Source organism: Lithobates pipiens, unplaced genomic scaffold, assembly GCF_037356315.1.
Source record: "Lithobates pipiens isolate NorthernLeopardFrog02 unplaced genomic scaffold, aLitPip1_a1.2 Scaffold_8, whole genome shotgun sequence".
Lineage (NCBI taxonomy): Eukaryota > Metazoa > Chordata > Amphibia > Anura > Ranidae > Lithobates > Lithobates pipiens.
Window position 1 is genome coordinate 367,938,422 of NW_027507903.1, and position 72,089 is coordinate 368,010,510.

The 72,089-nt window shown below is 45.3% G+C and overlaps 1 protein-coding gene across 3 annotated transcripts; it reads right to left on the minus strand.

The window, feature by feature from the left end:
* Positions 1-27,465: 27,465 nt before the first annotated feature.
* Positions 27,466-49,471, minus strand: LOC143963794 (heterogeneous nuclear ribonucleoprotein H2-like). Of its 3 annotated transcripts, none has more exons than XM_077473528.1 (12): positions 49,327-49,471; positions 48,868-48,980; positions 48,628-48,783; positions 40,380-40,523; positions 38,282-38,420; positions 37,605-37,777; positions 36,470-36,541; positions 36,271-36,377; positions 35,727-35,862; positions 34,193-34,276; positions 29,243-29,335; positions 27,466-28,314 (listed from the first exon to the last, which is right to left on the minus strand). In XM_077473528.1, exons 2-12 carry the CDS (start codon positions 48,953-48,955, stop codon positions 28,196-28,198), a joined length of 1,311 nt encoding a protein of 436 aa, XP_077329654.1. In that variant the 5' UTR covers positions 48,956-48,980; positions 49,327-49,471; the 3' UTR covers positions 27,466-28,195. The 3 variants fall into 3 exon arrangements, with proteins under 3 accessions (XP_077329654.1, XP_077329652.1, XP_077329653.1); XM_077473526.1 differs by having other exon boundaries at positions 36,461-36,541; XM_077473527.1 differs by having other exon boundaries at positions 36,461-36,541; positions 48,868-48,998; positions 49,327-49,442.
* Between the last annotated feature and the right edge of the window lie 22,618 nt (positions 49,472-72,089).

Sequence of the window (72,089 nt, forward strand, 5' to 3'; positions counted from 1 at the left end):
CCGACTGAATAGTATTGTCAGATGTAGCGACCATCTCAATCACATCACAGGGCATAGCAACTGTAGAACTTGCAGACAAGTTAGCCTGGCTGTGCATCCAAGGGAGATTAGGGACAGGCAAAGGTAAATGGCCATGCAAACTGGAGTGAAAGATCGACTCAGGTTCACAGGTGGGCCCCTCATCCAGAGTACCACATGACCCAGAGAGTGCACCAGTCCGACTATTGCAGGACACATCCCAGAGATCGCTATATACAGCGGGAAGAGCAGAAGATACTGGGATGGTGGCAACATGAAGTTTCTCTTTTGGGGTACCCTTGAGTAGACAGGAAGAGGAACAGGAGGAACCCCAAGCCAGGATCTGTCCAGCAGACCAGTCAATGTGTGGAGAATGGAGCCGTAACCAAGGAAGACCTAATATGATAGGAGATGAAGCCTTAGGTAAGACAAGGAAGGAAATCCACTCCTGGTGGAGTGTACCTACTGACATCTTAACAAGAAGGGTCTGGAAGCGGATAGGGCCCCTTGGGAGAACAGTGCGATCAATCGCCAAGACCACCAATGGTGTTGTAAGGGGCAAAAGGGTAAGTCTCATGGAGGATGCAGTTTCCCAATCCATGAAATTGGCAGCGGCTCCGGAATCCAGATGTGCTGAGACCGGACGAGAGGAAGCACCGACATGAAGCAACACAGAAAGGAGAAGACGAGAAGGTGAAGGTGATATTTCAGGGTCTAATACTCCACCTTCCAGATGTATTAGCCCTGAGCGTTTTTCCGGCCAAAGAGAACAAGTGTCACGGAAATGACCTTTGGCCCCACAATAGAGGCATAGGCCCAGAGTTCTGCGCCTAGCGCGTTCTTCGGGAGATAACTTTGTCCGGCCCAACTGCATAGGTTCCTCAGTAGGCAGGGGGTGCTCCTTGGCTCGAAGAGAAGGGACTGGGAGCTCAGGCTGCCTAAAGAACGGGGAGTGCTGGTGTCTTTTTTCCAGGGCCCTCTCCTGAAAGCGAATATCGATCTGGTTACACAAGGTGATGACACTGCCCAGATCAGCAGGAAGGGATCTTCCTGCTAATTCATCCTTCACTCTATCAGAGAGGCCATGTAAAAAGGTTGCAACTAGGGCCTCATTATTCCAGCTCAATTCAGCTTCCCACAGAAGCGGACTCTTGACGGAGACATAAAAGAGCGCTAGCTGCTGAGGAGACACGACCTGGTTCCTCAAAGATATTCCGAAAAAGTTTCAAGAAATCAGACAGGCTAGAAACCACTGGATCATTCAGTTCCCACAGAGGGGCAGCCAAAGCTAGCGCCTCGCTGGACATGAGGGATATAATATATGCTACTTTCGCCCGATCAGACAGGACGTTTTGGGGCTGAAGTTCAAAATGAATTGTGCACTGGCTAAGGAACCCCCTGCAAGCCTTGGAGTCCCCAGAGAAATGGGCCGGAGCTGGTAGTTGTAATGAATATGTGGCTGCGACTGATGCTATAGGTGCAGCGGCAGATAGCGGTTGAGGTTGTTGAATCGGGGGTCCTAATGAGGCCTGAACCTGTTCAACACGGGATGCCAAATCCTGAAGGAATCACATCACCTGTGTCTGATGCGATTCTTGGGTCTCAAGTCTGCGAACTAAGCCCTGCAATGGATCATCTGCGAGTAGCGGCACATCAGCTGGGTCCATGGCTGATCAAACTGTCAAGTCACCTGAGACCAGGTGACAGATGCACTCCGTAGGAGTCGGAAGTGCACCGCTAGGTAGTAGACCTTAGGACTGACTGCTGCGGATTGTACCCAGGGAGATTCAGGACACAGGTCTACAGGATCACTAGCACAGATCCCAATGGGAGCTGGAGCATAGATTCCCCAGGGCGCGGAGTCTAAGAGCCAGCGGGTGTTCTCAAGAGCCTCCAGTGGTGAGGATGGACTTCGCTGCAGTCTGGCTCCAGGTCGCGGCCCCTAGGGTCTCACAGCTCACGCTCACAGTAGACTACAGGAGAAGGAAGCAGCAGGCTGGAACGACAAGGATGGTAAGGGGATACGGCAGAGGTCAGGGCAACTAGCAGACAGGAACAACAGAGTACACGCCAAAGGTTCAGGGTCACAGGCAGACAGGGATGATCAGGGACATGCAAAGGTCAAGGTCACAAGCAGACAGGAATCGTTGAGAACACGCCAAGGTCGGTAACAGAGTCAAACGTAGAGCACACGGCAAGCAGGAACCAGGAAGCCAAACACACAATGGTTGATCAGCACTGTTGGCTTGCAGTGCACAGGTTAATATAGGGTTCCCTGATAGGGCCTGGGGTGGAAGTGGCTGGCCTCTTAGTCAGAACACATGAGGGGAGGTAAGCAACCAGAGGAAGATCACTGCATAACCATGACAAATAATACATAATCATAGAATAGTACATGCATGGCACTACTTACATCATAATCACTAAGCAGGTACATTGAGCATCCAAAAAGATTAGAAGAGGAAAAAACATTGTGGCATAGAGTCTCCCGCAGATCCCATCTACCAGGTGCAGATCAACTTGGCTATTAAGGAGAAGGACGTGGCCATAGAATGTAGGAGGATAAATATCCCTTTAGTCACACCCACCAGCCCCACTGGAGCAGGCTGGCATGTGCACTGAGGCCCAACCAATAGGGAGTCTGGAAGAAACAAACAAAAAGGGGATGGCAAAATGGAAGGAGAAATAACTTTTCCCTTCCCAATTTCCATATTACTCTGTATATATTGATATCCATTTTGCAATCCCCTTTTTTTGTTTTTTCCAGACTCCCCATTGGTTGGGCCTCAGTGCATTATATGGCATCCTCGGTCATGTGTTATATATGAGTTTTTTACGTGTACGATAAATTAAATTTTGTCTATAGTTTTGATGTAGTAGTGCCTTTAAAGTGCCAACCATAGGGGGTTCCTCTTTTTCAGTTTTATCATAATGGGGGATTTTAATTATCCAGACATCGACTGGGCGGAGGGAACCGTGCATTCATCTAAGGCTTGCCAGTTCCTAAATGTCTTGCAGGACAATTTTATGGGTCAGATGGTAGACCAAGTAGAAATGGATGTGGAAATAGGGGGGAATTTAGGTAACAGCGATCACAGGTTGGCTTCAGTATAAATCACACAAATAGGAAACATAAGGGGAATACAAAGGCAATGAAAATGTTGCTCAAAAGAGCTAACTTCCCTAAACTACAATCCTTGCTAGAAGGCATAAATTGGGATAAAATCTTAGGAACAAATAACATGGAGGAGAGCTGGATTTTCTTTAAGAGCATATTAACCACTTGACCACTGGGCACTTAAACACCCTTAGAGCCGGTTCACACAGGGGCGACACGACTTTCAACACGACTTTTGGAGGCAACTTGGACATGACTTGAACATGACTTGGGCACGGCTTGGGGCGACATACAACACGACTTTAAGTCACCCCAAGCCAGGCGACTTTTGCCGTGGCCAATCAGAGAATGAGCTCTGAAGGGGGAACTCCACGCCAAATAAAAAAAAAATGGCATGGGTTCCCCCTCCGAGAGCATACCAGGCCCTTAGGTCTGGTATGGATTCTAAGGGGAATCCCCTACGCCGAAAAAACGGCATGGGGGTGCCTCTCAGATCCATACCAGACCCTTATCCGAGCACGCTACCCGGCCGGCTAGGAAAGGAAGGAGACTGGCTTTCTTCTTCGCCGCCGCCCTCTTCTTCTGACTTCGGGGGTCTTGTCCCCTTCTTCGGTTCTTCTTGCCGGGTCTTCTGTCGCCGCTGTCGCCGTCTTCTGTTCTTCTCTTCAGGAGATGTTGCCTCGTCGCTGTCTCTGCTCACAATGACGGGGATGATGTCACAGTCCCAGAGGATGCTGGGACTGTGACATCTTAATGGGCGGGGACATCATCCGGTGATGTCCCTATATAAGTCGCTGCATGCCGCGTCCTAGTCATTGTGAGCAGAGACAGCGACGAGGCAACATCTCCTGAAGAGAAGAACAGAAGACGGCGACATCGGCGACAGAAGACCGGGCCACCGCCTGTAAAAGAGCTAGAAGAAGGCGCGGTGGCCCGGCAAGAAGAACCAAAGAGGGGGACAAGACCCCCGAAGTCGGAAGAAGAGGGCGGCGTCAAAGAAGAAAGCCGGGCTCCTCCGCTAGTAAAAGAGCTAGCAGAAGATAGCGGAGAAGACCCCCGAAGATGGAAGACCCCCGGAGCTGTGCAATAAACTATTTTAACCCTTGTGTGTTGTGTTTTTTTGTAAAAAAATTTTCACAGGTGAATGGGTAGGGGTACATTGTACCCCATACTCATTCACATAGGGTGGGGGGGCCGGGATCTGGGGGCCCCCTTTTTAAAGAGGGCTCCCGGATTCCGATAAGCCCCCCCGCCCGCAGACCCCGACAACCAACGGCCAAGGTTGACGGGAAGAGGCCCTTGTCCTCATCAACATGGGGACAAGGTGCTTTGGGGTGGCGGCCCCCCCTTCCCCCAAGGCACCCCCCCATGTTGAGGGCACGCGGCCTGTACAGCTCACTCGCCCCCTCCCCCTTTCCTGGCCGGCCGGGTAGCGTGCTCGGATAAGGGTCTGGTATGGATCTGGGGGGACCCCCACGCCGTTTTTTCGGCGTAGGGGGTTCCCCTTAGAATCCATACCAGACCTAAGGGCTTGGTATGCTCTCGGAGGGGGAACCCACGCCAATTTTTTTTCATAAATTTGGCGTGGAGTTCCTTCTTGAGAGCTGATAATTCTGTGAGAGTCGCCTCTGTATAGACGGAGATCCGACTTGTAGGCGACCTCCATTGAAATCAATGGGTACCAGTCGCCTACAAGTCGGATTGAAGTAGTACAGGAACCTTTTCTGAAGTCGGAGCGACTTCAGTAGTGTGCATTAAGACGGCTCTTATTTCCTTACATTGATTTTTACATGTTGTCCGACCTGAGGCGACTAGGGGCGACCTGAAGTCGGATCTGAGTCTCCCCTGTGTGAACCGGCTCTTAATAACCAGACCAATTTTCAGCTTTCAGTGCTCTCACAGTTTGAATGGCAATTACTCAGTCATGCAACACTGTACCCATATGAAATTTTCGTCCTTTTTTTCACACAAATAGAGCTTTCTTTTGGTGGTATTTGATCACCTCTGGGTTTTTTATTTTTTGTGCTATAAATGAAAAATTACCGAAAATTTTGTAAAAAAAATGCATTTTTCTTCATTTCTATTAAAAAAAATTGCAAATAAGTAATTTTTTTTTCATAAATTTGGCCAAAAATGTATACTGCTGAATATCTTTAGTAAAAATAATGCAAATTAGTGGATATTATTTATTCTGGGTGAAAGTTATAGGGTCTACAAGCTAGGGTGCCAATCACTGAAAATGTATCAATTTGATCACACCTGATGTACTGACAGCTCATTTCTTGAGACCCAGTAAAGTATAAAAACCCCCCAAATGACTCCTTTTTGGAAAGTAGACATTCCAAGGTATTTAGTACAAGGCACAGTTAGTTTTTTGAAGTTGTCATTTTTTTCCTACAATTCTTTGCAAAATTAAGATTTTTTTCATTTTAATTTTTTTTTCACACCAAATTGTCATTATACCAGGTTATTTCTCTCACACAGCATATACATTCCACAAATGAAACCCCAAAATATATTCTGCTGCTCCTCCTGAGTATGGCGATACGACATGTGTGAGACTTTTACACAGTCTGGCCACATACACAGGTCCAACATTGAAGTAGCAACTTCAGGCGTTCTAGGAGCATAAATTACACATCTAATATCTCAACCACCTATTACACTTTTGAAGGCCCTGGAGCCCTGGAGCACCAAGACAATGGAAACACCCACAAAGTGACCCCATTTTGGAAAGCAAACACCCCAACATATAATCTATGAGGCATAATGAGTCTTTAAAACGGTTCATTTTTTCCCAAAGTTTTTGGAAATTGTGGGAAAAAATGAAAATGCATTTTTTTTTACAAAAAGTTGTCCATTTATAAGATATTTCTAACACATAGCATGTATATAGTAAAAATGACACCCCTAAATATATTCTGCTACTCCTCCTGAGTATGGCGATACCACATGCGTGAGCCTTTACACAGCCTGGCCACATAGAGCCCCAACATCCAAGAAGCACCATCAGGTGTTCTAGGAACATAAATTGTGCATTTCCTTACAATCTATCACATTTTTGAAGGCCCTTCATATTTCTAACATAGCACGTACATACCAAGAATTACACCCTAAAATACATTCTGCTGAGTTGGTTTTAGTAGTCCAATTGTCTACAGGAGGAGAGCCCTGATCCAGGCAGCAGGCAGGGATGTGGTCAGCCACAGTGAATGGAATTGTCCAGGCAGCAGGCAGGAATATTGTCCATCCTGGTAGTAAGCAGGGACATGGTCCAAGTAGCAGGCTATGAAATAATGGGGACAGGGGTAGAGGCTTCTCCCGCCCAAATCTCTTTGAAGCCTCCGAGTCTCCAGACCCTAATCCGGGAATGAGAAAACTAAAAAAATTGTTTTCTTCATCCAGAAAACAATTATAGAGCCCCTCACATATGTGAGACCCCTTTGTTCCCACTAGCCTAGCAGGGTAAAAGATCAATCCAAGAGGCAGGCAAAAAACATGGTCAAACAGTCCATGGTCAGTTCCAGGGCAGGCAGAGGTAGGTACAGTTTAGCATTAGACAGAAGCGTGGTCGTATAACAGGCCAGGGTCAGTTTGGGAGAAGGCAGAAGTATGTTTAGCATTAGGCAGAAGCTTGGTTGTATAACAGGCCAGGGTCGGTTCCGGAGAAGCCAGAGGTATGTTTAGCGTTAGGCAGAAGCTTGGTCGTATAACAGGTCAGGGTCGGTTCCGAAGAAGGCAGAGGTATGTACAGTTCAGTGCAGTGGCATAAGGGGTGTGGAGGAAAATGACAGGAAATTAGGTTTACCATACTTCCCTAATAATGTAAAGAAGTATGGTAACGGTGGAAACATTCACCTATACAGAGGCCTGGTTGGGAAGGACAATAAAATGTGGTGTCTCTTCTAATTCCTCCTCTGGAGCACACCCGGCATTTCTTCTGACGTCTGTAGCCTGTTTCGGGGGGGGGGGGGGGATTTTGCCAGGAAAGTAGCGCTCGTGGAGTCTGCTCACGCAATCAGAGCGAATAGTTTCTGGTGGACTTTCAGGGTACAAAAGGGAGGGAATAACTTCTTCTTGGTGGTACAGATAGGATACAGGGTTCTCTGTAGATTTTTGGTAAATAACATAAGTGTTATACATGGCCAAACTGAAAAAAGAAATGGACACTTTTTTATACCAGTGGCGGGATTTTCTTGTGGGAAGGTAGGGTTCAATCATCTGATCGCTAAAGTCCACTCCCCCCATAAACAAATTGTAATCGTAGATGCAGGCTGGTTTCTGGATTGGGCCGTTTCTTCTGGAGATTTCTATATAGGTGTCATTATGGATTGTCGTCAGCATGTGGACATTTCGTTTGTCCCTCCACTTGACAGCCAATAGCTCCTGGTTCCGCAAAGATGCTGTTTCCCCTCGTTGTAGCCTTTCATTGATGAGTTTTTGCGGGAAGCCCTTTCTATTGGCTCTTACTGTACCACATGCTGGGGTGTCTCTCCAGTGAAGATTGCGGAAGAGGGGCAAGCTAGTATAAAAGTTATCCACATAAAGATGGTATCCCTTTCCAAGGAGTGGATAGACAAGCTGCCAGACCACTCTTCCGCTGGCTCCAATGTACTCTGGGCATTCAGGGGGGTGCAGTTGGGAGTTCTTCCCTTCGTACACCAGGAAGGAGTAGATGTACCCCGTGGCTCGGTCACAAAGTTTGTACATTTTAACCCCATATCGGGCCCTTTTGCTGGGGATAAACTGTTTGATGCCAAGCCTGCCTGAGAATTTTACAAGGGACTCATTCACGGAAATATTCTGTTCGCGGGTATATAATTGGGGAAATTTTTCAGAGAAATAATTTAGGAGTGGCCGAATTTTAAATAGTTTGTCAAAAGCTGGGTCATTTCGGGGGAAGGCACTGGGTGTTGTCATTGTAGTGGAGGAACCGCATGATCATTAGGTATCGTGATCTTGGCATAAAGGATGAGAAGAGTGGCATGTGGTGGACAGGTTTGGTAGACCAATAGGAGTACAATTGTTTTTTTTGTGAGTCCCATAGAAAAAGTTAGGCCTAAGAAAATTTAGAATTCCTCTATGGTTAGTTCTCCCCACTGAAAGGGACGGGCTAGAGCCAGGGTTGCTTACTATGCGCTGCTGTGCGTACAGGTTGCACTGGGCCACAATGGACGATAGTAAGTCTTCAGTGAAAACCAAATTTAAAAAATCTAGCATGGAGAAATCATCGGTGCTCACCTGGACACCTGGCCGGGCAGTGAAGGGGGGGATGTTTGCTTCTCCGGAATTAGAGGGCAGCCACAGGGGGGTTTTGAAGGGCATAGGGAAGGCTGGCATGGCCCCTATTCGAGGTGGAAGGCACTGCTCTCGAGGTGGACGGCTCTGCTCTCGAGGTGGACGGCTCTGCGCTGCTGGTAGTAGGCTGCTGCTCCACGCCAGAAAGCCTTCTTTTCACGGGCGCACATTCCTCTTCTGTATCAGACCCGCTGCTTGTAACGGGTTCATAGGCCGAATCCATATCGGACTGAAATTCAGAGAGCTCCCTGCTGCTCTCACTGGTCATACTTGTAAGCTGGTAGGCCTCCTCGCTAGTAAAATATTTTTTTGCCATACTGGTGGCTGGTGAGGCTGCACTGCAGAGCACTGTGGTTGCACAGGTGGGCACAGGCGGCACTGATGGGGCACTGCAGTGGCACAGGTGCCACTGATGGGCACTATAGTGGCTTTGGTGGCACTGGTGTGGCTCTGGTGGCACTGATTAGCACACAGATGGCACTAGTGGGCACACAGATGGAACTGGTGGGCACAGGCGGCACTGATGTGGCACTGCAGTGGTGCAGATGAGCACTAATGGGCACAGGTGGCACTGGTGTGGCACTGGTATGCACTGTAGTGGCACTGGTGTGGCTCTGGTGTGGCACAGATGATAGATGGCACTGTTGTGGCACTATTTGGGCACTGCTGGGCACTCATAGTTTCTCAGCTTATCACTCGATTGCTCTCCTCTCCTCTCACGCTGCATCAGTGTGAAGAGAGGAGAGCGATGACCTTACAATGACCCGGCTAGCCGAATTGTTTACATTTGTGATCGCTCCGTCATTGGACGGAGCGATCACGTGGTAAAGGACCGCTGCCATTGGTCCTTTACCGTGATCCGTGTTGCGCCGGGTCCATGAACCTGGCGAGCACAGATGTTCCGGTGTGCGCGCCCCAGGGGGCGCGCGGGAACAATTCTCCGGGAGGCCGTTAATTAACGGCCTCTCAGAGATAGCAAGCCGACCTGTAGCCGTTATTCGGCTATAGGCCGGTTATAAAGTGGTTAAATAAGGGCATTAGCTAATTGCATCCCATTGGGTAATAAATTTAAAAGAACAAAGAAAAGTCGTGGAAGGCTTAACTCCAACGTAAAAATGCATATAAAAGCAAAGGAGAAGGCCTTCAAAAAATACAGGGTTGAGGGATCATCACCATTCAGACTTTATAAAGATTGCAACAAGAAATGTAAGGCTGCAATAAGGATGGCTAAGATAGAACATGAAAAAGACACATAGCGGAGGAGAGCAAAAAAAAATCCCAAGAAATTCTTTAAGTATATAAACAGTAAAAAAGGAGGACAGACCATATAGGCCACCTAAAGAAGGAGGAAGGACATCTGGTGACAAAGGATGAGGAGATGGCAAAGGTATTGAATTTATTCTTATCCTCTGTCTTCACAGAGAATCGGGGGGCTTCAGTAACCAGAACTGCAGTGTTTATCTTCATGACACATCACAGGAAGCACCTCCATGGTTAAGAGGACAGAATTAAAATTAGACTTGGGAAACTTAAAATTAATAAATCACCAGGACCAGATGGCTTGCGCCCAAGGAAACTCAGTCATGTAATTTCCAGACCATTGTTCCTAAGTTTTACAGACAGTCTACTGACTGGAATGGTACCAGCTGATTGGAGAAAAGCCAATGTAGAACGAATATTTAAAAAGGGCCCAAAATACATCCCTGGGAATTACAGACCAGTTAGCCTAACATCAATAATATGTAAACTCTTGGAAGGGATGAGAAGGGACTATATACAAGATTTTAGTAATGAGAATGGTATCATTAGCAGTAATCAGCATGGATTCATGAAGAATTGTTTTCCAAACCAATCTATTAACCTTCTATGAGGAGGTGAGTTGCCATCTAGATAAAGGAAGGCCCGTAGGCGTGGTGTATCTGGATTTTGCAAAAGCATTTGACACGGTTCCCCATAAACATTTACTGTACAAAATAAGGTCCGTTGCCATGGACCATAGGGTGAATACATGGATTGAAAACTGGCTACAAGGGTGAGTTCAGAGGGTGGTGATAAATGGGAAGTACTTGGAATGGACAGGGGTGGGTAGTCTGTCCTGGGACCAATCCTGTTTAATTTGTTCATAAACAACCTGGAGGATGGAGTAAACAGTTCATTCTCTGTATTTGCGGACGATACTAAGCTAAGCAGGGCAAAAACTTCTCCGCAAGATGTGGAAACCTTGCAAAAAGATCTGAACAAATTAATGGGGTGGGCAACTACATGGCAAATGAGGTTAAACATAGAAAAATGTAAAATAATACATTTGCGTGGCTAAAATATGAATGCAATCTATACACTAGGGGGAGAACCTCTGGGGGAATTTAGGATGGAAAAGGACCTGGGGGTCCTAGTAGATGATAGGCTCAGCAATGCTGCTAACAAAGCAAACAGAATATTGGCATGCATTAAAAAGGGGGTTAATTCTAGAGATAAAATTATAATTCTCCCGCTCTACAAGACTCTGGTCCGGCTGCACTTCGAGTATGCTGTCCACTTCTGGACACCAGTCCTCGGGAAGGATGTACTGTAAATGGAGCGAGTACAGAGAAGGGCAACAAAGCTAATAAAGGTTCTGGAGGATATTAGTTATGAGGAAAGGTTGCAAGCACTGAACTTATTCTCTGAAGAAGAGACGCTTGAGAGGGGATATGATTTCAATATACAAATACCATAATGGTGACCCCACAATAGGGATAAAACTTTTTCGCAGAAGGGAGTTTAACAAGACTCATGGTCCTTAAGGAGGGAACTACAAGGCCACCACATTCAAGTGTGTTCAGACAACTCCTCAGTGGTTGCATACGTAAACAAGCAAATCGGCACGAGGAGCAGAATCATGTTGACCCTGGCAACAGGAGTTCTGAGCTGGGCCGAGACCAACGCACTCTCCCCTTATGCGGTTTATCTAAAAGGGAAAAGGAATGTGGTGGCAGACTTTCTCAGAAGAAAGCAGCTGAGAGAGGGCGATTGAGTCCTCAACCAAGAGGTCTTCAATCTTATATCCAAAAGATGGGGACTCCCAGAGGTGTACCTCTTCGCATCAAGAAATAAATGCAAAAAAATCCTGTTTCTTCTCCTTAAACAGGTGGGAAGACGCAGTAGGGGTGGATGCGCGAACACAGCTATGCCTTCCCAGCACCGGTCTTGCTACCGGCAGTGCTGAGAAAATTTCAAACGGAGAACACCTCTCTGATCTTGGTGGCACCACATTGGCCCAAAAGGTCCTGGTTCTCGGTCCTCAAACAATTAGCAGTAGAACCCCCATGGTTCCTACCGCTCCAGGAGGATCTCCTTTCACAGGGCCCGGTCCTTTGTCCCCAGGTACATCGATGGAACCTGGCTACTGAGGAAGGGTTATTAAAATCCACACTCCTCAGTAGCAGAAAGGAGACACGCCTGATCTTCAAAAAGGTCTGGGTACGCTTTAATGAATGGTGCACAGGAAACTCCTTCAAGGTGCAGAGCCTCATAGCAGTTTTGGAGATTTTGCAGTGCGAGGCAGATAAAAGTTTAGCTATGATTACCCTTAAGAGCCAGGTATCAGCACTTAATGCATATTTTGAAAAGCCTTGGGTGGTCAGATTTTTCAGAGCACTAGGGAGGCAGAGGACAGTTCAGGGTTCACCCTGCCCCAAGTATGACCTATCTTTGGTCTTACAGGCCCTAATGGAGCAACCATTTGAACCTTTAGAAAATTGCTCACTAAAGGATCTTTTAAGACAATATTTTTGGTTGCAGTGACGACTGCCAGGAGGGTCAGCTTAATAGAGGCCTTGTCAATAAGACCCCCTTTTTGTGTTGTATTTCCAGACCGGGTAGTTTTCAAAATGGATTCGGCATTCTTACCTAAATTGACTTTGAAGTTTTACCCACTTTTTGCCCTAACCTCTCAGGAGAAAGGAAGTTTAAATTTCACATTTTAGATGTAAGGGTGTAGTATGTGGAACTGACAAAACCAGTAAGGAAATCCGATTCCCTGTTTTTTTTTGTTTTCTGGGGCAAGAAAGGGGTATAAATTGTCTCAACGCACTATTGCCAGATGGCTCAGGGTAATTGTTGGTCAGGCCTATACGCTAGCAGGAAAAAAAAGTTCCTGTTGGTATAAAAGCACACTCTACTAGGGCTATGGTGGCTTCTCAAGCGAAAGGGCTGGAGCACATTTGCAAAACAGCAATGTGGCCCAGTTTCGCCACCTTTGTAAAACATTAACCACTTCAGCCCCGGACCATTTTGCTGGTCAAAGACCAGACCACTTTTTGTGATTCGGCACTGCGTCGCTTTCACTGACAATTCCATGGTCATGCAACGTGGCTCCCAAACAATCCTTTTTTCCCCAGAAATAGAGCTTTCTTTTGGTGGTATTTGATCACCCCTGCGGTTTTTCTTTTTTTGCGTTATAAACAAAAATAGAGTGACAATTTTGACAAAAATGCATTAAGTTTTACTTTTTGTTATAATAAATATCCCCCAAAAATATATAAAAAAACGTTTTTTTCCCTCAGTTTAGGCCGATACGTATTCTTCTACATATTTTTGGTTAAAAAAAAATCGCAATAAGCGATTATTGATTGGTTTGCGCAAATGTAATAGCGTTTACAAAATAGGGGATCGTTTTATGGCATTTTTATTAATAATTTTTTTTTTTACTAGCAATGGCGGCGATCAGCAATTTTTATTTTGACTGCGACATTATGGCGAACACATCGGACATTTTTGGGACCATTGTCATTTATACAGCAATCACTGCTATATAAATGCAGTGATTCCTGTGTAAATGACACTGGCAGGGAAGGGGTTAACCAGTGGGTGGCAGTGTAGGGTTAAGTGTTCCTAGGGGTGTGTTACTAACTGTGGGGAGCTGGGCTTTAATTTAGTGAACACTGATCTCTGCTCCAATCACATGGAGCAGAGATCAGCGTCACTAGTTGCTAGGCAGAACAGGGAAATGCTGTTTACAATGGCATTTCCTCGTTCAGCCGCCCCGTGAGATGATCGCGGGTATGCCCGCGGCGATCGAGTCCGCGCCACCGGACTCACGGGGGTCCCGACCAGCAGGGTGGCATTAAAGATTGAACGTACCTTTACGCCAATATGCCTGCCCGTGCCATTCTACCGACGTACATCGGCGTGCGCTGGTCGGGAACCGGTTAAAGGGTGGACCTGGTGTCGACAAATGAGCAAGCCTTTGGGCAAAAGGTTTTGCAAGCCGTAGATCCACCCTAAATGGTAAGTGTTCATCTATCCTCTCATTGTGGCTGTCCTGAAAGACAGTGAGGTAAAATTAAAGTTACCCTTACCGGTAACTAGGGATGAGCCGAACACCCCCCGGTTCGGTTCGCACCAGAACTTTCGAACGGACCCCAAATTCGTACGAACTTTAGAACCCCATTGAAGTCTATGGGACTCGAACGTTCGAAATTAAAAGTGCTAATTTTAACGGCTAATATGCAAGATACTGTCCTAAAAAGGGTTTGGGACCTGGCTCCTGCCCCAGGGGACATGGGTCAATGCCTAAAATGTTTTTAAAAATGGCCATTTTGGCGGGAGCACTGATTTTAATGACGATTAAAGTGAAAAAAAAGTGAAATATTCCTTTAAATATCATGCCTGGGGGGTGTCTGTAGTATGCCTGTGAAGTGCCACGTGTTTCCCGTGTTTAGAACAGTCCCTGCACAAAATGACATTAAACGCAAATAACATCATTTAAAACTGCTTGCGGTTTTAATGTTATATCTGGTTCCTGCAATATGGTTGAAAATCATTGAGAAAAATGGCATGGGTAGCCCTCCCTGCCCATTACCAGCCCCTTTGGGTCTTGTACGCATATTAAGGGGAACCCCGTACCCATATTAAAAAAAGGAAATGCGTGTGGCCCCCAGGCCCTATATACTCAGAACAGCAGTATACAGGCGGTGCAAACAACACAGGGACTGTGTAGGTTTGTTGTGTTAAGTTGAATCTGTTTGTAATTTTCAACTGGTACATTTTTAACCAGTTGCCGACCGCCGCACGCCGATGTACGTCGGTACAATGGCACGGGCAGGCATAAGGACATACATGTACGTCCCTTGCCTCCCGCGGGTCGGGGGCCCGATCGGGCCCCCGCCCGGTGCCTGCGGCGGTCGGAATTCGTACGGGAGCGATCCCGGACGAGGGGACGGCCATTCATTCATGGCCACCCCCTCGCGATCGCTCCCGACGAATAGAAATCCCCGGTGACATCACTTCCTCTCCTGTAATGTAAACACAGGAGAGGAAGTGATGTATTCTCTCCTCCGTGTCGGTATTTTTCGTTCCGACACGGAGGAGAACGGATCAGTAAGTTGCACCAACACTCACACACACAGTAGAACATGCCAGGCACACTCACACCCCCCCTTTACCCCCCGATCACCCCCCCAATTACCCCTGCCCCCCAGTCACAGTGACACCAATGTCATTTTTTTTCTTTTTTTTTTTGCATTGGTGTCATTTGTGACTGTAATAACTGTTAGGGCAGTTAGAGTTAGCCCCCTTTAGTTCTAATGTACCCCCCTAACCCCCCCAATAAAGGTTTAACCCCGTGATCACCCCCCGTCGCCAGTGTCACTAAGGCTGGGTTCACATTGCAGCGGTTTATGAGAACGAATGTGATTCGCACCGCACTGCAGTGCAAATCACATCCGATCTCTGTGCGATTCGAGTTCAGCCATTCGCCGCACCCGCCGCACCCGCCACACCCGCCGCACCCGCCGCAAATTCGCACGGGACCCTTTTTTTGGCCCGCAGCAGAATCGGATCGCATGGGTGTTCACACCATGCGATCCGAGTTTGCAGATCGCACTGCGATATGCGAACTGATCTGGGGGTGTCAGTAACATTTCACTGACACTCCCAGCAGTTCGCATAGGGCAGTGTGAACTGCCGCCGGGAGGCATGCGATGCGGGAACCCGCCGCGGATTCGCGGCGTTTCCGCATCGCTCCAGTGTGAACCCAGCCTAATAAGCGATCATTTTTCTGATCGCCGTATTAGTGTCACAGGTGACGCTAGTTAGGCAGGTAGGTATTTAGGTTCGCCGCAGCTTTTTATAGCGCCAGGGACCCCCATATACTACCGCATAAAGCCCCCTGATTGCCCCCTAGTTAACCCTTTCACCAGTGATCACCATATAACTGTTACAGGTGACGCTGGTTGGTTAGTTATTTTTTTATAGTTTCAGGGCACCCGCCATTTATTACCTAATAAAGGTTTAACCCCCTGATCACCCGGCGGGTGTCATTTGTGACTAATAACTGTTAGGGCAGTTAGGGTTAGCCCCCTTTAGTTATAAGGTACCCCCCTAACCCCCCCAATAAAGGTTTAACCCCGTGATCACCCCCCGTCGCCAGTGTCACTAAGGCTGGGTTCACATTGCAGCGGTTTATGAGAACGGATGTGATTCGCACCGCACTGCAGTGCAAATCACATCTGATCTCTGTGCGATTCGAGTTCAGCCATTCGCCGCACCCGCCGCAAATTCGCACGGGACCCTTTTTTTGGCCCGCAGCAGAATCGGATCGCATGGGTGTTCACACCATGCGATCCGAGTTTGCAGATCGCACTGCGATATGCGAACTGATCTGGGGGTGTCAGTAACATTTCACTGACACTCCCAGCAGTTCGCATAGGGCAGTGTGAACTGCCGCCGGGAGGCATGCGATGCGGGAACCCGCCGCGCATTCGTGGCGTTCCCGCATCGCTCCAGTGTGAACCCAGCCTAATAAGCGATCGTTTTTCTGATCGCTGTATTAGTGTCACAGGTGACGCTAGTTAGGCAGGTAGGTATTTAGGTTCGCTGCAGCTTTTTATAGCGCCAGGGACCCCCATATACTACCGCATAAAGCCCCCTGATTGCCCCCTAGTTAACCCTTTCACCAGTGATCACCATATAACTGTTACAGGTGACGCTGGTTGGTTAGTTATTTTTTTATAGTTTCAGGGCACCCGCCATTTATTACCTAGTCTCACTAGTGTACCCCTAAATTTAGGGGTGTCTACTTTCCAAAATGGGGTCATTTGGGGGGGGTTTGTGCCATCTTGGCATTTTATGGCCTTCAAAACTGTAACGCCCTTAGAAAGCCTGAAGGCGGTGCTTGGTTTTCGGGGCCCCGTACGCGGCTAGGCTCCCAAAAAGTCCCACATATGTGGTATCCCCATACTCAGGAGAAGCAGCAGAATTTATTTTGGGGTGTCATTTCACATATGCCCATGGCATGCGTGAGCAATATATCATTTAGTGACAACTTTGTGAAAAAAAAAAAAAAAAAAAAAAAGTTTGTAATTTTCCCGCAACTTGTGGCAAAATATAAAATATTCCATGGACTCAACATGCCTCTCAGCAAATAGCTTGGGGTGTCTACTTTCTAAAATGGGGTCATTTGTGGGGGTTTTGTGCCATCTTGGCATTTTATGGCCTTCAAAACTGTAATAGGTAGTGAGGAGTGAAATCAAAAAATTACGCCCTTAGAAAGCCTGAAGGCGGTGCTTGGTTTTCGGGGCCCCGTACGCGGCTAGGCTCCCAAAAAGTCCCACATATGTGGTATCCCCGTACTCAGGAGAAGCAGCAGAATTTATTTTGGGGTGTCATTTCACATATGCCCATGGCATGCATGAGCAATATATCATTTAGTGACAACTTTGTTAAAAAAAAAAAAAAAAAAAAAAAGTTTGTAATTTTCCCGCAACTTGTGGCAAAATATAAAATATTCCATGAACTCAACATGCCTCTCAGCAAATAGCTTGGGGTGTCTACTTTCTAAAATGGGGTCATTTGTGGGGGTTTTGTGCCATCTTGGCATTTTATGGCCTTCAAAACTGTAATAGGTAGTGAGAAGTGAACTCAAAAATTTACGCCCTTAGAAAGCCTGAAGGCGGTGCTTGGTTTTCGGGGCCCCGTACGCGGCTAGGCTCCCAAAAAGTCCCACATATGTGGTATCCCCATACTCAGGAGAAGCAGCAGAATTTATTTTGGGGTGTCATTTCACATACGCCCATAGCATGTGTGAGCAATATATCATTTAGTGACAACTTTGTGTAAAAAAAAAAAAAAAATTTTTTTTTTGTCATTATTCAATCGCTTGAGGCAAAAAAATAAAATATTCAATGGGCTCAACATGCCTCTTATCAATTTCCTTAGGGGGTCTACTTTCCAAAATGGGGTCATTTGGGGGGGTTTTGTACTGCCCTGCCATTTTAGCACCTCAAGAAATGAGATAGGCAGTCGTAAACTAAAAGCTGCGTAAATTCCAGAAAACGTACCTTAGTTTGTAGATGTGACAACTTTTGCGCAAACCAATAAATATACAATTATTGACTTTTTTTTTACCAAAGACATGTGGCTGAATACATTTTGGCCTAAATGTATGACTAAAATTGAGTTTATTGGATTTTTCTAATAACAAAAAGTAGAAAATATCATTTTTTTTCAAAATTTGCGGTCTTTTTACGTTTATATCGCAAAAAATAAAAATCGCAGAGGCAATCAAATACCATCAAAAGAAAGCTCTATTTGTGGGAAGAAAAGGACGCAAATTTTGTTTGGGTACAACATTGCATGACCGCGCAATTACCAGTTAAAGCAGCGCAGTGCCAAAGTGTAAAAAGACCTCTGGTCATTTACCAGCAAAATGGTCCGGTCTGAAAGTGGTTAAAGTGTAGCTCCAGTCAAAAAAACGATTTTTAAGCTTTTTGGAAAACATAGGGAAGGGTTATCACCCCTGTATAATTTGTTTTGTCGTACATCTTTTTTCATCTCACTTGCTGTTCTCCTACTTGCAAACGGAAGGAGACGTTTGTAAGTTGGATGTTTGAAAGTAGGGGCCTGCCCTATATGCTCTGCAGTAATGGCGGAACAAGGTGTTGGTTTTGCCACAACATTGTAAGCCCTCAAAGTGACTCTTGGTGGGCGCTGGAGCTCCCTGCTGTGAACGATTATATCAAGAATTGTAATTACATGCCATTGTTGAACAGTGGTCGAAAAATTGACCTTTGGTGGTTGTGGTGCCACAACACTATAAGTCCTCACAGTTACTCTGGGTGGGCACAGGAACGGGCCCTCCTGTGAAATATTATATCAAAAATTGTAATTAAATGCCCCTGTTAAACAGGGGCAGAAAAATTGGGCCTTAGGCACTGGTGCTGGTGCCACGACACTGCAACCTCTCCCATATACTTAGTTTTATTGCAGGAATTAGCCCTGCTGCAAAGCATTGCATCAAAAATTGTAATTAAACGCCCCTGTTAAACAGGGGCAGAAAAATTGGGCCTTAGGCACTGGTGCCACCACACTGCAACCTCTCCCATATACTCTAGTTTTATTGCAGGAATTAGCCCTGCTGCAAAGCATTGCATCAAAAATTGTAATTAAATGCCCCTGTTAAACAGGGGCAGAAAAATTGGGCTGATGGCATCACCCAGAACCAGAAATATTCTTCCAACATATCAGCGGAGGAGGAAGAGGATAGACAATCAACATAACAGGACAGTCACTCAGCATCAGCATAGGCAGTCTTGAAGGGATATGATATTTCAAAAAAAATTATTCGGTTACATCAGCTTCAGGTGCTTGGTAGCTGTGGGTGATCCAAGACTGATTCATCTTGATGAAGGTCAGTCGATCAACTGATTCGGTGGACAGGCGCACCCTGTGATCGGTAACAAAGCCACCAGCAGCACTGAAGGTGCCTTCCGAAAGAACGCTGGATGCAGGACAGGCCAGTAGCTCAATTGCATACTGTGCAAGCTCTGGCCAGTGATCCATCCTCAAGAGCCAGTAAGCCAGAGGATTTTCGGTGGGAAAGGTGTCCAAGTCTGACTTTGCCCCTAGGTATTCCTGCACCATGTAAATCAGACGCTGGCGATGGTTGCTGGAACCGATCATACCTTGGGGCTGCGGACTAAAAAATTGTCTGAAAGCATCAGTCAGACGGCCACCTTCTCCACCGCTCCTTTTGACCGATGCCTCAGCAACACATTGTCCAGGACCAGGAGTTTGTAACCTCCCAGTCTCTGGGAACGCGTTGCACAGACCTTTCTGCAAGGCCTCCCGGAGACGTCTCATCCTCTGCTCCCTCTGCGATGGCAAGATAAGGTCGGCAACTTTACCCTTGTACCGTGGATCAAGGAGAGTGGCCAGCCAGTAATGGTCCCTCTCCTTGATCCGAAGAATACAAGGATCCTTCCGCAGGCTTTGCAGGATCAGGGAGGCCATGCAGCGTAAGTTAGCTGAGGCATTCGGTCCGGAGTCCTCTGGGTCACTAAGGACATGATCCGCAGCTACCTCCTCCCAGCCACGTACAAGTCCACGGGTTTCTTGGGACTGTAAATCATCCCTACAAGACTGTTGCTGATGCTGAGTGCCAGCCTCCACCTCCATGCTGACACAATCCTCCTCCTCCTCCTCTTCCTGTGTGATGGGTGGCACAGCAGGAACACTGTCTGGATAAAGGGGGCCTTGAGAGGCAAGGAAGTCCTCCTCTTCCTGCCTCTGTTCTGCCTCAAGTGCCCTGTCCATTATTCCATGCAGCGTATGCTACAAGAGGTGAACAAGAGGTACAGTGTCACTGATGCATGCACTGTCACTGCTCACCATCCTTGTGGCCTCCTCAAACAGTGACAGGACAGTGCATGCATCCCTGATCATGCCCCACTGGCGTGGTGAGAAAAAAACCAAGCTCCCCTGACCCTGTCCTGGTGCCGTAGTCGCACAGGCACTCATTGATGGCCCTCTGCTGCGTGTGAAGCCGCTGCAGCATGGCCAACGTTGAGTTCCACCTGGTGGGCATGTCACATATAAGGCGGTTCTTGGGCAGGTTCAACTCCTTTTGGAGCTCAGCCAGCTGAGCACAGGCATTAAATGATCGGCGGAAATGCACACAGACTTTCCTGGCCTGCTTCAGGACATCCTGTAAGCCCGGTTACCTGCCCAAGAATCGCTGCACCACCAGATTAAGGACGTGAGCTACACATGGCACATGGGTCAGTTGTACCTGTCGGAGGGCGGAGAGGAGGTTGGTGCCATTGTCGCAAACCACCATTCCTGGCTTAAGCTGGCGTGGCGTCAACCACCTCTCGGCCTGCCCCTGCAGAGCTGACAAAACATCCGCCCCAGTGTGGCTCCTGTCCCCCAAACAAACCAGCGCAAGCACAGCATGGCATAGTTTTGCCTGTGTACTTGCCTAGCCCCTGGAACGCCTACGGAGCACCGCTGGTTCTGAGGACATAGCACTGGAAGAGGCCATGGAGGAAGAAGAGGAGGGGGTGGAGGAGAGAGGTGTGTCACAACCAATAGTAGCATTTTGGAGGCGTGGTGGCGGAACAACCTCCAACACTACTGCACCTTGTCCTGCATCCTTCCCAGCTGCCAGAAGAGTGACTCAATGGGCCGTGAAAGACAGGTAACATCCCTGTCCATGCCTGCTGGACCATGAGTCAGCGGTAATATGCACCTTACCGCTGACCGTCCTGTCCAGCGAGGCAAGGACATTGCCTTCCACATGCCGGTAGAGAGTCGGAATCGCCTTCCGTGAGAAAAAGTGGAGTTTGGGGACCTGCCACTGAGGAACCGCACATTGTACAAACTCACGGAAGGGGGCCGAGTCTACCAACTGAAAAGGCAGCAGTTGAAGTGCTAGCAATTTAGCCAAACTAGCATTCAACCGCTGGGCATGTGGATGGCTGGGAGTGAACTTCTTTCGCCGGTCCAGCAGCTGGGGCAGGGACATTTGCCTGCTATAATCGGACGTGGGTGTACTGCTAGCAGAGTGCCCGGAAGCACATGGCTGTGACACACCTAATTCTACACCTTCATTCCTCTCAGAGCAGGTTTCAGAGAGGACTGAAGGTCTAGTGGGGTTGGAGATGCCAGCTGATGAGGAGCAAGGAGAGGTCCGCTTTGTTCTTTGGTGTGGGTCTTTGAGGTACACTTGCCAACGAGCTGCATGGCAGGTCAACATATGCCTGGTCAAGCATGTGGTACCCAAGCGGCTGATGTTTTGGCCACGCGAGATACGCTTGAGACATATGTTGCAACTAGCAGCGGTGCGATCTGATGCACTCGTCTCAAAAAAGGCCCACACCAAAGAACTTTCAGAATAACGCGCAGAGGCAGCGCCCTGCACAGGCGGAGCTCTGCGGTGTGATTCAGTCGTGTGCTGCCCCTAAGCTGGCCCCTGGAGGGCCTCCTGCCTCGTTGGACATGTGCCTCCTCCTCCTCCCAGGCACCCACGTGGAGTCAGTGCCCTCATCATCCCCTCCCTCTTCATCGCTGTAGCAAACCTGGCAGTATGCTGCAGCTTGTGGAACATGACTGCCAGATTGCTGTCCGTCTTGAGCATTCCCTCTCTCTGCATTCACGCTACTGCCTTCCTCTAGCTGAGTGTCATCATCAGAGCCTACAAAACACTGGGCATCCTCCTGGAGCATGTACCCAACACTGTGCTCAAAGAGTTCAGGAGACTCCTCAGGAGGACGTGGTGGGTCTAGGGAAGGAGTCACCGATGATGACATTGAGACGAGGGAAGACGATGCGTTAGCAGCTGCTTTGCTAGTACCCTGAGACTGGGTGAGAGAGGATGAGGAGGATGAAGAGGGCTTGGTCATCCACTCTACCAAGTCGTGGGCATGTTGCGGCTCAACATGTCCAGCTGCCGAAAAGAAGGACAAGCGTGTCCCATGGCCACGTGCTGATGACGATGCACCGCGTCCACGACCAGCACTGTTGTCTCTAGACACAGAGCCTGCTTGCCCTCTTTTATCGGCTCGCGCCTGTCTGCCTCTCCTTGCTGGCCTTCCAGATATGGTAATGGCCTGAAGGGAGTTGGGTAAAACAGCAATTGGGTAGTGTATATTGTGCTGGAGGCACACAACACCCACTAACTCCTGCAGATGCCTTTATTATAGAACACCAGCAATAAAGGGTAGATAAAGGGGTATACTGTACTGGAGGCACACAACACCCACTAAGCCTGCAGATGGCTCTATTAGAAAACAGCAATAAAGGGTAGATACAGGTGTATATTGTGCTGGAGGCACACAAAACCCACTAACTCCTGCAGATGCCTTTATTATAGAACACCAGCAATAAAGGGTAGATAAAGGGGTATACTGTACTGGAGGCACACAACACCCACTAAGCCCTGCAGATGGCTCTATTATAGAACAGCAATAAAGGGTAGATACAGGTGTATATGGTGCTGGAGGCACACAACATCCACTAACTCCTGCAGATGCCTTTATTATAGAACACCAGCAATAAAGGGTAAATACAGATGTGTGCTGTGCGGGAGGCACACACAACTTCTAATAACTCCTGCAGATGGCTCAAATAGAGAAGAGCTATGTAGGTGGATATAGCAGTGTGTACTGGGTACAGACCACGCAGACAGCACGCACAAGCTCCTAACACTGACTGCAAGCTCTATTATAAAAGATAGATATATCGCTAGCTATATAGGTGAGGTGAATATAGCGGTGTATACTGCGGTCAGGGCACGCAGACAACCACTACAGAAGAGCAAGATCGAAAAATCGGCCGATAACGATCAGTGTATACTGTGTTGAAGGTACACAGAACACCCACTAACTGCTTCAGACGCCAACACACTACACAAGGCCGCCGCGCTGGCGGCCTTATATAGTGTGGGGCGTGTACTACACAGCCTGAGCTATGATTGGCCACAGGCAGGATCATGGCTCTCCTCGCTGCCGGCGCTGTGATTGGCCAACTATGCGGGGGTCACAGTGCATGCTTGGCCAATCATGAGCCAGCAATGCACTGCACCATCGCAGTGCATTGTGGGCCGTGAGCGCCACATGAATTTGGCGCGAACGGCCCATAACGTTTGGAATTCGCCGAACGGGCGAACAGCCGATGTTCGAGTCGAACACGAAGCTCATCCCTACCGGTAACGTATTTTCCAGTAGTCTTTCAGGACAGCACTACTCACCCAAATGTATGAGGGTCTTAAGGAAGACCTCAACACAGGCATGTTAGTAATATGTGATGGTATGTTATTAATGTGTTCTTGTGTCTCACCAGCTGGCCGCAGGTGCTCTTGGGGGGGGGGGAACTCAAGTTCCGCAGGGGGAAGTGGAATTTTAACAGCTGGAGCAGTGTTTCCTAGGAGGGGGAGGAGCCAAGGTCTTTCATTGTGGCTTTACTGGAAAAGACATTACCACGAAGTGTAACGTTAATTTTTTTTTACATGCTGGATTTTTTCTGGAGTTCATAGAACCATTTTCATTTAATAAAATACCATACCGTTTTACACTATGTGGACCATTTTTATTTTCCCTATGGTTTGTGAGTTGGAAAGATTTTCACTGTCAGCCATGACACTATAATATTGAGCCTAAACGGAGGAAACCCAATAGATCTGTGCATCACTCACTCTTGTCTAGACGTTTATAATAAGGAGTCTAGATCTCTGGTAAGCAAGCATTTTACATAATTCAAGGTGCAGGTGCACCTGAGTGACAATTCCATATAATCTGTATATATAAAAATAGAGACTTTGTTTTGTTTCAATTCTTGGGAAATCAAAAAACTGTTGGATATGCGACGACAAAAACTGCCGATTTTCAAAACCAAGCTGAACCGCCCAAATACTGCTGAAATCTCTTTTTTGCCAGTCATATTTAACTGTTCCCTGGCTACTAAGAAGATATGGACATTGGTTGGACTAAACTATATGGTCACACCTATAACATGCCTAGACCTTAAGCATATTCATAAAGTATATATAGTTAAACTTGATGTTTGTAAGTCAGACACTTCATTCGGCCTGGTAAAGCTGAATATCGGTGTGTTGTGGCTCTCCACTGCAGTCTACTATCTCATCTGAATGTGTTGTTTGGAGACTCCCTAACCTGATTTAACAACTTTGAGATACCCTGGCAGACTTTATGATTTCTTGGCCATTTTTTAGAGACTAGGATTGACAACACAAAAACTTTTAGTGTGTTGACTAAATTATAATCCCAACAGAAACTAGCCAAATGACCCTGATCAAAAGTTTATATACCCCAGTTCTTAATACTGCATATTGCCCCCTTTAACTTCATGAGTTTGAAGTCTTCTTTAGTATTTGTGGATGAGGCTCTTTATCTTCTCAGATGGTAGAGCTGCCCGTGCCTGGGGGGGGAGCATCCAGTTCCTGTAAATTCTTGGGCTGTCTTGCATGTTTGAGATCTCCCCAGAGTGGCTCAATGACATTGAGGTCAGGAGACTGAGATGGCCACTCCAGAACCTTCACTTTATTCTGCTGTAGCCAATGACAGGTCAACTTAGCCTTGCGTTTTGGATCAGTCATGTTGGAATTTCCATGTATGTCCCATGCACAGCTTCCTGTTTCATTAAGGCAAATGTACCTCCAGTATTTTTTCATAACATACTGCATTCACCTTTCCATCAATTTTGACCAAATTTCCTGTGGCTCTGTAGCTCACACATCCCCAAAACATCAGCGATCCACCTCAATGTTTCACAGTAGGAATGGTGTACCTTTCATCATAGGCCTTGTTAATACCTCTACAAATGTAGAGTTTATGGTTGTGACCTAAAAGCTCAATTTGGGTCTCACTCCAACTGACTTTGTGCCAGGTTTGTCTCCATACTGTTTGATGTATTGTAAGTGGGATACTTCGTGGCATTTGCATAGTAATGGCTTTCTAGCGACTCAGCCAGTCAGCCCATCTTTCTTCAAGTGCCTCCTCCACTACATGTTTTCAGTGAGTCCTGTATTTCACCGATTGGCATTCTCAATTCCTTGGATATCTGTTTATATTCTTTTCCTGTTTTATACAGTTTAAACTACCTTTTCCTGCAGATCCTTTGACAATTGTTTTGCTTTCTCCATGACTCAGAATCCAGAAATGTCAGTGCAGCACTGGGTGAAAGATGCAAGGGTCTGTCAAGAGTCCAGCAACTCATTGACCACACACACACACACACACACACACACACACCACACACACACAGGTGAGGATGGTTACCCTTTTAATAGCCATTCAAACCCCTTGGTGTCAAATTGTGTGGCTGTTATCAGGCCAAAATCACCAGGGTATGTCAACTTTTGATCACAGTCACTTGGGTATTCTCTGTTGTCATAATTTAAAGAGTAATGACAGTTGATTGATAATTGACTTTAGCCAAAAAGCAGTGGTGTAGTAGTTAGAAGGTTAGCCACTTTTGACCACCTTTGCGCCTGCACACCACCTCCTCTCGCAACGAAGGTTTCATGGACCGCCAACAAAGCGTCCAAAGGCATTGCACCGTTTTGCAACCAGCTCGTCTGCAAATGCAGGGAGTTCTGAAGAAACACCAGTGGTTTGAGCCATGCTGACCCACCCTTGGGGACTTAAGGCAGGTGCACAGTCCCACCCTCCTAGCTGCTGCAGACTGAGGGGGCCCCCACCGCAGGACTCATCACCCTGACCGAGTTCTGCAGCATTCAGCTACAAGTGCCTGCGTCAGCTCCCAGGTGTCCCGAGTGAGAAACAGCACTGGTCCCTGTTGCTCTGAACAGTGCAGAGCATAAAAACCGAGCTGGACTACAACAAAATGGCCACCCTGTATAAAGGACATATTCAGAGAAAATGGCCCCTGGCCATGCTTTGCACTGAGGCACACCAAAAATGGCCGACAAACTGTACACAGTGAAAATGGTGGCAGAACATCTCTAGGCACAGGCAGACCTCCAGCGGGGAGACCACAGACAGCCACCCAGCGCAGTTCCCCATCCAAGGCGACAGCCCCCATGGAACCCCTGGCTACAGGTACACACCGCTCAGCAGCCCATAAATGGGGGGGGGGCGACAGGGATAGAAGAGAGGGACCCCCAAATTGACCTCCCAGGGAATGCCCAGCTGCTCCATCCCGCCAAGGCAGGGAGAGCTGTACTTACCATCCAGATGAGCTGGAGACATTCCATCACAGACCCACTCTCCGATCAGCACACTGACAAAGACATCAGTAAACCGGTCATGTGTGCCCCAGAGCGTTGCGCTCCCCGGCCACCCCTGGAGCCTGAGGGTCATGTCGTAGTCAACCCAGCACGTAGCTATGGTCTGTACATGCTTGATGGCCAGGCTGGAGAGACTACAAGGATAAGGATATCCAGCCCGTCACCCAGCCAGCTGTTGATAGATTACAGGATCCAAAAAAAAAAAAAAAAAAAAACCTAGCGCAAAAGGCAAACTTCCTCAAAAAAAATAAAATTAAAAAAATTTCTAGGACCGATGGTCCCGCAGGGTTCCTAGGTCCATCTCCACTAGGCAGAAAAACAAAAACAAAACTGAAGGGCAGGAAGCAGGCTGAGGGCGATACTGGAGGGACCACCCCCTGGGCGGAACTGTAAAGTTCTGTTTATTCACATGTATAACATGTGCTGCCTAGTCCTCTCCTGAAGGTGGCATAATCCTATGGTCAAGAGTAATGGAGCCATGTCAGTAAACAAAAAATGGCAAATATTGCATGAAAATATCAAAAATCCACACCAAAAATAATGGTGGAAGAAGGGTATTTGTATATGTGGGCAATTCTTTATACTATTTTCATTCAATATTTGACATTTAAAGATATTTTGCATTTACTTAGATTGTAACGTAGAGGTCGACCGATAAGGGTTTTTCCTCCGGCTGATGCCGATATTTCGAAATCGCCACGGCCGATATATGATGCAGTTTTTAACTCCCCCCCCCACTGCCACTTTACATGCCGTTTTAATCGCTTTTAAATGGATTTGTGTCGACAGCATCTGAGTGCATGTCAGGTCATTGCATTCTGAAGGATCTAAATGTCATTTAGTGGGTTTTGCTTACAATAGACTTGTATGAGAAAGCAAAAGCCTTGGTCAACTAAACAAACATTTAAGAAATTCAGGTAAAAAAAAAAAAAGGTTCAAAAAGCACTCAAATATGTACAATATGCAATTTTCCCAAAATAAAAATAAAAGTAAGACCTGGCACAAATTGTTAGGTTTTGCAAAATTTATTGGGCAATGTTGAGCCACAAATATTACAAGCTAAAATAAAAAAACAAACAAATAAGGCCATAAAGAGGGAATCAAAAGTGGATTAAAATACAAATAACAAAAACTCATGTTTACATTAAGCTTCGCAGAAACAAAACAGTAACACAGCTACGTTTGTTTATTTTTTACAATTGTCCTACAAAAGCCAAATGGCAGAAATTGGCCTGTTTAGTTGTAAAAGAGCATCTGACACTTTGAATACTGAATTATTAAAGGGTGACTATATCATAATGTAACCCAATAGTTTCCTCCCACAAGCTACCCAGATCACTGTACTTCTCTCAAACCAGCAGGTGACCCACTGGAGAACTGACACTGCATATACATGGCTTCCCCCCCCCCCCCCCCCATAGTGCTCACCCCCCCTAAAAAAAAAAAAAAAACAAAAAAAAAAAAAAAACACTGTAAACCTGCAGGCTTGAAAGAAGAGGACTGCTTTTGTATTATACCCTACAGAAAAGAGAAAGCCCATGCCCTGCACCGAGTTGCACATTGGTGTGAGGCAGGTACAGAAGATTATAGGTAGCATGGGGAAGGGAACGTACAGTTACCCTTTCAGTTTATTTAAAAAAAAAAAAAAAAAAAAAAAAAAGAGAAAAATATCCCACGATAAGCATCAGCTCAGTCCTAAATAAAAAACAAAAAAAACAAACACCCTTTCCCTAGGTTTACATTCCCCATGCAGCACTCATGCTCATGTTGCTAGACATTCCAGCCATCCCATTTACACCCATTGATCCTTGTCGTCCACTGCCATAGTAACTGTTGTTTAGTCCACTTTGGTTACCTATAACAAAAAATAAAATAAAAAAGGAAGTCATTTAAAAAGTTGTCTATTAACATCTGTCTAAATAATATATATATATATATATATATATATATATATATATATATATATATATATATATATATATATATATATATATATATATATATATATATATATATATTTTTTTACACATTCTCACACATAGTCACCACAATCAGCACCTTAATTTACTCCACAGTGAACATAGACAAAGCACATAGGGTAGTACGATCTTAAAGGTGTTGTAAAGGCTCGTGTTTTTCACCTTAAGGCATAGGATGCATTAAGGTGAAAGACACACCCATCAATGACCACCCCCCCATTTTACTTACATGAACCCTCAAACTTGAGACACAGGGATGTGCTGTCTCTGCTTGAGGGTGCTCGATTGGATAGATTGATAGTGCAGCCATTGGCGCCTGCTGCTGTCAAATCCAATGATGCGGGTGTCAGGGCTGAGTCCTGTATTTGGCCTCTGACGCTGAACTCAGAGAAGTGCTTCCCTGAGGGTGTTATCAGATGTTGGGGGAGGAGGCACCAGGGCACCCCAGAAGAGCAGGTTCCGGGCCACTCTGAACATTTTTACCTTTACAATCACTTTAAAAACCAACAGCCTCAACATACATTTTATTTGGCATTATCCATTGTGGAGTGATTTAAAGTTAAAATTTAATATACACACAGTTTTAGAGCACTAGCAACATGGTCGGTAACAATAAGTGCACAAAAATCTCACTAGCTGCATTTTCAAATTAACTGGATTTACTTTTTTCAACTTCTAAAAATAGCTTATTTATATGCAATAGCAAACAGCAAGGTTTCTTTAATTGTTCCTGAAAAGCCTTATATACAAAATAGTAATATACAAAAACAAACAGTCTACAATTTTATTAAAAGTAATATTTACCATAACCACTTAAACTAGCTTGATTTCCATATCCTGTACCGTAGCTGCCACTCAAAGCCTGGGACCCAGGGCTACCATAATTTGACTGCGTACCTGTTTCATGCCGCAAAAAAAATAAATAAATAAAAACACCCCACACAAAATTAGCTCAATTTCCATTAAAAACTACAAACAGTTTTCAGTAAATTAAAAAAGACATTCACGCATAAGGCGTCATTTTAAAATCAAATTCCATCACAAAATTACAAAGTTTCTAGCATGAGGGACAGATCATTTGCCAGATGCGAGTGGCTCAGTCACTTTATTTCTTGACTACATTAGGAAAGCTCTGTGTAAGCTGAAAATTCTTGTTTCACCTTTAGGCTAGGTTCACATTGCAGCTATGCGGGAACGCCGCAAATCCGCTGCGGGTTCCCGCACCGCATACCTCCTGGCGGCAGTTCACACTGCCCTATGAGAACTGCTGGGAGTGTGAGTGACACGTTAATGACACCCCCAGATCAGTTCGCATATTGCAGTGCCATCTGCAAACTTGGACAGGAATCGGATCGCATGGTGTGAAAACCCATGCGATCAGATTCTGCTGCAGGTAGTGTCATGGTTGAGATTTGAACCAGCAACCCCTTTTACATCTAGGTGAGAGTGCTAACCACTACACCACTGTGCTGCCCAAATGTCAGTAATATGGATGTCAGAAAGACAGAAAAGGCGGTCTTTGGAGTCTAAAGAGACCACCAATTAAAATAAACGGGGGGAGCTGTATAATTACTACAGCTGTTAGCAAGATAGAGATGGCAGATTTATAAATTGAGGGGGGGGGAACCAACACACTATACAGAGGTCTACAAGGTTCAGAAACTTATACCTATAGTTAAGTGGGGGAGCTACTCCACTAAAAGCCAAACAGCACCATTCAAGATAATTTGGATTGAGTGCAACCACTCTACTTTTATTAAAGTATAACCCAAGGACTAATATCTTCAGAGAGACAGGGAGAATGCAGGCACATGGGAGTATTTAATGCTCACATCAGTGTACCAAATATTTGTCTTTATTGCAAAAAGAACAAAACCCCACACAATTAAGATATTCCCAGCCAGCCTACTCTCATTTAGCTTAATGATCCTATTGGGCATCCAAGGTCCACAGACCTGTCAGTCTACATGAGTGTGCGCAGATTTTATCACACATTGCTTTAGAGAGGGTGGCCACTCCTAAAAACTTGCATTGACTGAAAATTAAAAATACATCAAGAAGCCAGGTGTAAATCATCCTTATGCTAAGAAAGGGTCTTATAAATTCTCACTCATCTGTGTTTAGCAGGATTGTCCCTTTAAAGAGGAAGTAAACCCTGATGAGTTTACTTCCTCTTTCATTCCCTGCAAAGGCAAAGCATAATGGACTACTATGCATCACATAGTAGCCCATTATGTGTCACTTACCTGACACAGGAGCCAGCGATGTCACCGCTGTCCCCTGTAGTCCAGCACATCCATCTTGTCGGTGGGGTCTCGCAGCTCCGCCACTGTCATTCGACGGAGCCACGATGACGTCACTCCCGCGCATGCGCACGGGAACCAACACACGCGGCAGCTCCATTGTTGGAAATGCCGCGCTCAGTGCGCCGCTGTCTACGGCGCCGTAGACAGCGGTACCTGTCTTCGGGCAAATATCTCCTAAACCGTATAAGTTTAGGAGATATTTCTTGGACCTACAGGTAAGCCTTAATCTAGGCTTACCTGTAGGTCAAAGTGGTTTGTAAGGGTTTACAACCACTTTAAGAGAATTTGTTGTAGAAAGTATTACTCTATTGTTCTTGTGGGATCTCTGCCCATTAATGATCATAGATCTTTAGAAACAAAAAGTCAAGTTAGACTTAATGGTAACTTTTTTTTTTCCGGGAGTCTCAGGACAGCACCTGAGCATGGCTCCACCCACTTGTCAGGAAACACACCTCCAAACTTTAAAAGGATGCTCCTTCCCACATGGTAGTGGTGGTTGTAGTAGTAGACCTCCAGCCCGAGCTGGAACAATCAGAATATGGTTAGTTACAGCATAAAAAAAAAAAAAAAAATTGCTGCTGTCCTGAAAGACTCCCGGAAAACAAGTTACTGGTAAGTCTAACTTGAATTTTCCATTAATGTCTTTCAGGACAGCACCTGAGAGGATAAGAGATTTACTCTCTAGGGGAGGGACCACAGCCTGCAGGACCTTGCTGCTAAAAAAGGTCCAGGCAAAGGTTAAGTAACTTGACCACGTAGCCGCCTTACAAATTTGACCTGGGGTGGCACCAGCTTTTTCTGCCCATGTAGTGGCTTGAGCCCTGGTAGAACATGCTCCAATTTCCAGATGGGGAGATAACCCCGACAGTAGGCTGCCAGAATAGCAGATTTATGCCATTGACCCCTTTGAAGCTTGGTGGCCCTTTTGGCCTGAAAACAGAACAAGCAGAGTCCAAGGCCCAAAAATCCTTGTTAAAGCGGTTCTTCACCCTAAAGGGGAAGTTCTGCTAATCTGATCCCTCCCCACAATTGGCACCTTTCAGGGGGGAGGTGCAGTTACATGGATAATCCAGGATTTCTACACCCACTTCCGGGCAGACCGCCGCAGACCCCCCGTTGTGTTCTGGGAAATAGTTCCCAGGACACAGCGGGGGACCAGAAGAGACACGCAGCGCGACTCGCGCATGCGCAGTAGGGAACCAGGCAGTGAAGCCGCAATGCTTCACTTCCCGATTCCCTGACAGAAGATGGCGGCAGGGGCAGCAGCGAGATAAGCGATCGCTCGTCATCTGCCACCGACATGGCTGGACCCTGGGACAGGTAAGTGCGATTTTATTAAAAGTCAGCAGCTGCAATATTAGTAGCTGCTGGCTTTTAATTTTTTTTGAGTCTTGCTGGTGGACGCAGAAGTATGGAAAAGGACATTTCCTTTGCCTTTTCCCCTCTGCCCTGACCAATTTTTCTCTTGAACTTGGCTTTGTTTCTGAGCCCTTTGAGGACAAAACATTTGACTGGCAGTTTCTACTAAATGGTAAAGAACCCTTTTCTCTGCAGTTCTGTCAAGAACTAAATCCAAATCGGGGCCAAATAAATCCCCTAGGAACGGGACTTCACATAGCTTGTTTTTAGATTCCACATCCCTCAGCCAGGTCTTTAAACACAGCCCTTCTGACCAAGTTAGTTACGGCTGCGGCTTTTGCCGCCATCCTGATGGATACATTAGCTGAATCCGAGACCTAACCTACAGCTGCTGATCCAATCATAAAGCACGCGCTGCGAGATTACATGGGATTTGCACAGCAAACATGTGATGTCCATGCAATGCGATTTCAGCCACACAGGCAAATATTGCATTCAGACCAAACACACAGGACCTTTTTTGGTCCGCACCAGAATCAGATCGCCTGGGTTTGAAAACTCATGTACGAACTGTGTTAGCAGTGCGATATGCGAGCTAAAATGAGGGTGTCAACGTATTGACACTCCCAGCAGTTTGAATATGGCAGTGAGAACCGCTGTGCGAGTCAAGTTCAATGCAGGAACCCGCATCACACAAGTGTGAACTGAGCCCAACTTCCTATAGACCAGGATTTACTGCGATTAATACTTCTGAAAAGGAGACCAAGAACCATACCCTCAATCTCCTTTGGATCACAGGTGTTTTGAACCATGACCGATTCAGCCCATTAAAGCTATGACCTGCACTGAGATACTGAATAGTTTGTTCCTAAAGACCTATAGTAATTCATTGGCAGAAATCCCACAAGAACCATAAGGAAAATAGAGCAAGGCCTGTTTCACACATGCTGTCTGATCAGGTCCACCTGTCTGAGGCTGATCCGATGTGAATGGAGCGTCCTCTCTATGGTGCGACGGATGTCAGGGGTAACATGTCCCCTGACATCTGCCAATATCCGATACACCAAAGCCAGAGGGATGGAAATACCATTTTCCATCGATCTGGCTGATCGGATGAAGATGGACAGGCGGAGGATCTGCTATCAATCAGATCTCCCATTGATGACAGCAGGGCTAACAGGTGCCCAGTGAGTAGAGACAGACCTATCACCTGCCAGCTCAGCAGAGATCAACAGATCGATCCCTGCTAAGCAAGTGGAGTCTGTCAAAACAGATATGCCATGTGTGAAAGGACCCCCAATTCAGTCTACAACAAATAAACATTCCTGCTAAACATGGATGAATGAAAACGTATAAGATTTTCCTACCATACAGATGATTATTACCCCTCAGCTTCTTGATAGGATTTTTCCCATTGGATACAAGTTTTTAGGGGTGGACAACCTCTCCAATTAAAGCAACGTGTGAGATACATACACCCCTAGTTACAACCAACCTACAAATGGAGGGAGATAATGGAGTGATGAAATCTTCCCCCTAGCAAGGGAAATTGACTCCTGTAAGTTAAGAAAAAAGGCATCTCCAGTGATGCTTCATCACCAATCCTTGTTTAAAAAACCCAAATTGCCATAGAAAGCGAGGTGAAATCTTCCAAACAGGGGCACAGACAGCAAACACATTAAAGGGGCGTTAGCCCTTCCTTATGCTATTCAAAAAGCTTAAAAAGTTTTGGCTAGAGCATTTGTATTTGTGGTGCCCAGACACCTCAGCTGTTGTGCAATTCTGACGATCGGGATGAAATACAAAATGCACTGTTCGTGGGTATAAGTATGGATGCAACTTGAAATTTTAAAACATGTACATTAAAGTACAGCCAGATACACTAGCCAGAGTTTACACATGTATTTTGCAATTTATTCATGGGGATAATTACATGGCAGTTGGACTCCCATATGCCGCAAACACAGGTGTCATTTTAGGCTGTGTAAATGTTTGTTTGCATGAGCCTCAAAAATTCAATTGCCATTTTTAAATGGTACATTTGCCACTTTAGATCTCGTATCTGGAGCAAGGATTTTCAGGTACATACCGAGACCACTCATCATCTGTCCACCATATGCACCACCAGCTCCACCAGCCGTTGAATTAAGGAACAACTCGACATATCTGTGTTCTAAAGAAAGAAGGAAAAAAAAATAAAAAAAACACTTTGTAAGCTGGGGTTTGGCTTCAATTTGTTATTGTATTTAAATCTGCTAATACATTCAACACTACCAGCAGTAATTTTGGATCAAAGTGTTAGGCCCCTTTCAAACAGGCGCTCAGGTTCAGGCGTACCTGATCGGACACTCCATGCACCTCTATGGAGTGGTGGATGTCAGCGGTGATATGTTCTGACATAAGTCGGTATCCAATCCGTGAAATCTAGACAAATGGAAACCCTAATTTCCATTTGTCTGGAGAATCTGATGAAAAAAACCAGGTGGTCCGTTTTCATCCGATCTCCATAAAAAACAGTAGGGCTCTGACAAGTGTCACCGCACAGTGAGCAGAGATGGACTCGCCATCTGCCTGCCCAGCAGGGGATGAGCGGAACAATCCCTGCTGAGCAAGGCATGTGAAAGGACCCTTAGAGGCCCCCCCCCCCCCCGCTCTATGGCCTCTGCTTCAGCTGAAGCAGGAGTCAGACTTTACTTACCTCCCTTTTAGCATGTCATTATGCTCCTATATCTGCATTAATAGAAGTGTGACCCCCATTGTGTTCTCCCCATTCCATCTGATAGGACACCTGTGTATTTTTTCTTTTGAAACAATTCACAAGCAGTTTAGGAGTAGAAGAGCTAAAAGAAACAGATCAGCAAGATACCATATGGATAATACAAAAGAGGGTGTGTGTGTGTGTGTGTGTGTGTGTGTGTGTGTGTGTGTGTGTGTGTGTCAGCATTACATTAGCATCCACCGTCCAGATTGTTATAAATCACAGCAAATCTGAGCAAAATACAGGTGCTGTGATTTGTCCTGCACAGATCACTTAAGCAGGTCTAGGCCAATGATTTTTGCCCTGGACCTGCTGAGCGATTCTAGCAAATCACAGATCAGCATGTGCCCTTTTTCTCTCTGGAATCAAAACAATTGTAAAAGCAGCACAGTAAAAGCACACATAGGCACATTTACATGTTGCGGCACTTCAGACGTGCAGCCTATGCATTTCAATGGGCAGGGGAGATTTAAGAGCGCTGTATACAGCACTCCCAAACAGGCTGCTTGCAGGACTTTGTTATGTCCCGCAAGTGCACTGCTCCAGTGTGAAAGCACTCGGGCTTTCACACTAGGGTAGCATGGTAGATGTTTTTCAGGCATTATTTTTATCACTACCTTCAGTGTGACAGTAGCCTTAGAACCAACCACAAACATTACATATATGCCCAAAGGCCAGCAACATAATGGTACATGGCTGGACTTTGGTTATACTGCAATGATGCCAGCAGGTGTAGTTATTAGCTGCTAGATTGCCTTTACAAGCAGTGCAAGGGGCATTTTAGCACCTCAAGGTGTAAGAGTGCATCCAAGTTCTGTAATCAAAAGGTATTTTTTCACCACAACTAGAAGCTGAAGTCACTTACGCATATTGGCTTTGTCTTTAGACATGGCCGCCACTGCATCCTCATGTGTTGCAAATTCAACATCTGCTTCTCCAGTGACTCTGCCATCTGCCCCAATTTCAATGTGAACTCTCACTGGATTCAAAGGAGAGAAGAACTAAAAAAAAAAAAAAAAAAAAAAAAAAAAAAAAAAATAAAGTATTTACACACATGCTAAAATTACTCATTTGGTTTTACTATGGGGGGGGGGAGAACGGCACTAAAATAAAAAAAAAAAAAAAAAAAAAAAAAATTATATACATACTGGTTTACTAAAGGAAACTGAAAGCTATAAAGCCACAGCCTCCCTCAAACTCTACAGTTACAGCAAATTTAACTGTAGATAGCTGTAATTAAAGCACTTTTTATCCTACCAACTAGTGGGGTAGAGCATTAGCAATCGGAAGTTAGGGTGGCTAGGTTTACTGGATTAGCATCTATGAATGGAGTTATGGTTGGACTTAAGATACAAGTTAAAGCTCCCAGTATGCCATTTGAAAATAATTAAAATTTGTACTTCACTTACAGTATAGATGTCCGTCTCTGTTGCCCTGTAAGGAAGGCCCCTCATATGAACGCAGTGACCTGTAGTGCTTTGAAAATTAGAACCATCTCCATACCTATTGTCCGACACTGTTGAGAAAAGAGCAGACCCATTAAAAAAAAAATTAAATAAAAAAAATGAGAGGGCGGGGTGTAATCAAGCGAGCACACACCTGACATACCTCTTCCAAATCTCTGTTCTGCACCAAAACCATATTCATTATATCCATTGTACTCCTCATAGCCACTATATCCTAAAAAAATAAAACACATTCTGTATGAAAACCTGTATATTGTGACAAGCTGTTTTAATACATAAAATGAAGTATACAACTATTTAACAGGTGTAAAGTTGACTTTTTGGCATTTCTTGTGCACGAGGTGTAAATTACTGACCAAACATGCAGATTTTTCAATGAAGAACACACAAGCTTGTTTACACACCTGTGTGCATAGGCACATTACAATTAATGGGCTGCATTTTAGCTCAGTAAAAAAAAAAAAAAAAAAAAAAAAAAATAATAAGCTGTACTGAGCTTGAAGCTAGTGTGCAAGAGGCCTAATAGAAATGGTTCACTGCTCAGGAAAATATGCAGGTCTACGTTGTCCCCATTATTAGAACGCTAGCCACATATGCAAGAGGTCTAATTTGGTCAGGTGATGTCCCCCCCCCTCTTCATCTATAGAGGGTGCTGCCACAACCAAGGTTTACAGTAATGGTGGTCTCTGCGGCAGAATCGCCATGAGATAAGTAATCGGCGGCAGGAGAGGGGCCACCGCTGCGCCACCCCCCCCAGTGCCGGCAGTGGTGTTCGGGTCAGTCTCCTTCCATGGTATGGATATGTCACTTCCGTCCATACTAAAGGGCCATTTGGGTGGCACCGACCAATCAGAGCCCGCATAGCCCATCCTCAGCAGGCAAGACACGTGAGTGCAGAGGGATTTCTAAGCCCCGGAGCCCTGAGGCAGCTATACCGGGGCTCAGAATGGGAAATCACTGTGCTGTAGGACACAGGGTCCTGCGTAAGTTCACTTTAAATATGATGAACACCATTATAAGGTAATATGCAAGGAAGTAATTCTGCACAGCCAAATCCAAACAATTCATTTTCTGATGCAGGGCAAGTACAAAAAAAAAAAAAAAAAAAAAGGGGAACGCAACAGCCCCATCTAAGGGCTGGCATCGTTTGGTGTGTATATAGCTTTAACAAGTAGATGAATACATTTACAACCCTTTAGTTACATACATTTGGAGCACTTTGGTGCAGAAATATGTAAGCGATAAGCTAGAACATGAACTGTACAGCAAGAACTCACCGCCTCCATAGGCTCCACGCCTCATGCGATCAAATCCTCTCCCCATCGCACTGTAGCCTCTCCCAGCACCTGGTCTGTCATAAGGTCCTGGGCGTTGCATGCCAAGGAGCTTCCTCGGAGGATCATAGTGTGTACGAACCTCCGCTCTACTACTCTTAAAAATCTCAATGTACCTATATGGGATTTGGGGGTAGGGAGATGCATTATTAGCATACACAACACCACACACAAGACTTACAACATTTGTTAATCAGATCTTCACAGAAAAAAAAAAAAAAAGTTTCTAAAACCAGTAAACATTTATAGTATATCAAAATGAATTGTGAGGTCTTTGTTTAATGGTATGATCGACTACAATGAACATTATGCAAGTATATCATAAGGCTTCTCTTTTTAATTAAAAGCCATGTTGCGCAAGTAGCATCAATCACGGGTGCAAATAGATAAACCCATTGTGACAAAAGTAATTTTACACCATAAAAACATTAAAAATATAAAAACAAGAAAGTATCACATTTTCTTATGGCAACACTAACAGATTTACATCAGGACATGTTATTTTCAAAGCCAGGCTGAATTCACACTTTACAAGTTCTTTACTTACATTAGATTAAATTTATGTTCTTTATCAAAACTATATACCATAAGAAAAGTGACAACCAACCATCCATCCCCACCTGTGCCCTATTCTCTCCTTGTGTTTCTTTAGAGCCTTTTCAGCTATTTCCTGTGAAGCAAACTGCACGAAGGCCTCCCCCGTACTCCTCCCCTGGAAGTCCACCGGCAATGTTATCCCATTTGGCACGATTTCCAACCCTTCAACCCAAGGACAAATAACCCCAGTGGGGGGGTAAACATTAAAAATTTACAAACCCAGACATAACTTAAAAACACCAGTACACATTCAGGGTAGCAAAACATTTTTACCAAAAACATGCAGTACCGATTCTCCTTTCTACTCATAGCTACATTAAATTCCAAATAAAGCATTTGCAAGTTAAGCGGTTTTTATTTTAAATAAGTAAATCTTGTGGAAGAGGGGGGGGGAAATAAATAAATAAAAAAAATAAACACCCACACAACCCACCAGAAAAATCTTTAGGCAAAAAACAAATCTGCCAATACAATATTAAACAATTTAATTGAGTGAGAAAGAAAAGCATTACCAGTTGTGTGCCTGCTTATACTTGTCTTAATTTCCCCAACAAGTGCAGGGACAGACCTGAATAGCTTTATTAGTGTGCATGCGTGCCAGGGTCTCCAAACATTCCTATGCATGAGTGGTAATCGAGCCATCCTGAGAAGTACAACGCATCCATAGGAATGGAGGGGCACATTATATATATTCCATTACCATGGCTTCCATATATAGCACCAAAATGCAGCATTTTTAATCTCAGATAATCTACCACATTTTGGCCACTGGAGATGGAAGACATTACAAGTATTAGAGAGATAAAATTATATATCTATATAAAATTTAGCTTGGGGCAAAACATTTCCCCCATTGGAAGCACTTTTGTTTGGAGTTTCCAATTATAAACTGGCAGGTGGTTACCAGAACTTAAAAGGAAAAGGTTTTTTTCCTTCAACATCCCCACACGTCAGTGGGTGCAATTTGTTTACCTATAAAGCTTACCCTCTAATGTCAAGTGTAATTTATACAGAGCATATATACACACACTTATACTGAGCCAGTAAGGGCTCCCTCACATTGCCATCACCTTGTCTATGAAGGAAGCCACAAAAGGGAGTGCATGGTCACTACTAGTGCTTACAATGAAGTGCGTCTCGGATCATGGTTGCTGTTATTCAGTCAAAAGCCTTTATAATCATGCTGTATTGCAGGTGTACCACCTCTGCCATCTCCCTGTCCTCCAAACATAAATTAACCCCAACAGTACTGCAAGATGAGGGGGTGGGGGTAATAACTGGAGGCAGAGGATCAAGGCCTACTGTAAACAGCATCCACCGGAACACACATCACTGCAGGTATGGGTTTGTGAATAAAAACAAAACAGTCTTAAAAATGGGTGCGTGGCACTGCAAAACCTGCTGGTTACTTGCATCAGCCAATCATTCAAGTCCATAACACCTTAGAAACTGAAAGTGTACATTTCCTATAATATTACAAAAAAACAGTACCCGACACTGCCAAATAAAATATTTTCCTGTGTATATAAAAAGGAACCATGAATACTAGGCTATACTAACGTTTAGGATGCGAGAATTCTGCAAGTACGCAAGATTAAGTATGGGTATTTCCTGCATTATACTTACCTAGGACGACGCTGCACCTGTCCCCCGGCGCATCAACATCAAAGGCTCAGTTCCCCGAGCAAAGATGCTGACTGTCAATCAGCAGCTCTGGTCCTCCACACTCTGGAGCGCTAAGCTGTCTCAGTCCAGGCACCTGGCAGGTCCAGACTGTCGCGATGCCTGGACACTAGCTATGCAAAGGAGGGAGAAGGATTACAAGCACCTTCGCTTGCAGTAACATTTTTCATAAGGATTCAGAGTGCAAATGTCAGGAAAAAAAAAAAAATATATATATAAAATTGAAGGAACATGCAATGTAGAAATTGGACTGTAATGATGGCAACAGTGATTGCAGTCACTTTAGCCTTAACTACTTTATCATGCGAGTGCTTCCCTGAAATTAAGGAAAAAAAAAAAAATAGGTATTTACACTACAAAATTAAAAAGCTCCCATGTCTAATGAATCTTATTTTACTTTAGGACAGTTACAAAGTCTCCATTAAGCACAGAACATACCTGAAAAGAACTGCACGATTTCTTCTTTACTACAGCCAAATGGGAGGCCTCTTAAACGAACAAAGCCATCATTTGCAGTGTCAGGACTGTTAGGACCAGTATGCTTCAAAACCCAGTCCATTTCAACATTATTCGATTTGAAAACTGTTAAAAACAAAATAAGGTCATTATGTGGATATTATATATGTATAAACACCTACAAATTTTCATAACAGGAACCAGTCGGTAAGCTCAATTGCTTCAAGGCAAGGGTTGACAATGTCTGGAAACTCAGCACAGCAACAACAGCACTGAAAGCCGTGGAAGTGAAATCCTATAAACAGTGTCTTAGGTGACCGCCTAGGCCATTGTGATTTGCCCTCATTTTCACTCATTAGCTCTATACATGTTCATTGAATTTATTTTGCATGTGGTTTGGATGATTTACTATACAATTTAACAGGTGTTATTACATTACATATGTATGGTGTTTAAAGTGGTTGTAAACCCTTACAAACCACTTTGACCTGCAGGTAAGCCTAGATTAACGCTTACCTGTAGGTCCAAGAAATACCTCCTAAACCTATACGGTTTAGGAGATATTTACAAAAAAAAAAAAAAAAAAAAAAAGACAGGCACTGAGTAGGCCACAGATCACTGCAATATGCCTCCCGTGCGCATGCAAATCACAGCGCCGGAGCAGCGAGACCCAGAAGCCACTCCGGGATACATGGCAGCAGCGAAGATTAAGACCATTTCGGGGGGGGGGGGGGGGGGGGCTTCGTTCTCAGGTAAGTTATTCATTATTCCTTTGCCTTGCAGGTTGCATTTTTTTTATTGCCTTTCCTTTCTCTTTAAGCCTAGTTCACACAAGTGAGATTTGACAGTTCCAAATCACACCACAAGTTACACCCCATTGCCGGTGTCCTGTTGAGTGTCCCCCATCGGATAGTGTCTGCCCTATACTGCGTAGGCGAATTGCTTGCGCAGTACGGAGGACAGTGGGTTCCGATGAGCAGAAGTTCCACTTTAAACACCAAACCTGCCTATCAACATTGCTAAACCCAGACTTCAGTTGTGTAAACATGCCCCTCAAAGATCTTTTTATCAATCCCCCCACAAGCAAATGGAAGCATGTGACAGAATGTACCATTATTTGCACAAGCGCCATGTAGAGATATTCATGTTCGGAGACTTTCAGCATCTTTGTCCTCCATACTGCGCAAGTAAGTCACCTGAGCAGTACAGGGAGGACAATATCCGACGGGGGGGGACCTCATCAGAACAAATGCAACTGTTCACAATGCGATGGAGGTTCCTGCACTACTTGTTTCCGATTTCATTGAAACTTGCAGACTTCTGTTAAAATTAAGTCGCAAGATGCAAATCGCACTGATCTGTGGCTTGGCAATCACTCTGAATTTGCACATCAGTGTAAACAGGAGCTTACCGATATCCTACTTGACTGCGTTTTAAGCGATATATGTAGTATTTTAAGTATATACACATCATCACCATTTCGTTTGGATACATGTGTTAGGAAGAGCTGCATGTTATTTACTGAAAAAAAAACTTACATTTTTATAGCAGAGCAGCTCTTAATCCCCGCCATCTTTATATTTGTTGTGGGAACAAATTAGAGTGCTAGCAGCAGCTTTCGTGGGTTAAAGTGGTTGTAAACCCTTATAAACCACTTTGACCTACAGGTAAGCCTAGATTGAGGCTTACCTGTAGGTCCAAGAAATATCTCCCAAACCTACACGGTTTAGGAGATATTTGCCCGAAGACGGGCACCGCTGTCTACGGCGCATGCGCCGTAGACAGCGGCGCAGTGAGCGTGGCATCGTCTATGACGAAGATGCCGCGAGTCTCAGCTCCCTTGCACATGCGCGGGAGTGACGTCATCGCTGCTCCGGCGAATCACAGCGCCGGAGCAGCGAGACCCACCAAGAAGATGGACGCTCGGAACTACAGGGGACAGCAGTGACACAATGGACTACTATGCGATGTATAGTAGTCCATTATGCTTTGCAGGGAATGAAAGGAAGTAAACTCGTCAGGGTTTACTTCCTCTTTAAGTACTGAGTCACGCAGCACAAGAGGTTTTCTTCCCCAGCAAAGTAGCCATCCTCTTGCTTACTCCTAATGTCGGCCATACACTGTTCGAATTTAGAGAGAATTATTTTCGAACGAATTTCGCACCGTTAGTGGGCTGCAGCAACAGCTGATTTTTGTGCAGAAATCAAATTTGAGGAATCGGACATGTTGGAATTTTTTTGAAAAACTAATCAATGATGGGAGAAACGAGAGAGAAATGTAATAAGAAAATTTACAGAGAGAAAAGAAGATTCCCGGCCACAAAAACTATTTTCTGTAGCAACATGAGGTGAAATTGAAGGCTTGGTCAGCCAAATTTAGAAAATCAATTATGGCATCGGATCACAAAAAAAAAAAAAAAAAAAAATAAGACATTCGAGAGCATGCGCCGGTGATTTCACTGGCCGCATGTACAGTAAAAATCTCCTAAATGGCGCACATTTAGAAGATATTTACACTTCCTAAAGGGAAGCCTTCCCTATAGGTAAAAATCAGAAATAGTTACTTAAAAAAAAAAATAAAAAAAAACCCCAAACACAATGCAAGCCTATTAAGCAGTGGATGTGTAGAGCTGCAACCAACGATTACTTTCAGAATTGATTAGGTGGCTATTTTTAAGGTTATTAATCAAAAAAAAAAAAAAAAAAGTGTGGTGTATAATTTAGTTAAGTTTTTTTTTTTTTTTTAAATGCAATTAAATATCTCTATGCAGTGATAAATATAAATAACCAACTATGATTAGGGAGAAAAATATCTAATCTAGAGCTGAAACAACTAATTGATTACCATTTTAATAATTGATTAATTGGCCAGTAACATAATGGGGTTAAAAAACCTAAAACGAGCCCTTTATAGTACAAAATATAGTCACTACTGTAAATGTTACTTTCACTGTTCTACAGTTAAAAAAAGGAACCCCTTCCAGTAGTGATTATTTGCTTTTTTGTATTATAAAAAGGGCTAACTTTAGTCTTTTTAACCCCATTATGTTACTAAACGTCTTAGACCTGGTTCACATCTATGTTTATTGGTGCTTTTTGTAGAAATGCACTACAGTTCATTTACATGGTTTCCTATGGGACACGTTCATATAAGTGCCCTTTTCAGCCGCTGCATATTTGGAAAGGGTCAGGGACTTTTAATGCAAAACTGCTTTTTTGGTTCAATATACTTCAATGGCGAAGCTGCAGAGAAGAATGTAAATGTGTTTTTGCAGCAATTTGTGTTTTTCATTCTGCCCAAAAAAAAAAAAAAAAAAGCAAATTGCAGTAAAATCACGTGTGCAAAAATCAAAACAGCACTGCAGAAACTGCATAGCTCTGTACCTAGCTTTATGCTGGCCTCATGGATCAATTTTCTCTGAGAATATTCAGATGAAAAAAATCTTTGTACATTCACTGAATGAAAGAATTCCATTTCCAAATTTTCCCGTCACTGGTTGAAAGAGAACGTCAATTTGACCGACTTTTTTTTTAAAGGTAAAAAAAAAAAAAAAAAAAAAAAAAAAGTATGTATATAATATATATATATATATATATATATATATATATATATATATATATATATATATATATATATATATATATATATATATATATATATATATAATTTATTTTAAGAACGTTCGATTTTCTAATCATCAGTGGGTCAAACAGATATTCATTTTCAACCACAGTGAAAAGAAAATTTGGAAATTGAAAAAATTCCGTTGACCAAGAAGTTTTGACAGCATGGTTTTTTTCGTCGTTTTAAACCACTTCCCATGCAGGCCAATTCTGACATTTTTCTCCTACACTTAAAATTCATCTTTTTTGCTAGAAAATGACATAGAACCCCTCAAAGACCCTATAGCAGGGCTTGACAAATTTGCTTGGAATCTAGGAGCCAGCTAAAAAAAAAAAAAAAAAAAAATAAAAAAAAAAAAGTTAGGAGCCAGGTCCATGACGGCAATCCATACTTGTCCCTGGCCTGACATGGAGACGAGTGAGGGGAAGATGGCGCCCCACCTGTCTCCAAGTCATTGCCCATAGGTCTTAAAAAAGGGACATTTTATTTATTTTCAAATGACAACATTTTTAAATTGCATTTTAGTGAAAACATGAGATCTGAGGTCTGACCCCAGATCTCATATTTAAGAGGACCTGTCATGCTTTTTTTTCTATTACAAGGGATTTTTACATTCCTTGTAATAGGAATAAAAGTGACAATTTTTTTTTAAAAGAACAGTGAAAATAAATAATTTTAAACGCACCCTGTCCCGCCAAGCTCGTGTGCAGAAGTGAACGCATACGTGAGTAGCTCCTGCATATGAAAGCGGTGTTCAAACCACACATGTGAGCCATCGCTGTGATCGGTAGAGCAAGAGCAATAATTCTAGCCTCCAACTCAAAACATGCAACTTGTAGAATTTTTAAATGACGCCTATGGAGATTTTAAACGTCACCTATGTGTAAAAGTTTGTCGCCATTCCACGAGCGGATGCAATTTTGAAGCGTGACCTGGTGTGTATATCTATCCATCTCTTTACTGTTGTCTTATTCTTTAAAGAAATTATTTTTCCCTCAAAAATGTGCGCTTGTAAGACTGCTGTGCAAATATGGTGTGACAGACAGTATTGACTCTGGCAACCATCTGATCCGCCAGATCCCGTCTCTGACTCACCGATGAATGCAGTGAGTCGGTAGAAGCACCGGAGAGCGGTGTTCCCTCTTGCCGCCTGTAAGAACGTTCAAGCAGCGGAACAGCTGCTATGATCGTTCTTATGGTGTAAGGAATCACCGGCACAAAAAAAAAAAAAAAAAAAAGATGATCTGAGGGTTTGTAGCTGCAGGCATTCAGATATACGCCCACAAAATCAAGGACATCCCTGGACAAACCTTGGGCAGGAAGTGGTTAAAAACAAGTGAAAATTTCAAACATTCTTTCATTCAGCGAATGTACAATCCATCTAGACCATCATTTGGGGTGGCAGTGGTGTAGTGGGTAGCACTCTCACCTAGCAGTAAAAAGGGTTGATGGTTCAAATCCCAACCATGACACTACCTGCCTGGAGTTTGCATGTTCTCCCTGTGCCTGCGTCGGTTTCCTCCCTCACTCACTCACTCCAAAACATGCAGGCAAGTTATTGGCTTCTGTCCAAAAATTGGCCCTAGTATATGAATGGGGACCTTGGATTGTGGGCTCCTTGAGGGTAGGGACTGATGCGAGTGTGCAATGTACAGGGATAAGAACAACTCACTCAGGTTGAACTGGTGTCTTTAACCGGTTCCCGACCAGCGCACGACGATGTATGTCGACAGAATGGCACGGGCAGGCATATTGGCGTACAGGTACGTCCAATCTTCAATTCCGCCCTGCCATGGGTAGCACACCGGCGGCCGGTCGGGACCCCCGTGAGTCCGGTCGCCCCGAGGAGAATGACATAACTTCCTCCCTGCCTGTGTTTACTATACACAGCGGGAGGAAGCTTCTCACTCGCCAGGAGCGATCGAGAGGGGATGGCCAGAAACCAACGGCCATCCCCTCATCCCGGATCGCTCCTGAAGCAAAACGGACCGCCGCATCCAGCGGGAGGGGGGTCCAATCGGAACCCCCACCTGCTGGAAGGCAAGCACGTACATGTATGTGCCTGTACATGCCATTGTGATGACGTACATTGGCATGCGGCGGTCCATAACCACTTGCCGACCAGCGCGCGACGATGTACGTCGACAGAATGGCACGGGCAGGCAAATGGGCGTACATGTACGTCCCCTTTAAATTTGCCACCCTGCCATCGGGAGCGCTGGTCGGGACCCTCGATCGCCGCGGGCATCCCCGCGATCGTCTCACGGAGCGGCTGAATGGAGAAGTGCCGTTGTAAACAACATTTCTCCATTCTGCCTAGCAACTAGTGACGCTGATCTCTGCTCCATGTGATTGGAGCAGAGATCAGTGTTCACTAAATGAAAGCCCAACCCCCCCCTAGGAACACTTAACCCCTACACTGCCACCCACTGGTTAACCCCTTCACTGCCATTTACACAGGAATCACTGCATTTATATAGCAGTGATTACTGAATAAATGACAATGGTTCCAAAAATGTCCGATGGGTCCCCCACAATGTCACATTTAAAAAAAAAAAAAAAAAAAAAAAAAAAGAGCTGATAGCCATTACTAGTAAAAAATAAAAAATTAATAAAAATGCTATAAAACTATCCCTATAGTATGTGTACGAGCTCACGGGGACAGGGGCGCTTTACATTTTTTTATTGTTACATTTTTATTTTTTTAGTTTGACACTTAAAAAAATAATAATTTGATGACTTATTCCTATTACAAGGAATGTAAACATCCGGTGTAATAGGAATATGGCACGATCGGACATATTTACAGTGAGATATGGGGTCAATAAGACCCCATATCTCACCTCTAGGCTGGAAAAAATAAAAAATCCTGGCTTCCTAGCCAAATCGGCACTGTTAATTTGAATACCAAGGCCGGGCGTGACGTCATAACATCGCGCCCGGCCTCTGAACGATCTGGTGCGCCGGAAATCTCTATGGTAGCTTGCGGGGGCCGGCGGATCCTGTGACCGACTCACTGATGGAAGCGGTGAGTCAGTACAAGTCCCGGAGGGAGGGGCGCGTTCCTGCCCACAAGAACGATCAAGCGGCGGAACAGCCGATATGATCGTTCTTATGGTGCAGGGAATCACCAGCTGAAAACGCTGATATCTGAATGATGTCTGTGGCCTCAGGCATCATTCAGATATAACCACCGAAAGCCCATGACGTCAATAGACGTAGTATGGGCGCCAAGTGGTTAATCAAGCTTAACTACAAAGATTTTTTTTGGTCCGAAAATGTATCCGTTTGGTCAGCATAAGGCTCAGTACACACCTAGCAGTTTGCTTTTGATCTGTTACTATAGTGCTTTTGATTTTTATTTCAGCAAATTTGTTCGTTGGGCAGATTAAAAAAAAGTTGCTGCAAAAACACATTGCATGCTTTTCTGCAGCTTCTCCATTGAAGTATATTGGAAAAAAAAAACAAACAAAAAAAAAAAAAACAACTGCAATAAATAAATGGGTCTCTGACACTTTCTAAACACACAACAGCTGAAAAAAAAAGCAGATGCGAACATGTCCCATAGGAAACCATGTAAAAACTGTAGCATCTGCAAAAAGCACACAAAAAATAAATAATAAAAAAGTATATAGATGTGAACCAGGTCTGAGACTTTTAAAAACATAATGTGGGTGGGGGTTCACATAATCACTACTATAAGGGGGTTCATGTTTTAGTGTATAACTGAAAGTAATATTTACGGTAGCGATTATTTGCTCTTTGTACTATGAAGGGCTCATTTTAGTTTTTTAACCCCCATTATGTTACTGGCCAATCATTTGATTGTGAAAATAGTAATCAATTTCACAATTGATTAGTTGTTTCAGCCCTATGGATGTGTATAGTTCATTACAGACTAGGGCTCTCACATTGACCCATTTAGAGAGGTGTGTAGGTCTGTGTCAACACACACACCCCTTTAGATCCCGTAGAACTCACTGCAGTGTGCTGCAATTGCATTTTTAAAAGTTACATACTGCACAAAAATAAATCACACCTTCGAATTGAAAACAGATTTTAGCTAAAAATGTCAGGTTGTACAATTGGAGTCGGAGGTCAAAAAAATGCTGCAAACACTTTTTTGAACAGCGAGTGCAAAAGCAGATCATCACTCTCTAACATTGACTATCCTTGTTCTGCCATTAATAAATAAACTTTCCTATCATATTTACTTGTTTTAAACTTTTGTTTCTTCAGTTACTTCCTGGCCTAGGTAAATGATGTCTAGAGTCTTCATGGAAGGCAGGGCTTCCTCAATTAAGCACACCCACCTGAATGCTCTAAGGGCAGATGGATTCGAGGAAATACATACACGAATTAGCTGCCCTTACTCAAGATGGAGGCAGCTGCTGAGGGGGGCGTTTTACCAAAAAATAATTTTAAAAAAAAAGTCTTAAAATAAAGCATGGGGACATGGATGGAGGGAGTTTGAGTTGAATATTAAAAACGAATTAAAGCGTTTTTTTTGGTGCTCAGATGCCGATTATAGGCGTGGAGTTGAATATACAGCCGACCATCACCACGTGACCCCATTGAGCAGAGGCCGATCTCAGTGACCACTTACCTTCCACATATCGATGTCCCATGGTCTCTCTGTCTTTTTTCAGGGCTATGTTGATATCATCCTCCGTTTCAAACTCTACAAACGCTTCCCCGCTCGGCCTTCCTTCTCTGGTATAGATAAAGTGGATGCCATGTGCTGCGTTTAGGATTTTCGATTCTGAAAGAAGGCACGTGAAATCAGCTGGAGCCGGCATCGCAAGCGTTAAAATAAAAAACAAAGAAGCGCTTCCATTCCAAATACCTGAGAAAAATGTTTCGATTTCATCTGTTGAGCAGGACCAGGGCAGTCCCCGGATCTTTACCACGTACCCTTCCCCACCTTCGGACATTTTCTCTTCTCACGGATAGACGAGACTGCGGAATACCACGTGACTACAGATCAGAACAGCGTCACAAAGACAAAATGGCGGCCGCGCCTCGATCACTCCGACACACGCACGCAATGTAACAAACTAACACAACAAAGCAACAGCCCGACACACACACTGCACTCGGCTACGGTAGGCTAAAGGAGCGTATGCACCGCAAATAATAATCATTACTACATACTGGAGACCCCACTCTACCATTCAGCTCAAATGCCTCTTCCTACACCAAAGGCGGCCACTTCACACTCACATAAGCAGCATTGTGACGCTATACTATATCATAACCTTTGAAAGCAACCAAATAACCCCGTGTAGCCGCACATGCCGCTTACCTACTAACGCACACACAACTCGTCCGCTCTCTGAGGAAGAAGAGCCAAGTGGAAGTAATAATGGTAAGCTTGCACATGCGCACAGTCACCTGCCCGCCCCCTACCGGTGACGCGCTGGGCTGCTTTGTTCCTTCCTTATGAGCGCGGTTCTATAGTGTGGGGGGTGGTGTACAGTACACGTGGGCTCAGCGCTCACTGCGACCGTTGCAAACAAAGTATCAAATCACTAAAACCTCCCAAGAGTGTTTAGAATTCTAAAGTAAATGTAGCTAATTCCTTTTGAGACTGAAATACGAACTGCTTTAGTTTTACTATTTTTTTTATCCTTAGACAATGGTGGGGTTAAAGCGGAACTAAACACAACTTTTTCCTGGTGTTTCCATGGTAACAATAGGTTGTCACCTCATCCCTTTTATGCCCTGTACAAACGGTATGAAAGTCAGATCGGGAAAATCCGATCGTGTGTGAGCTCTTTCGGACTTTTTCTGTCAGATTTTCCGACAACAAAATCCGATCGCATAAATTCTGATCGTGTGTAGACAATGCCGACGGACAAAGTGCCACGCATGCTTAGAATAAACTAAGAGACGAAAGCTATTGGCTACTGGCTCATTTATAGTCCCAACGTACGTGTTGTACGTCACCTTGTTCAAAACAATCGGATTTTCCAACAACTTTGTGCGACCGTGTGTATGCAACACAAGTTTCTGACAAAATACGTCAGAAAAAATCTGACAGATTTTGTAGTCGAATGTCCGACCCTGTGTACAGTAGACATGGGCGCCGTCAATAAATTTGTTTAGTTCTGTTCCGTTAAAGTGGTTGTAAACCCTTACAAACCACTTTGACCTACAGGTAAGCCTAGATTAAGGCTTACCTGTAGGTCCAAGAAATATCTCCCAAACCTATACGGTTTAGGAGATATTTGCCCGAAGACTGGCACCGCTGTCTACGGCACATGCGCCTTAGACAGCGGTGCGCAGGCGCACTGAGCGTGGCATTCTCGATAACGAAGATGCCGCGCGTCTCGGCTCCCGTGCGCATGGGCGGGAGTGACGTCATTGCGGCTTCGCGAAGATGGATGCGCCGGACTACAGGGGACAGCAGTGACTTCGCTGACTCCTGTGTCAGGTAAGTGACACATAATGGGCTACTATGCGATGCATAGTAGTCCATTATGCTTTGCCTTTGCAGGGAATGAAAGAGGAAGTAAACTCATCAGGGTTTACTTCCTCTTTAAGGTTCGTATTAAAATTAATTCGTACTTCGTATTTCGTGCCCGAAATTCAATTTCAATTTGTACGAAATACGAATTGCCGTTAGGTTCGTTAACTTGTACGAACGTTCTTTACGATGAATTTAAAGGCGAAAATATACCTCAATATGACAGTCGATGCTGATGGAAGTTTGGTTTTTATCCGAAATACGAAATTCCGTTGAAGAATTTCCTATCCGAAATACGAATTTTTGTTAGATGAGGGGCTCCCACCATCCCTTTGCTGTGCTGACTTCCTCCTGGGGATTCGTAAACAAAAGTTCGTATTTCGTACAAAATTCGGACGCATGGCAATTCGTATTTCGGATCCTCCCGAACGTACGAATTTAGGGAAATTCGTACGAAACGAATCGCACATGTCTAGTGTACAGGGCATAAGCCTAGGTTCACATTGCTGCAAGTTAGAAATCGTCTACAAGGACCCTTTCACACTTGTGTGACTTGTACATAGTCACATGACAAATCGTACCCCATGATTTTCAATGAGTACCATTCATACCTGTGCAACTTTAAGTTGCAGTGACTTCAAAGTAGTATAAACAGAAAAGTCAGTGCTACTACCCATACACCGCATAGATAGCAGAGCTCCCAGTCGCTGGCTGAGTAGAGTAATGTGGAAAAAATGATCCGCACTCTGGTTGTTGCTCTGAGACCCCTTCCACACTGGGGCGTTTTTCAGGAGCTTTAGCGTTAAAAAAAGTGCCTGTAAAGCACTTGAAAGAAGCCTCATCTGCAATCCCAATGTAAAAGCCTGAGTGCTTTAAGAGCCCTTTCACACTGCCAGTGCCCGAAAAAGGCTGGTAAAGCACTGCTTAAACTAGCGGCACTTTACCAGCCTTTACCAGCCTTTTTACGAGCGCTAGCAGGGAGCCTTTAATCCTCGCTACTGGCCAAATAAAGGGTTAAAAGCGCCACTGCCTAAAGCGCTTTGCAGGCATTTTACAGGCACTTCCCATTGATTTCAATGGGAAGGGGCGCTTTAGGAGCGGTGATTTCACCGCTCCAAAAGTGCTGCAAAGAAGCTTCTTGCAGGACTTTTTTTGACGCCCTGCCAGCGCAGCGCCTCAGTGTCAAAGCACTCGGGCTTTCACATTGGGATTGTAGATGAGGCTTCTTTCAGGTGCTTCACAGGCGCTTTTTTTAATGCTAAAGCTCCTGAAAAACACCCCAGTGTGAAAGGGGTCTCAGTGTGAAAGCACTCAGGCTTTCACATTGGGATTGCAGATGAGGCTTCTTTCAGGTGCTTTACATGCGCTTTTTTTTACCGCTAAAGTGCCTGAAAAACACCCCAGTGTGAAAGGGGTCTAAAAATGTCTTAATTTTATTGAATAGCCACAGTAAAGAAATGCACATTAAGTCAGTTGACGCGTTTCAGCCTATAAGGCCTTAGTCATAACCACTTCAAAGTAGTCTCTGCACTACTTTGGCCCAACTTTGATGCGACTTGAGGTCCGTAGACCTCGAGATTACACAGGCATTGCTTCAAGTCACCTCAAAGTTGCGTGACTTTCAGGTCGCACAAGTGTGAAAGGGGCCTTAGGTGAACTACTCACTTTCTTATGATAGGATTGCTGAAGCTTTCCACCCTGGTAGCTAGTTATTGATCTATGACATGTATACTGCCATGGTGGCACCAGGAAAACAGAAAATTTATATCATAGCATCATTTTATTCTCCTGGTGCGCGTCCATTGCAGCATACTGAACCCACTCAGTTCAATCCTTCAGCAATCCTATCATAAGAAAGTGAGTTCTTCACCTAAGTCGTGCAAAGCAATCTCACTAGGCCAGTGGTTCTCAACCTTTCTAGTGCCATGACCCTTTGCTAAAATTTCCCAAGTTGTGGGGACCCCAACAGTAAAATTATTTTCGTAGCGCGGGTTGTCAGCACCCAAGGCAAGACAAGTAAATTGCACCCCTAACCCACGGACATTTCGCACTCCCTGAGTCCCTTCCACTGGTACAGTATTAAAACCCCTTATGGTATATTTTAGGCAGGGCACAAGTCCTGCGGGAACGCATGGGAACGGAGTTCCTGTACTTTTTCCACAACAGGAACTCAGTTCCCATTAGCAGCCGTGTCCTGCAAGACTTGTATGTGAGCTGTGTGGTAGGTGCTACACCAGCAGCTGCCGACACAGCTCACAATAGTAAGTGCTGCACACCTGACCATTCAGGCATTGCCAGTAGGGGGGCCCCATGACAGCTTCCGCTTCGATCTACCTGTCAATCACAGCTAGCTGACGGGTAGATCAGGTCTAGGTCTAGCTGACGGGTAGATCAGCTATTCTGCTCACATGACATGCAGGGAGAGAGGTGAGCTGAGGGAGGAACATCAGTTTGGGGTGGTAAGCTGAGCACAATACCTGGCAAAGTTTAATGCCAGGAGGGAAGTTTATGTGGAAATATGTGAAGGGTTGGAATAGCATCGAGTGTGTGTTGGAGCCCTGCAGAGTTTGCATCCCCCCAAGCTAACATACATCTCCTAAGCAGGAACACATCACTATCTCCCCAAGCATTCTGTCCAGATAATGTGCAGTTCATTTATGACCTTTCTGTTTAACCCTGTGTTATCCAAACTCTGTTCAATGAAACGTGTAAACTCACCACATAAAAACACTCTATATACAAAATAACATTCCCCAATAAAGATCAGAACATGATGTTCACATTTGCATGGAAGCACAATTGGATGAATGCTGATTATTCAGAGAATTACCGTATTTATGTTTATTGAGGATTGTTTTTTATGTACTAACAGTTAAGGTTCATACACGCAATACAAAAATTGGATGAAAAATACCACTTTTGAAGCGTTCGTGCATATGATATCAATTTATTTTTTTTGGTGGGTGAGTGGATCTTGGGTGGGAGTTCCCACACTTTTTTCCCCAGGACTTGACCCCTGATTTTAGGGTGTACCACTCTCTTTGTTCTCCTTTCTTTCCCTTGTATCTATCTCTAGCCTAATTTCTTGTTTTTTTCCCCCCATCCCTCTCTCTATCCCTTTCTTATTCTTTCTCTTATTCTTTCTCTCCTGTTTTCTTTGCTCCTCCCCCTCTTTTCCTCTCCCTTCCATGTAGTCTCTATTCTTATTCCTTCTCTTACTCCTTGGTGGGGGGAATGGGACTAGTCGCAGTGCTGGTGGGGAGTTAGGATTAAGGACAAGCTCAGACGTGTTCGCAAACAGCATGTGCAGAGTCCTCCAGGAAGTCGGCACTGCACAGCGCTAATCACAAGCAGTGAGACATTGTCCCGATGCGCGGCTGCAGAGATCGGGAAATGTCTCACTGCCTGTGATTAGCGTTGTGCAGTGCCGACTTCCTGGAGGACTCTGCACATGCTGCTTGTGAACACGTCTGAGCTCATCCTTAGTTGGGATGAGTGGCAATGCTGGGGGGAGTTCTGATCAGGCAACTTGGTCTCGATCAAGGTCATCTGCTGATCTGAGAACAGTAGTGGGGACTTTTAATGGCAACTATAATCACAGGTAGTGCAACTCACTGTATCTCCGGCTTCACTGTGTCTCTGACTTTGTGGTGTCTCGTACCAGTGACACCTATGCCGAAATCAGGCGATAGGGTCTCCTCCAGCCCCTCCCACTTCACATTCCTCACCAGTCAACTGACCTCTAGTCTCTGCCCCCCAGCCATGTCGTGAACTGAATGGGCAGCTGTGAAGAGGCTAAGTGGGCGACCATGATCTCCAGGAACAGCCCAGCTGGGCAGCCACAGGCTCCAGGGGTAGCCCTGCTGGGTGGCCGCAAAAAGCCTGGAATAGCGGTGCAAGCATCAGGAACAGCCCAGGATTCAGTGACCCCTGGCAAAGCTGTAAAGCGCCGCTAATTTTAGCGGCACTTTACTGTTGTAATAGTGGCACCTTTCAGATGCCAACAGGGTGCTTTTAACCCCTGCTAGGGGCCAAATAAAGGGTTAACAGCGCTGATTAGTGCGCCCCAAGCCCACCCTTTTTTTGAAGCCTATTAGAGTTGTGTTACAATAGCAAATTAATTTTCGCTATTGCCACACTGATCCTCCTCCCAGCCAATCAGGAAGCGGGTCCTGAGACCCATCACCCGATTGGCTGAAAGGACAGGCAACCCTATTGGATGCCTAGGAGGAGGAAGCTGCTGTGATGCAGAAGAGGACACGGGAGCCACCGGAGCCCTGCCCGCCCTCATCCTATGGGGTAACTGCGGACTAACCAACCTAGAGCGCGTGGGGGTGGTTGTTTGCCACACCGCCCCAAAAAAACACCCTCCGCCACTTGTACCCACACAATCAGAAAATCAGATGAAAAATATAGCTTTCGAATCAATCATACACAGCTTTCAACAGCAAATCACTACAGTTCATGCAAAATTATCCCAAGGGACAAAGATGAACATTTTCACGTACGATACCAGCATGAATGATTTTTGTTTAATCAGCACAGTATTTGTCTGAAAAAAAAAAAGCCAACACTACGCATGCTTGGACCCAAAAGAACACATTACAATATAATGCAACCCATTACATCACTTCCCAAGTTGTACGACAATTTTTGTAATGTTACTAACCTATTAAGTAAAACTATATCTGAATTGCGCATATCATAAATTGACAAAAAAAAGTTAAAGTGGGAGTAAACTCCCATGTATCATTTTTACCTGTAGGTAAGCCTATAATAAGGCTTCCCTGTAGGTACTGTAAATATCTCCTAAATGTGAACCATTTAGGAGATATTTACTTTAGATGCAGCCAGTGACGTCACCAACCCGAACGGCATACCCGTGCCATAAACGGAGACTCTTGCACCAATGTGCGGGAGTGACGTCATTGCCAATCAGATAGCCGAAGCCCGCGAACATGGAAGGAAGACTGAATGAAGATCGAAGCACCTTCAGCGGTCAAAGCGTGGCGCTGGAGAACTTCATTTTTGGATAAGTCTGTCATAATGAGCTAGTATGTGGTGCCTAGAAGCTGATTGGTTTCTTTCCAGAAGTGTGACTGATTTTGAACTCTAGCTTTGGTAAATAAACCCCTAAGTTTCAGATTTGTCCGCCACAATGTTGCAGTCCCACTAAAAATCCCTGATTGCCACCATTACTAGTTAAAAAAAAAAAGTCCATAAATCTATCCCATAGTTTGTGGATGCTTTAACTTTTGCGCAAACCAATCAATATAAGCTTTTTGGGATTTTTTTTTTTTTTTTTTACCAAAAATATGTAGCAGAATACAAATTGGCCTAAATTGATGAAGAAATTAGATTTTTAATTTTTTATATTGAGAATGTTTTACAGCAGAAAGTAAAAAAAATATTGTTTTTTTTTTTCAAAATAGTCAATCTTTTTTTGTTTATAGCAAAAAAAATAAAAACTGCAGAGGTGATCAAATACCACCAAAAAAAAGTTCTATTCGTGGGTAAAAACAGACACCAATTTTATTTGGGTACAGTGTTGCACGGCTGCCCAATTGTCAGTTAAAGCAACGCAGTGCCATATCACAAGAAAACAAAAAAATCCCAAGAAATTCTTTAAGTATATAAGCAGTAAAAGAGGGAGCACAGACCATATTGGCCCCATAAAGAATGAGGAAGGGAATCTGTTTATAAAGGATGGTGAAATGGCGAAGGTATTGAATTTATTCTTCTCCTCAGTCTTCACAAGAGAATCGGGGGGTTTCAGTAACCAAAACTGCAGCGTTTATCCTCATGACACATCTCAGGAAGCACCCTCATGGCTAACAGCGGACAGAATTAGAAATAGACTTGAAAAATGTAACAATAATAAGTCACTGGAACCAGATGGCTTGCACCCAAAGGTCTTTAGGGAACTTGCCAGACCATTGTTCCTAATTTTTACTGACAGTCCACCGACTGGAATGGTACCAGCTGATTGGAGAAAAGCCAATGTAGCACCAATATTTAAAAAAGGGCGAAAATTCATCCCTGGGAATTACAGACCAGTTAGCCTAACATCAATAGTATGCAAGCTCTTGAAGGGGATGATAAGGGACTATATACAAGAATTTAGTAATGAAAACAGTATCATTAGCAGTAATCAGCAAGGATTCATGAAGAATTGTTCTTGCCAAATCAAATCAATTAACCTATGAGGAGGTGAGTTGTCATCTAGATAAAGGGAGGCCCGTAGATGTGGTGTATCTGGATTTTGCAAAAGCATTTGATACCGTTCCCCATAAACGTTTACTGTACAAAGTAAGGTCAGTTGGCATGGACCATAGGGTGAGTACATGGATTGAAAACTGGCTACTAGGGCGAGTTCAGAAAGTAGTGATAAGGGGTAGAAAGTAGGGTCCCCTAGGGTTCTGTCCTGGGACCAATCCTATTTCATTTATTCATAAAGACCTGGAGGATGGGGTAAACAGTTCAATCTCTGTATTTGTGGATGATACTAAGCTAACCAGGGCAATAACTTCTCCGCAGGATGTGGAAATTTTGCAAGTAGATCTGAACAAATTAATGGTGTGGGTCACTACATGGCAAATGAGTTTTAATGTGGAAAAATATAAAATAATGCATTTGTCAGTGATCCCTAAAGAGGGGAAAGACCCAACCTCATGTGGCAGCTATCGGCCAATTTCATTGCATTCAATGTGTGTTCCTCAATACAGACACGGAAAAAGCCTTTGACAGGGTGAATTGGAGCTTCATGCTCTCGGTGGATTTCCATAATATACTCTTGCCCCTCGGCTCGTTTCCGAGATAATGGAATTCTGTCATAACCTTTTAAAATCATGAACAGGATGCGACAGGTTTGTCCCATGTCACCCCTCCTTTTCGCCCTGTCTTTGGAGCCCTTTTTATGTTCCATACGTCTTAACCCTGATATCACTGGCATATCAATTGGGGACACCCAACATAAAATTTCGGCCTACGCCGATGACATGTTGTTCACATTTACGAATCCTCTGATTTCTCTCCGGAATGTGATGAGGGAATTTGAGAGATATGGAGCTCTAGCTAACATTCAGATCAACTTTTCCAAGTCTGAAGCGATTGGTATCAACCTCCCACACCATACCCTCTCACAACTCCAGATACATTTTAAACTAAAGTGGACCAAGACGGCACTGACATACTTGGGCACGCAGATTCCATCCAATATATCAAAGATATTCAAGTGAAACTTTCCACCCCTATTAAAAGCAATTAGAGCTCTATTGGACAAATGGAACACTGGTCTCCATTCGTGGTTTGGCTGTTGCAACATTTTGAAGATGAGCATCTGTCACGTACCTGATGGTTGAGCCTGGAATGCAGGGAGCGGCCCCTCGTATCCCCTGGCTATTGAACCCCTGAAGGTGGAGACAGGTATTCAACAGTCCAGAGGGCACAAGTGCCTGGTAGCCGGTATTGGTCCGGGAGGTCAGCTGGGCACGGATAACAGGCTGGTATAGCGGATGGTGCTTGACTGTTGCTGGCAGGCACAAGTGCGGGAACTGGCTGGTGAGCAGATGTTCCGTAATGCAGGAACTCAGGTAGGTAGCAGGAACAGCGGAGTCAGATACAGGCCGGGTCAGCAGGAGACGATCAGCAAGGTACAAAGGGATGAGGCAGAAAACGTGGTCAAACAGGCAGAGGTCGTAGGCAGGCAGCAATCGATCAGAGTCAGGGAACAAGCCGGATGTCAGGAATCAGATAACAGGTTCGGATACAAACAGTACGGATCACGGACACGCTGTAGACTGGACAGCACAGATGGAAGGGAGCCAATGACTAAAGAAGGCTTCAGGGCGCCAAGCAAACGTACGACGGGTCAGCGCGCCCTCGTACGTAGACGTGCACCCGTTCGTGACCTACGTGTGCGCGTGTGCGCGTTCGTGTCGACGCGAGTGCGTTCGTTAGCTTTGACGCGCGTTGACGGGAAACGACGGACTCTCCACGACAGGTTCCGACGGGTAAGGTTTCTATGTCTAGTCGAGACGTTAGGGCGATCGTGACAGCATCCTTCCTAAATTTCTTTACCTTCTACAAGCCCTGCCACTCCTCTATATCCCAATTGCATACTTTAAGCAAATCCAGGAAGTGTTTTTTACATTTATATGGGCTCATAAATGCACTTAAAGCGGGAGTCCGCCGGGACTCTGCGTTTTTATTTTTTTTTAAAAGCCAGCAGCTACAAATACTGCAGCTGCTGACTTTTAAAATAGTGACACTTACCTGTCCAGCGCGCCCGCGATGTCGGCACCCGAAGCCGATCTGTAGATCGTCTCTCGGGTGCTGCCGCCGCCATCTTGCGTATGGGAATCAGGAAATGGAGCCTTTCGGCTTCATTTCCCGGTTCCCTACTGCGCATGCGCAAGCCGCGCTGCGCAATAAGGACGGTCCCCGCTGCCTCTGGGATCTGTGTGTTTTCCCAGCAGGCAGCGGGGCACTTGCGGAAAGGGGTGGGCACTTGCGGAAAGGGGCGTAATATACGCCCCTTTCCGCAGAGAGCTATCCCGGAAGTGGGTGCAGATACCTGTACTGTACAGTTATCTGCACCCCCCTCCCCCTTGAAAGGTACCAATTGTGGCGCCGGAGGGGGGGAGGGTTCCGATGAGCGGAAGGTCCACTTTAGGGTGGACCTCCACTTTAACTGAAACGTAGCCAGCTCACATTACCAAAACAAAACGGGGGGCTAGCGGTCCCAGACATTCGCAAATACTACCAGGCTATTCATCTTAGCAGACTCCTGTACTGGAACAGACACGGAAACCTCAAATTATGGGTTCAGATTGAACAAATTCAAAGTTCCATACCCCTTGGGGGGACACCATGGTGTTCCGCTTCCCTACCAGCAGCAGTGAAAAATCACCCTTTGATAGGTCAAACTGCCAAGCTCTGTTCTCTCCTGCTTACATGAACCCAGCTGTCATCCCCGATCTCGCCATTATTCCCAATCTTAGGGAACCCACTCTTTACCCTGGGATTTCAAGATTCAACTTTCCGGACCTTGCTGAGAAATAGTCGCTCACGGGCCTCCCACTTCTTGGTGGGGGGGAGCTGGCCATCGGTCCCGACGCTTACAAATCCCACAGGATACTTCAGCCTGAAATTATGGGAAGTACTCCAACTAACGCACGTTCTCCGTACCCTACCACCCCCGAACAACTATAATAGAATTCTCACAACCTTTGAGGAATACTGCTCTGGCTCGGGAGCGATGCCACACTCACTATCGGCTAATTATGAGCTGTTGATCACGCCCCCTGAACCCCACTCCCTGAGTTGTAGGTGATTGGAAAGGAGAACTGGGTACATCATTCAACACCCAAAAGAAACAACATATTCTCCAATTTACATACAGGTTGTCCATCTGTACGAAAATGCAAGAGACCAACTTTAAAATTGCAGTAACACAAAATCTTTCCTGCTACCTCTGACCGTTGCTGGAGATGCCAGACTGGGGCGGCACAGTGGTGTAGTGGTTAGCACTCTCACCTAGCAGTAAAAAGGGTCGCTGGTTCGAATCCCAACCACAACACTACCTGCCTGGAGTTTGCATGTTCTCCCTGTGTCTGCGTGGGTTTCCTCCGGGTACTCCGGTTTCCTCCCACACTCCAAAGACATGCAGGTAGGTTAATTGGCTTCTGTCCAAAATTGTCCATAGAATATGAATGGGGACCTTGGATTGTGGCTCCTTGGGGTAGGGACCGATGTGAGTGTGCAATGTACTGTACAGGGATAGGGATAATTGTAGACACTCACTCAGGTTGAACTGGATGGACTGGTGTCTTTATTCAACCTTACTTACTATGAAACTATGAAACTATGAAAGGGGTACTATTCTCCATGTGATCTGGTCTTGCCCAAAACTGGAACATTTCTGGAAAGTGATCAGGCGTATTGCCCAAACATTTACTGAACGTCCCATACCGGAAGAGCCAGCCTTTTTCCTTCTCCATGCCTCCGATACCCCTGGGAAACATTACAAGAAGTCAATCATCCGCCACTTCCTGGACGCCACCAAGGCGTGTATCCCTCTCAAATGGAAATCCCCACAATCACCGACCATAGCGATGTGGCTAAAAAAAGGGGGGATAAACAAGCTAGAGGATCTGATTCTCTCGGCACGCCACCAATGGGAATACATGGTCACTCTGGAACATGTTTATTTTCTCTGACGAGGGAAGAACCCTCCTTGACTGCGAGCCTACAGACTAAACCCATAGTACCTGGACAATGGCTCATTTGAGTATTTTGGCGCCTTGGTGGTGCCTTTCAGATTATCCCATTGACCAGCTCTGTGATCTAGGAGGTCTCGTTGAACATCGCTCCATCCCCTCCCTGACCCCCCCCCGTCCTTTGCTCATACCCCTCTACAACCTACCATTCCCCCGTTTTTTTCCCTTTCTTTTCTTATGGGAATTCAACCTAAAAGCTTAAAGTGGGGTTCCACCCTAAAGTGGAACTTCCGCTCATCTGAAACTTCCCCCCCTCCGGTGCCAGAGTTGGCACCTTTCAGGGGGGAGGGGGGGTGCAGATACCTGTCTAAGATACCTGTCTAAGACAGATATTTGCACCCACTTCTGGGCATAGACTCCCACGGGAGTCTATGCCGCTTCCTGTCCCGGCGCGCTGTCTGCTGGGACACACACGGGTCCCAGAGACAGCATGGACCATTCCTATTGCGCTGTGCGACTCGCACATGCGCAGTAGGGAACTGGGAAGTGAAGCCATAATGCTTCACTTCCTGATTCCCTCACCTAGAATGGCGGCAGCAGCAGCCAAGAGCCGAACGATCGATTGGCCTCGGCTGCCGACATCAGTGGATCCTGGAACAGGTGAGTGTCCATTTATTAAAAGTCAGCAGCTGCAGTATTTGTAGCTGCTGGCTTTTAATATTTTTTTTTACAGTGAAATCCCTCTAATAATATAAAATAATCTGAGCGAGATGCGGGTTACACTCTAGCGACATATTTTGACATATTGGCTACGACTTGCATGTATAATCTAATGTAGATGTGATTCCTCAGATAGCCAATGTACACGTTGCCAGCTTGGATTTGCAAAACTTCTCTGTCTGTAATGTATACCTGTAATGTTATATGGCACACCAAGAATGTTCATCCTTTTGCTGTATGTCCTTGCACCCTGCCCTTTGACTGACTAAATAAAAAAAAATGTAAAATAAATAAATAAATAATGCATTTGCGTGGCAAAAATATGAATGCAATCTACTCACTGGGGGGGAGAACCTCTGGAGGAATCTAGGATGGGAAAGGACCTGGGGGTTCTAGTAGATGATAGTCTCTGCAATGGTATGCAATGCCAAGCTGCTGCAACAAAAAGAAAACAGAATATTGGCATGCATTAAAAAGGGGATTAAAGGGGTTGTAACCCCTCATGTTTTTTCACCTTAATGCATCCTTTGCATTAAGGTGAAAAAACTTCTGTCACTGACCGGCCCCCTAGCCCCCCCCCCGTTTTACTCACCTGAGCCCCGTAATTCCCACACGGCCGAAGCGTTCTTCCCCTCTGCCCATTTTCTCGGCTCTTGATTGGATAGATTGATAGCAGTGCATCCATTGGCTTCCGCTGCTGTCAATCAAATCCAAAGACGTGGGGGCGGGGCAGAGTCCGGCATTCTGCGTCCATGGATGCAATTGCTGGACTCGGGAGCTGCCCACAAAGTAACCCCCGAGAGAGCGCTTCTCCTAGGGGATTATACGATCGGGGAGGAGCTACCAGCACCGCCAGGGGGACCCCGAAAGCCGAGGATCAGGGTCACTCTGTGCAAAACGAACTGCACAGTGGAAGTATGACATGTTTGTTATTTAAAAAATAAAAAAAAACAAAGCTTTACAATCACTTTAACTGAAGAGATAAAGTGATAATTCTCCCACTTTACGTGACTCTGGTCCAGCCGCACCTGGAGTATGCTGTCCAGCTCTGGGCACCAGTCCTCAGGAAGGATGTACTGGAAATGGAGTGAGTATAGAGAAGGGCAACAAGACTAATAAAGGGACTGGAGGATATTAGTTATGAAGAAACGTTACAAGTACTGAACTTATTCTCTCTGGAGAATAGATGCTTGGGAAGGGATATGATTTCAATTTACAAATACCGTACTGGTGACCCCACAATAGGGATGAACTTTTCCGCGCAAGGGAGTTTAATAAGACATGTGGCCACTCATTAAAATTAGAAGAAAAGAGGTTTAACCTTAAACTACGTAGAGGGTTCTTTACAGTAAGGCCGCGTACACACGGGCGGACTGTTCGCCCAACCTTGTCCGCTGAACAGTGTTTGGGCGGACAGTCCGCTCGTGTGTGGGCTTTCAGCGGACAGTTTCAGCGGACAGTTGGACGGACAAAGTCTTTCGGAAATTCCGAAAAACTGTCCGCTGAAACTGTGTTTGAGCGAACAGTCCGCCCGTGTGTGGGCCTGTCCGCTGTACTTTCGAAATGAGCGGACTGTTCCCGCTCGGAAAGTCCGCCCATTTCGAGCGCGTGTACAGGTAGGCGGGGCCCGCGAAGGAGACATCGCGGGCTCCGCCGCCTGGAATGGGCTTAAAGGGGAACCCCAACGCCGAAAAAAATCGGCGTGGGGGTTCCCCCAAAGTCCACACCAGACCCTTGTCCGAGCACGCTACCCGGCCGGCCAGGAAAGGGGGGCGAGCGAGCGCGCCCCCCCTCCTGAGCCGTACCAGGCCGCGTGCCCTCAACATGGGGGGTGCCTTGGGGAAGGGGGGGCCGCGCGGCCCCCCCACCCCAAAGCACCTTGTCCCCATGTTGATGAGGACAAGGGCCTCTTCCCGACAACCCTGGCCGTTGGTTGTCGGGGTCTGCGGGCGGGGGGCTTATCGGAATCCGGGAGCCCCCTTTAAGAAGGGGGCCCCCGGATACCGGCCCCCCACCCTATGTGAATGAGTATGGGGTACAATGTACCCCTACCCATTCACCTGTGAAATAAAATATAAAAAAAAACACAACACAGGGAAAAAATATTTTATTGCACAGCTCCGGGGGGTCTTCCGTCTTCGGGGGTCTTCTCGCCGGACTCCTCCGCTATCTGTGTGTAGCTCTTTTACTAGCGGAGGAGTCCGGCTTTCTTCCTCCCCGCCGCCGGCCTCTTCTCCCGACTTCGGGGGTCTTGTCCCCCTCTTCGGTTCTTCTGCCGGGCCACCGCGCCTTCTTGTAGCTCTTTTACAGGCGGTGGCCCGGTCTTCTGTCGCCGCTGCCTTCCGTTCTTCTGTCGCCGCCTTCGGTTCTTCTGCCAGGCCACCGCGCCTTCTTGTAGCTCTTTTACAGGCGGTGGCCCGGTCTTCTGTCGCCGCTGTCGTCGCCGCCGCCGCCGCCGCCGCCTTCCGTTCTTGTTCTTCTTCTTGTTCTTCTTCTTCTTCTCCTGGAGATGTTGACTCGACGAGCTCTCCGGCCGGAATGCCAGAGCCGCGCTGTGCGGTCACTTATATAGTGACAATGGGGCGGTGTCACATGGTATATGTCACATGGGTTGGTCACATGGGTTGATGTCACATGGGGACTATGACATCGTAAGGGGGCGGGGTCACCATGTGACCAACCCATGTGACATATACCATGTGACACCGCCCCATTGTCACTATATAAGTGACCGCACAGCGCGGCTCTGGCATTCCGGCCGGAGAGCTCGTCGAGTCAACATCTCCAGGAGAAGAAGAAGAAGAACAAGAAGAAGAACAAGAACGGAAGGCGGCGGCGGCGGCGACGACAGCGGCGACAGAAGACCGGGCCACCGCCTGTAAAAGAGCTACAAGAAGGCGCGGTGGCCCGGCAGAAGAACCGAAGGCGGCGACAGAAGAACGGAAGGCAGCGGCGACAGAAGACCGGGCCACCGCCTGTAAAAGAGCTACAAGAAGGCGCGGTGGCCCGGCAGAAGAACCGAAGAGGGGGACAAGACCCCCGAAGTCAAGAGAAGAGGCCGGCGGCGGGGAGGAAGAAAGCCGGACTCCTCCGCTAGTAAAAGAGCTACACACAGATAGCGGAGGAGTCCGGCGAGAAGACCCCCGAAGACGGAAGACCCCCGGAGCTGTGCAATAAAATATTTTTTCCCTGTGTTGTGTTTTTTTTTGTACTTTATTTCACAGGTGAATGGGTAGGGGTACATTGTACCCCATACTCATTCACATAGGGTGGGGGGCCGGTATCCGGGGGCCCCCTTCTTAAAGGGGGCTCCCGGATTCCGATAAGCCCCCCGCCCGCAGACCCCGACAACCAACGGCCAGGGTTGTCGGGAAGAGGCCCTTGTCCTCATCAACATGGGGACAAGGTGCTTTGGGGTGGGGGGGCCGCGCGGCCCCCCCTTCCCCAAGGCACCCCCCCATGTTGAGGGCACGCGGCCTGGTACGGCTCAGGAGGGGGGGCGCGCTCGCTCGCCCCCCTTTCCTGGCCGGCCGGGTAGCGTGCTCGGACAAGGGTCTGGTGTGGACTTTGGGGGAACCCCCACGCCGATTTTTTTCGGCGTTGGGGTTCCCCTTTAAGCCCATTCCAGGCGGCGGAGCCCGCGACGTCTCCTTCGCGGGCCCCGCCTACCTGTACACGCGCTCGAAATGGGCGGATTTGCCTCCTCCTTACGTGGGCGAGTCCGTTCATTTCAAAAGTTGAGCGAACTGTTTGGCAAACAGTTCGCTGAAACAGTCCGCTCGTGTGTGGGCAAGTCCGCTCATGCAAATTTTGAGCGGACTGTTTGCCGAAACTGTTTGACGAACAAGGTTGGGCAAACAGTCCGCGCGTGTGTACGCGGCCTTAGAGCAGCAAGGATTTGGAATTACCTTCCACAGGTGGTGATTTCAGCAGTTTCAAAAAACTATTAGATAAGCACCTGAATGACCACAACATACAGGGATATACAATGTAATACTGACATATAATCACACACATAGATTGGACTTGATGGACTTATGTCTTTTTTCAACCTCACCTACTATGTAACTATGCAAAAAATGGCCTGGTAAGGAAGTGGGTAAAACCTTTCGGAGCTGAAGTGGTTGTAAACCTATGGGTAAGCCTATAATAAGGATTACCTATAGGTACTGTAAATAACAACATGCACTGGTTTTAGGAGATATTTACTATATATGCAGCTGATGACGCCATTGGCGCATGTGCTCTAAAGAAACGGCCACCCGGGCTTTTTCTTTAAAATCCTGTGCAATAACTAGGAAGACGTGTGAAGATTGAAGCAGCCTCCAGCGATGACATTGCAACGCTAGAATGCTTCATCTTCTGGTAAGTTTCACATAACGTGCTAGTACGCAATACATACTAGCACATTATGACTTTACCTAGTAGGTCTGAAAAAAACAAAACAAAAAAAAACGATTTAATATAAAAGTGATGAAATCTCACAGATAGCATGTGACTTCATAAAAAACAATATGAAAGTCTCAATTATAACAGTTCCAGTGTAATGACAAAATAATTGCTGGTGCTCCTTATAAACACGTCATTGTGCTCCACTCCACAGTGCTCTTGGTGCCCCACATGGACTAGAACTGTATACAGTATATGACCATTGATCTCTAGTATGGCCAACAGCGCTTGTAGGGCATTTCCCCGATGGGTTGCCACCTCCACTTATGTTCAAATAACGCTCAGCATACACAATAGTACAGTGATCACATTTGAGACGAAGAATAACAGAAAGAGACACTCATAGCGTGAAAGCATTGCACAGCATGAAAACATTCCACATTTGTCTATTTAATAAAAGAATACAAGATTACATTCACTTGTTTCTGGTGTAAATAGCTTTTGTTTGTATGCAGGGGGTGATGACCGCGCCTCGCTATCACATCACAAAAGCTGAGCACAATGACATGTTTATAACGAGCACCAGCACTTTATTTTGTCGTCACATTGGAACTGTTATTATTGCTACTTTCATATTGTTTGTTATGAGCTCACATGCTATCTGTGACATTTCATCACACGAATTGTTAACTTTTTGTTTAGTCTATTTATGATAAGAGTGGTTCATATATGTTTTTTTGGTTTGTTTGTGTTTGACTTGTTACACATGAGAACTGCAGCAGTCAGCACAATTTGATATCACTATATATTTGTAGCACTGGTTTCCAAGGCGCAGAGCAAATTGGACAACGATTCGTCTCATATTCTCATCATGTGTACAAGGCTTAAGGCTGGCCATAGATCAAGCAATTGATAAAAAAAAAAAATCAGGCCCCTGGCAGTTTAAGTCATAATGTACTAGTGTGTGATGCATACTAGCACATTATGACTTAAACTGCCAGGGGGCTGATTTTTTATATTTTTTTATGCAGTTTACTGCCACTTTAACCACTTAAAGAGGAAGTAAACCCTGATGGGTTTACTTCCTCTTTCATTCCCTGCAAAGGTAAAGCATAGTGGACTACTATGCATTGCATAGTAGTCCATTATGTGTCACTTACCTGACACAGGATCCAGCGAAGTCACCGTTGTCCCCTGTAGTCCGGCGCATCCATCTTCTCGGTGGGTCTCGCTGCCCCGCCGCTGTCATTTGGCGAAGCCGCAATGATGTCACTCCCGTGCATGCGCACGGGAGCCGCCACTCGCGGCATATCGCCGTTGACCGCGGCACGCTCAGTGCGCCTGCGCTGTAGACAGTGGTGCCTGTCTTTCGGCAAATATCTCCTAAACTGTGTAGGTTTAGGAGATATTTCTTGGACCTACAGGTAAGCCTTAATCTAGGCTTACCTGTAGGTCAAAGTGTGTTGTAAGGGTTTACAACCACTTTAAGCCCCGGACAATTTGACTGCCTAAAGACCAGAGGACTTTTTACAATTTGGCACTGCCCTGCATTAACTGGTAATTGCGCGGTCATGCAATGTTGTACCCAAAACGAAATTTGCGTCCTTTTTTTCCTACAAATAGAGCTTTCTTTTGATAGTATTTGATTGCCTCTACGATTTGTATTTTTTGTGCTATAAATGGAAAAAGACAGAAAATTTTGAAAAAAAAAAAATTCTATTTTCTACTTCCAATAAACTCAATTTTAGTCATACATTTAGGCCAAAATGTATTCAGCCACATGTCTTTGGTAAAAAAAAATGTCAATAAGCGTATATTTATCGGTTTGCGCAAAAGTTATAGCATCTACAAACTAGGGTACATTTTCTGGAATTTACACTACTTTTAGTGTATGACTGCCTATCTAATTTCTTGAGGTGCTAAAATGGCAGGGCAGTACAACACTCCCCCCCAAATGACCCAATTTTGGAAAGTAGACACCCCAAGGAAAGAGCCCATTGAATATTATTTTTTTTTGTCCAAGTGATTGAATAATGACAAAAAAAAATGTTTACAAAAAGTTGTCACTAAATGATATATTGCTCACACATGCCATGGTTATATGTGGAATTGCACCCCAAAATACATTTTGCTGCTTCTCTTGAGTACGGGGATACCACATGTGTGGGACTTTTTGTGAGCCTAGCTGCGAAAACCAAGCCCCGACTTCAGGATTTCTAAGGGCATAAATTTTTGATTTCACTCCTCACTACCTATGACAGTTTTGAAGGCCATAAATGTCAAGATGGCACAAAACCCCCTCAAATGACCTCATTTTGGAAAGTAGACACCTCAAGCTATTTGCTGATAGGCGTAGTGAGTATTTTGCAGCTCTCATTTGTTTTTGAAAATGGAGAAAGAAAAGAGGTTTTTTTTTTCTTTTTTCAATTTTCAAAACTTTGTAACAAAAAGTGAGGTCTGCAAAATACTCACCATACCTCTCAGGAAATAGCTTGGGGTGTCAAGTTTCCAAAATGGGGTTTGTGCCATCTGGGCAATCCATGGCTTCTGAAACTGGGATAGGCAGCAAGGACTGAAATCAAAAATTTACACCCTTAGAAATCCTGAAGGCGGTGCTTGGCTTTCGGGGTCCTGTACTGGGCTAGGCTCCCAAAAAGTCTCACACATGTGGTATCCCCGTACTCAGGAGAAACAATAGAATGTATTTTTGGTTGTAATTTCACATATGCCCATGGCATGTTTTAGCAATATATTATTTAGTGACAACTTTGTGCAAAATAAATAAATAAATCTGCCTTTTTCCCACAACTTGTGTCAAAATATTCCATGGACTCGACATGCCTCTCAGCAAATAGCCTGGGGTGTCTACTTTACAAAATGGGGTCATTTGGGGCGGTTTTGAACTGTCCTGGCATTTTATGCACAACATTTAGAAGCTTATGTCACAGATCATCCACTCTTCTAACCACTTGAAGACAAAGCCCTTTCTGACACTTTTTTTTTTTACATGAAAAAATTATTTTTTGCAAGAAAATTACTTTGAACCCCAAACATTATATATATTTTTAAAGCAAAGGCCATACAGATCAAAATGGTGGGTGTTTCCTTTTTTTTTTTCACACAGTATTTGCACAGCGATTGTTAAAACACATTTTTTGGGGGGAAAAAACACACTTTTTCTAATTTTAATGCACTAAAACACACCATATTGCCCAAATGTTTGATGAAATAAAAAAGATGATCTTAGGCCGAGTACATGGATACCAAACATTACATGCTTTAAAATTGCACACAAACATGCAGTAGCGATAAACTACATACATTTTTAAAGCCTTTAAAAGCCTTTACAGGTTACCAATTTAGATTTACAGAGGAGGTCTACGCTAAAATTACTGCCCTCGATCTGATACCGGTGATACCTCACATGCATAGTGCAATTGCTGTTTACATTTTACGCTAGACCGACGCTTGCGTTTGACTTTGCACGAGAGCAGGGGGGGACAGGGGTGCTTTTTTTTCCCCCCCTTTTCTTTTTTATCTTATTTTGAAACTGTTGCTTTCGTTTTTGTTTTTCTTTATCGTTTTTATTGTTATTTTGGGGAATGTAAATATCCCCTATGATAGCAATAGGTAGTGACAGGTACTCTTTTTTTGAAAAAAATTGGGTCTATTATACCCTAGATCTCTCCTCTGTCCTCAAAGCATCTGAGCACCAAGATCGGTGTGATAAAATGCTTTCCCAATTGCGCTGTTTACATCCGGCAAAATCTAAGTTAGGAAATGCTGGTAGCTTCTGGTTTCTTAGGCCATAGAGATAATTGGAGCCATTCTGGTCTCTGATCAGCTCTATGGTCAGCTGGTGGAACCACTGACTGCATTCTCAGGTTCCCTGTTGGGACAGGAGAGCCAGAGAAACCATGAAAGACGATGGGGGGGAGGGGGGCATTCACTCTTACTGCTTATAAAAGCAGTCTAGAAGCTAATAGCCGCTAAGATTGCTTTTACACGAAAGCTGGCTGAAAAGAATGATACCAAGATGATACCTAAACCCGCAGGCATCATTCTGGTACAAATGCTCAAAATCCAGCAACATACCAGTATGTTGCTGATCCTTGTTGGGCATATATTGTAATCTTTTTTTTCATGCAGCTTGTGGGCTGCATGAAAAAAAGAGATTGATCAGTGGGTATGCCCACCATTAGAATACCTCCCTTCATCCACCCACTTCTAATGATGGGTAAACATGCACCATTTTGTTTTTAACTGTGGTGGTGAAATCACCTCCTACAGCGCTGGAGTCACAGCTTTATGTATAGTGGGAGCAAACGCTGTCAAGATAAATAAATCAATGCTGCAACTGAATGGCCTAAAAAATATATGCCAAAGCATGGGGACATGCACCCCAAAAGCTAGGGGCAAATTCCTCCTCCACCCCTGCTGCCCCATGCTACAGCATATATGCTCATTTTTTACTGTGGTGGTGAAATCACCTCCTACAGCACTGGAGTCATGGCTTTATGTATCGTGGGAGCAAAGGCTGTTGCTGTCAAGATAAAAAAATCCACGCTGCAAGTGAATGGTGCACCTGCTAAGCAAATGATAGCTAACAATAAAACAAAGTAACATGACAGTATAACAGTAAAGTATACCATACCTGCAAAGCACCATCTGGAAACAGAAGGGCTCTGGTGATCTCTTCCTGGAATTTAAAGCGGGAGTAAACATGATTTATTTTACACCTGCAAGGGAAAATGCATAATGGGCTAGTATGCACCGCATACTAGCTCATTATGAAATATTTACCTTAGAACGAGGCGCAGGCATCTCACTCAGTCCACGCCGAGGGAGCTGACATGTTCCCTCAGCCTGTCTCCCGGGGCTGTGAGTGGCCAGAGCCGTGATATTATCACTCCAGACTTTCAGCCGAGAATCCCCTGTGCGCATGCGCCGCTGAAGTTAGCGGCTCATTGCGAGGGGAATGGTTTAGGAGATATTATTTTTTACCTACAGGTAAGCCTTATTATAGGCTTACCTGTAGGTTAAAGTCAAAAATAGGACCTGTAGGGGATTAGAGGAGTGAAGAGCTGGCTCAGAGGCAGTCCAGTAAAATAAAAGTGGCTTTATTCAGCAAAACAGCAAAAAAACATAAGACAAGACAGACTTGTCTTATCAGACGGATGTGCACACAGTACAGCTCACAGTTCATCAGCACACAGGTACAGGTAACAGTTCATGGCTCCAATCAGAGCTACAGTCTTTGTGGTTAAGCTCACCCAGCAGGTACACCATTCAGCAATGGAAATTTCCACACAGCGTGCTGCTGTGTCTCTCTCTCCTACTCAACAGCTCCACAATGACACTTTCAGTACACCTGATAATAAGCAGGTCTGAAGGGGAAGTACCTGCCTTCTTCGATTAACCCCCTCTTAACCCTTCCCAAGGCTGACCCTCTACATATCCCCCCCCCCCCCCTCTGTTCCAGGCCAGGGGTCTGGACACCACGACTCCAGTGGCAGTAGACCCGGGAAAGGGCATCCGCATTCTGATGTACCTTTCCCAGTCTATGTACCACTACAAACCTGAAGTTCTGTAGAGCAAGGAACCACTGGGTGATTCTGGAGTTTTTATCTTTATTTTGGACCATCTACTTAAGGGGCACATGATCTGAAACTAACTTGAAGGGTCAGCCCAACAAGTAGTAGCGGAGTGTCTCCAAAGCCCATTTTATTGCGAGACACTCCGTTTCCACAATGGAATAATTCCTCTCAGCTGGTGTGAGCTTCCTGCTCAAGTACACAACAGGGTGCTCACCCCCCCCCCCAATCATCTGGGACAGTACTGCACCCAGACACAGTTTTGAGGCATCTGTTTGTACCAGGAACTCTTTTTGGAAGTCAGGAGCTACCAACACTGCTTCCTGGCACAAAGCTTGCTTCAACCAGCAGAACACTGCTTCTGCACTCCACTGAACAACAGTTGCGTTCTTTCACTTAGTGAGATCAGTCAGAGGTGCTGCTAGACTGGCAAAGTTGGGGACAAACCTCCTATAATAGCCCACAATGCCAAGGAAAGAACACACTTGTTTCTTTGTGAGTGGACGGGGCCATTTCTGAATAGCCTCAACCTTGTTTAGTTGGGGCTTAATCACACCCCTGCCTACAACATACCCCAGGTAGCGGGCCTCCTCCAACCCAACCTTGCTCTTTTCTGGGTTTACTGTGAACCCCGCCCTTCGGAGGGCATCCAAGACCAAATGGACCTTCGGTAAGT

Bases quoted from the DNA above. Each gene is read 5' to 3' on its own strand.
- LOC143963794 (XM_077473526.1), bottom strand. From the start codon at position 48,955: ATGTCCGAAGGTGGGGAAGGGTACGTGGTAAAGATCCGGGGACTGCCC. The intron at 48,784-48,867 runs GTATTTGGAATG...GCCTTCTTTCAG, and splicing joins AATCGAAACATTTTTCTCAG to AATCGAAAATCCTAAACGCA. The intron at 36,378-36,460 runs GTGTGTGCTCGC...TTTTCTCAACAG, and splicing joins ATTTGGAAGAGGTATGTCAG to TGTCGGACAATAGGTATGGA.